Source organism: Leucopleurus acutus (genome assembly GCF_964270905.1).
Source record: "Leucopleurus acutus genome assembly, chromosome: 16".
Lineage (NCBI taxonomy): Eukaryota > Metazoa > Chordata > Mammalia > Artiodactyla > Delphinidae > Leucopleurus > Leucopleurus acutus.
In genome coordinates, this window is record NC_139158.1 from 50,938,657 (window position 1) to 51,010,745 (window position 72,089).

The 72,089-nt window shown below is 38.8% G+C and overlaps 1 protein-coding gene and 1 pseudogene across 2 annotated transcripts in view; one reads left to right on the forward strand and one right to left on the reverse strand.

The window, feature by feature from the left end:
* Positions 1 to 26,871: 26,871 nt before the first annotated feature.
* LOC309972687 (large ribosomal subunit protein uL6-like) lies at positions 26,872 to 27,452 on the forward strand (annotated as a pseudogene). Its single transcript has one exon. The product of its transcript is annotated as a large ribosomal subunit protein uL6-like (transcript).
* A 23,720-nt stretch (positions 27,453 to 51,172) lies between these two features.
* The window catches only part of ANKEF1 (ankyrin repeat and EF-hand domain containing 1), a 21,552-nt gene continuing 635 nt past the window's right edge, over positions 51,173 to 72,089 (reverse strand). The window contains exons 2-10 of the mRNA XM_082858291.1: positions 68,457 to 68,826; positions 63,371 to 63,570; positions 62,445 to 62,594; positions 61,304 to 61,427; positions 57,179 to 58,001; positions 55,066 to 55,292; positions 53,715 to 53,878; positions 52,394 to 52,531; positions 51,173 to 51,556 (exon numbers count right to left, since the gene is read on the reverse strand). Coding sequence (XP_082714417.1) covers positions 51,398 to 51,556; positions 52,394 to 52,531; positions 53,715 to 53,878; positions 55,066 to 55,292; positions 57,179 to 58,001; positions 61,304 to 61,427; positions 62,445 to 62,594; positions 63,371 to 63,570; positions 68,457 to 68,802 — 2,331 coding nt within the window. The 5' untranslated portion in view covers positions 68,803 to 68,826 and the 3' untranslated portion in view covers positions 51,173 to 51,397. The remainder of the gene's footprint in view (positions 51,557 to 52,393; positions 52,532 to 53,714; positions 53,879 to 55,065; positions 55,293 to 57,178; positions 58,002 to 61,303; positions 61,428 to 62,444; positions 62,595 to 63,370; positions 63,571 to 68,456; positions 68,827 to 72,089) is intronic.

The following is a 72,089-nucleotide window of genomic DNA, read 5'->3' on the forward strand; positions in this document are numbered from 1 at the left end:
GGTTTATCCCAGGAATGCAAGGATTCTTCAATATATGCAAATCAATCAATGTGATACACCATGTTATCAAATTGAAGGAGAAAAACATATGATCATCTCAATAGATGCAGAGAATGCTTCTGACAAAATTCAACACCCATTTATAATAAAAACCCTACAGAAAGTAGGCATAGAGGGAACTTTCCTCAACATAATATAGGCCATATATGACAACGCCACAGCCAATATCGTCCTCAATGGTGAAAAACTGAAACCATTTCTACTAAGATGAGGAACAAGACAAGGCTGCCACTCTCACTACTATTATTCAACATAGTTTTGGAAGTTTTAGCCACAGCAATCACAGAATAAAAAAAAAAAAAGGAATCCAAATTGGAAAAGAAGAAGTAAAACTGTCACTGTTTGCAGATGACATGATCCTATACATAGAGAATCCTAAAGATGCTACCAGAAAACTACTAGAGCTAATCAATGAATTTGGTAAGGTAGCAGGATACAAAATTAATGCACATAAATCTCTTGCATTCCTATACAGTAATGATGAAAAATCTGAAAGTGAAATTAAGAAAATACTCCCATTTACCATTGCAACAAAAAGAATAATATATCTAGGTATAAACCTACCTAAGGAGACAAAAGACCTGTAAGCAGAAAATTATAAGACACTGATGAAAGTAATTAAAGATTATGCAAATCGATGGAGAGATATACCATGTTCTTGGAGTGGAAGAATCAGCATTGTGAAAATGACTCTACTACCCAAAGCAATCTACAGATTCAATGCAATCCCTATCAAACTACCACTGGCATTTTTCACACAAATAGAACAAAACATTTCACAATTTGTATGGAAACACAGAAGACCCTGAATAGCCAAAGCAATCTTGAGAAAGAAAAATGGAGCTGGAGGAATCAGGCTCCCTGACTTCAAACTATACTACAAAGCTACAGTAATCAAGACAGTATGGTACTGGCACAAAAATAGAAATATAGATCAATGGAACAGGATAGAAAGCCCAGAGGTAAACCCACACACATATGGTCAACTTATCTTTGATAAAGGAGGCAAGAATACACAGTGGAGAGAAAACAGCCTCTTCAATAAGTGGTGCTGTGAAAACTGGACCACTACATGTAAAATAATGAAATTAGAACACTCCCTAACACCATACACAAAAATAAACTCAAAATGGATTAAAGACCTAAATGTAAGGCCAGAGACCATCAAACTCTTAGAGGAAAACCTAGGTAGAACACTCTATGACATAAATCACAGCAAGATCCTTTTTGACCCCCCTCCTAGAGAAATGGAAATAAAAACAAAAATAAACAAATGGGAACTAATGAAACTTCAAAGCTTTTGCACAGCAAAGGAAACCAGAAAGAAGATGAAAAGACAGTCCTGAAAATGGGAGAAAATATTTGCAAACGAATCAAGTGACAAAGGTTTAATCTCCAAAATTTACAAGCAGCTCATGCAGCTCAACATTAAAAAAAAAACAACCGAATCCAAAAATGGGCAGAAGACCTAAATAGACATTTCTCCAAAGAAGATATACAGATTGCCAACAAACACATTAAAGAATACTTAACATCATTAATCATTAGAGAAATGCAAATCAAAACTACAATGAGATATCATCTCACACCAGTCAGAATGGCCATCATCAAAAAATCTAGAAACAATAAATGCTGGAAGGGTGTGGAGAAAAGGGAACCCTCTTGCACTGTTGGTGGGAATGCAAATTGATACAGCCACTATGGAGAACAGTATGGAGTTTCCTTAAAAAACGAAAAATAGAACTACCATACAACCCAGCAATCCCACTACTGGGCATATACCCTGAGGAAACCATAATTCAAAAAGAGTCATGTACCAAAATGTTCATTGCAGCTCTACTTACAATAGCCAGGACATGGAAGCAACTGAAGTGTCCATTAACAGATGAATGGGTAAAGACGATGTGGCACATATATACAATGTAATATTACTCAGCCATAAAAAGGAACGAAACTGAGTTATTTGTAGTGAGGTGGTTGGACCTAGAGACTGTCATACAGAGTGAAGTAAGTCAGAAAGAGAAAAACAAATACCGTATGCTAACACATGTATATGGAATGTAAAAAAAAGGTCATGAAGAACGTAGGGGCAAGATGGGAATAAAGATGCAGACCTACTAGAGAATGGACTTGAGGATACAGGGAGGGGGAAGGGTAAGCTGGGACAAAGTGAGAGAGTGTCATGGACATATATACAGTACCAAATGTAAAATAGATAGTGGGAAGTAGCCACATAGCACAGGGAGATCAGCTCGGTGCTTTGTGGCCACCTAGAGGGGTGAGATAGGGAGGGTGTGAGGGAGGGAGATGCAAGAGATATGTGGACATATGTATATGTATAACTGATTCACTTTGTTATAAAGCAGAAACTAACACACCATTGTAAAGCAATTATACTCCAAAAAGATGTTAAAATAAATAAATAAATAAATAAAGTGTATCTTTCCCTTTCCTTTGTAATGAGCCGTTTTCCCTTTTCTGTATTGCTTCTGGGGATGCTAATACTACTTCAAATACCACTGCTACTACATGTATTGCTACTACTGTAAAAAAATAAGATAATTGTTATAGCTCATGTTAAGTGCATATACCTACTATATAGATTTAAGCCCTAACATGTACTAAATTATTTAAGCCTCATATCAACTTATGATGGGTTGAATTGTGTCTCCCTCCCCAACATTTACATGTTGAAATCCTATCCTCCAGTTTCAGAATGTCTGTAGTTGGAGATAGGGTCTTTAAAGAGGTAAAATTAGGTCATTAGGATAAGCTCTAATCCAATATGACTGGTTTCCTCATAAGAAGAGGCAATCAAGGACACAGACATGCACAGAGTAAAGACCATGTAAAGACACAGAGAGAAGATGGTCATCTTCAAACCAAGGAGGAACAACCCTGCAGACACCTTGATCTCAGATGTCTAGGCTCCATAAATTGAGAACTACATTTGTGTTGCTTAAGCCACCCACTCTGTGATACTTTGTTATGGCAGCCCTAGAAGACTCATACACAACCTTATGAGTAAAGTAGTATTGACTTCAAATGAGGGGTTTACAGATGAGGAAGCTGACACAGAAATAAGGTAACTTGCCCAAGGTTACACAACTTTATTTCCTTTCAGAAATAAGGAAACAAGGGCCCAAGAATTTGACTTACATAAAGCCTCACAGTTAGTTTGAAGAAAGATTCAAAATTAGAAAAGTCAAACCCTACCCTATATTTTCACCATTTAGCATCAGAGTTCTCAGAAATATGTCATTTAGTCCCTTTGGCTGAGTTAAGACAAAGTGGTCACAGCGCAGGAGTGAATGAAGTCACATTTCTGTCATGGCTGTGGATGCCAAATGAGGAGCAAGAGCATGTCTCTCTCTCCACCTCTTCATTTATTTTTCACATCCACTCTGATGTCCAGGGCAAAGCTGCATTTAAAAGGAACATGGGTTCCTGAATAACTGTGTGGATTAGAGTCACTCTGTCCACCCACATTGAATGAATGCAAGAAATAAATCTTACTGGGTTAAACCAATGGATTTAGTGCATGTTTTTTGTTATTGCTGTTGTTGTTGTTGTTTACTGCTGTTGGCCCACCCTTACACACAGAGATTATGATTGGAATTAAACTAGACAAACTATTCCACTGCAGGCCCACAGTAATTGGTTTAGGTTGGGTGCATGCCCCCATCAAAGCCAAAGAGATATGAAGAGCTATTTTTTGAGTATTCTGGCAAAAGGAAGAGTCTTTTACTGGAACTATTAGAATTGGTTTCTTTCTTCCACCCCTCCCCCAACCCACCATGTTGAGCAATTCAAGCTTCAAATCTGCAGTAGCTTTTCATGGGCAGGAGACCACTATGTGGAGGAAGGGGCCAGTACTGCAGAGCACAGAGAGAGGGGGAAGCCAGGTCCTGATGGCATTATTTGATCTGCTGGATCAAGCCTTGCCAGTTGTGGCCTCCTTCAGTTCAGTGAGACAATCAGGTCACTTCATTCTTATAGTCTGTTTGAGTTTTCTGCTCCTAGAAACATACTTAGAGTTACTGAGTGCCAGCTGCCCACACAGCACCCATTATCTCCTTTTTCCTTCCTAACAGAAACTCTCTTTTTCAGATGCCCCATCCTCATGTAGCTCATATGACTTAGAGGAATCCCATCAGCTTCAGGAGTGAATCTGATTGGATTAAGAGTTATCTCACCCCCCCTTGTCTGTGATTGGTTGTGAAAAGTCATGTGACCCAGTTCTGGCCAATGACATGTGATGAGAGGGCTGTTGGTGTCATCTGGGGAAGTTCTGCCTTGCTTTTAAGAGCAAGCTATTCTCTCTTTCCATAATTGAATGAAGGCAGATGAATCCACCATTGTCCCTTGGACAACTTAAAAAAATGAAACCAACCATGTGAATAGCAAAGCCAAGGACTGTAGAGAACCTAAGCTCCAGATAACAATATTGAGATTCTGGATCAACCAACTCCTATTAAATTTCCTGTTAAATGAGCTTATACATCCTTTCATTGAAAAAGCTAGTTTAGAAATAATTGAAACTCATCCAGTTATTTGAATAACTGAAAGTTAATTGCTGCATAAAGCCTCCCAGTAGTTCCAAATGCTTCCAATAGATTAAATAATCCCTATCCTCTGTCCCCAAAGCAATGATAACCAAAATGTGCTTTATCCTTTCTGTCTCCTTAGGCTATAAATAGTCAAATGGTTTTCCTCTCACATAAACGCCAGGGAATAAACTCTGTGCAATCTCTTCAAACCAAAATAGTAAAAGGTATTAAAATATCTTAAAGTGGTCTGTGTTCTATGACACAGACTAGGAGAGGTTATTTGACAATATCCTTTGCAGCAGGAGGGGAAACTGTTGGCATATTCCTGGCTCTTGAGTGAGTTATAGGACTGGAAAAGAGATCGTTTTTTTCTCTTCTCTTGTCCAAGATCGTTCTTTGATTATATTGCAGGGATTAAAGACTGATGATGAAAATGAAATTAGCTGTTAGTCTTAGTGAGGTAATTATGTTCCTGAACTACCAGGAGAGATGGACTTTGAGGCATCTATTTACATAATGAAAGATTTCAAATGCCTAATATTTATATATAGACTTGGTTCTTATATTTGTAAAGTTTCTTCTTCAGTTAATGTTAATTTGCCTCTACTATCAACTCTGGGAGGTAACTGTGGCAGGTTTTGTCAATTTCATTTTACAAATAAATTTGAACAAGGAGAGTGACTTGATTTCTAGGTTGATTCCATTGTGATCACTGCATATGATTTCAATTCTTTTAAATTTGTTGAGGTTTGTTTTATGACCCAGGAAATGGTCTCTCTATGTTCTGTGGGCACTTGAAAAGAACGTGTACTCTGCTATTGTTGGGGGGATGCTTCTATAGATGTTGATTAGATCCTGTTGGTTGATGGTGTGGTTGAACTCTCATGTATCTTTGCCAATTTTTGTGTCTAGTTGTTCTATCAAATATTAAAAGAGAGGTGTTGGAGTCTGAAATTATAATTGTGGATTATACTTCTTTCACTTTTATCAGGTTTGCTTCACATATTTTGCATCTCTGTTGCCTTGTGGATACACACTGAGCATTGCTATGTCTTTGTGGATTGACCCTCTCATCAGTATATAATCTCTCTCTCTGACTCTGGTAATTTTCTTTGCTCTGAAGTCTACTTTGTCTGTCATTCATTAGCCACTCCTGCTTTCCTTTGATTATTGTTTGCATGATATATCTCTTTCCATCATTTTACTTTCAACTTGTGTGTACTGTTATATTTTAAGTGAGTTTCTTGTAGATGATATACATTTGGATTATGTTTTTTAATTCACTCTGCCAAGGTCTTTTAACTGGTATATTTAGATCATTTAAATTTAATGTACTTATTGATATATTAGGGACTAAGTTTGCCATTTTATTTTTCTTTTGTTTATTCTCTGTTTTTCATTTATGATTTATTTTTTGCCTTCATATGAGTTACTTAAACTTTTTTTTAGAATTGCATTTGAATTATCTGTAGTGTTCATCAACAGTGTATCTCTTTGTGTAGTTTTTTTCTAATGGTTGCTCTAGGTATATATATAACTTATCACAGTCTACTGTTGTCATCATTTTACCCATTTGAATGAAGTGTAGACCAACTTACCTCTCTTCATGTCCATTTATCCTCCTGTTCATAATATAGTTTTCTTAAACATTTCCTCTACTTACTTTGATAACCACATCAGACAATGTTATAATTTTTTCTTCAACCATCAAATATAATTTAGAAGTCTCAAGAATAAAAGGCAATTCTATTGTCTTTACTCATAATTTTGGTTACTGTATTTCCTTGTTTTTGATGTTCTAGGGTTTCTTCTTTTAGCATTTTCTTTCTTTTTAGAGAATGTCTGCCCAACTGAAACCAGAACATCCCAGCTCAACTCAGTCCCAATTGCAAGCCTCAGATTCATGAGCTAAAGAAACAGTTATTGTTTCAAGTCACTAATTTTGGGAGGGTTTATTATGCAGCACTGTTGTGGTAATAGGTAACTGATACAGAATGGATGGGAAGCCCTGTACACAACACACACACACACACACACACAACACACACCCCTCCTGCAGACCCTGAAGTGTAGAGAAGACGGAGATTATTTGTAACCCTTGCACAGAGCAAGCCCAGACCAATGGCTTCTCAGTCTGTGCTTAAGGACAATCTTTTCTAGATTCAGAGAATCCCAGATAAAACAAGACTCCGAGGAATGCTGCATTCCCTTCTAAGACTTCCCTCAGCTTCCCAGGCAAGATGTAGAGAGGTCAGAGAAGCCTTCTCTCCTAGAGGTCAGGCTCTGACTCCTCATTTAATAGATCACATTCCATATCTTCCACTCTTACTGGCCCATTATGTCCCTCTCTCTCTTCTTTTCCTCATGGTATTCTGTGTTGTTAAGGCTGGCTATGGGCTTTCTCTAATTTGTATTAAAAAAAATCAAGAATTCTCATTACACTCAAAGGAGAAAGGAGTATCTCTTTACAAGTCCTACCAAGGCACCTAGGTCTGTTCTAGAACTAGGTTAGTGCCCCCTTCAAGGTAGAAGGTTTTAAAGCCTTGAGAAAATTTAGAAAATACTTATTGCTAAATTCCAGAATCTCTGTTTCCACAGCGGGGGTTGTCTCTCTCTAGCCATTCCCGCAAGGGTTTTCTTTTTATTTTTTCTTAGACCAACGCTGTCCCTGGACTCAGAGGAGTCAGGATAAGGCTTTATTTAAGAGTTTTCTGTTTCTAGCCTTATCTAGATAACTAGCCAATTGTCTTGTTTGACTCCATGTGAGGGGATCCTAATCCATGTGGCGCATCAGGGGAGGGATAAAGGGAGCAGTGAGCATTTTCTGAGGGACCATTTCCTTTGGGGTACCATGCTGGGCAGTAGGGTATATCATCTGAGGCTTACAACAAGCCCCTGATGTTGCTACTATTATTTTCATTTCATGAACAAGGAAATGAAGGTTCAGTAAGGGGAAGTATTTATCAAATGTTACTCAAGAAACAGATCAGTGTTACTTCTATAAGCCTACCAGACCTTGCTAATTACAGGAGAACATCCTCTGCCCCCACCCCGCCTTGCCCCCAACACGCTTTTTTGAAATGTAAGAAAAAGTAAAGGAGATGATAATATGGCAACTACCTAGTATCTATTACAAAGAATTGGTCAATGCTGACATTTGTCTCATTTGTGGTAAATATTTAAAATAAAATGTTAAATAACTTGAACCCTCACTTTCAACATCATTTACTATCCCCTCTCCACTCCCACCTCCCAAAATAAATCTCTACTATAAGTTTAGTGTTTTTCCTTTCAGCCCATTTTTCATACAGTTCAAAGACCTTTCTGGGGGTAGAAAGTTTCATTCTCCCTACTGCTTCCTTACAGGGATTTTGGGAATCCCATACCTTAGAAAATGTCAGTGACCTCTGCCTGCCCTTTGTGCTTTGGCCCTCCATGGTTTGTGACGTTGCTGCACAGTGCAAGTTCAGACAGAGTGATGTTCTTGGTAGAGCTGAAGTGATCCACCACTGCTACAGCAGACATGACTCTTTGTTCTCAACTCATGCTGTGAATTGTTCAGTTCCATTTTGTTTCTGGAGCTGCAGGACAACTTGATATGACACTATCTAGTGTTCCAACCTTTGCCAGAAAAAGAAATGAGGCGTCACCTCAAATAAAGCAAATAGACTTTAAAACAGGGAAGAAAAGATGTTATTACCAGAAGAACTTAAAACCAAAGCTTGAGGGTTTTTTTTCTTCTTTTTTTTAATCACCATTGCACTGCAGGAGTTACTGTTGGTGTCCCTGTATCTCCTTACACTACATCTTCGGTGCACAGCTACCAGGACCTGCATACCTCTGGGACCACTCTGCCCAGTCTGGGAGGCTGAAGTAATGGGGAACCCGTGTGCCCTAGGAGCAGTCCTCAACAAATGACTGCTAGGAATTGATGTATAGATATCTTAGCTCCTTCTCTCAGGTAGGATAACAAAAAGGCATGTGTCCAACACTCCCAGAGTTTTCCAGTGGAATTCAGCTCCATCTATGAGAGGGCTGGCTGGCCGGGTTACGCACACTTCACCAGATGCTTTCCTCTGGGTCTCAAACACTACGCCCCTACCAGTATTTCCTTCACTTTCCAAGTAACCATTGAAACCACTGGCTTTGGAATCTTTGTCTCAGGGTCTCCCAAACTCAGAAAACTCTTCTGTGGTAGATTGCAAAATGGCCATAAACTCCACCTTCCTCTACATCTTTACTATGTGATGTTACAGCTTCTCCCATCCAGCAGTGGACTGGTCTTGGGTCTTGCTTTGGCCAATAGAATGTGGTGGAAGTGATGGCATGCCAGTTCCAAGCCTAGGCTTCAAGAAAATATACAGTACTACTTTTTCTCAAATATTCATGAGCATTAATAAATGGTTGTTCTAAGTATTGGGTGATGCGTCAGGTAACAGAAACTAACTGATCTAAGTCCTTATATGAGACCACCTCTTGCATGTATTTCCTTGAATGAGAGTATTGTTTACCTTAAGGAAAAGCATCTTCTCTGGCACAGAGAGTAAATGACCTTCTCAGGGTTGCCCCGCAGAATGTGAGTGCCAGTAGCCGTCAGTATCCTGGTTTATTACTTTGTTCCAGGGCCTCTGTGCTGAATCACCTTGTCTGGGTTTGCCTGCTAGCTGCTGCGTTTTCTCTCCACCATGGCTGCCAGCCTGGCTGCTGGTTTTTTCCAAAGCCCTCTTTTCACTGAGCCGTGAGGTAGGAGGGCGCTGAGTTTTTATGGATTTTGCCAATGACATATGTGTCTGATAGGGATTCAAGTGCTTGCAAAACTGGCCTGAAATGCAGAGCTCACCATAAACACTGTAATTGCTAGACGCTGGAAAATTTAGGGAGCTTCAGAGCCAGCAGGATGCAGAGGAACAACATTGAATAGAGTAAGTCTGGCTGCTTCATTCTGGCTTTGCCTTTGGTCTATGAAGTTATTTTCAGCTCTAAGATGCCAGGATGCCAGGATTTGAGGACTAAGTAGGGCCTCAGGAAAATGCAAAGCCAAAAGGCATGGGGTTAATTGTCTAACTGAAGGAAGTTCTTATAGGCTAGAATGGTGGTTCTCTATAGGGTCCCTATACCAGCATCACCTGGGAACTTGTTAAAAAAGAAAATTCTTGGGCCCCATCCCAGACCCTCTGAATCAGAATTCCTTGGGATGGGGCCCCAGTAATCTGTTTTACCAACCCTCCAGGTGATTTGAATGCAGACTCAAGTTTGAGAATTATTGATCTAGGGGCACGTTATTCCAAATGTAGCTCACGGTGTTGGCATTGCCTGGGAGCTGGTTAGAGAAGCGGAAGCTCAGCACCATCTCCTCAGCCTTCCTGAATCAGAATCTGCATTCAACAAGACCCCCAGGTGATCTGAGTGCACATCAAAGCTGAGAAGAACTGGGTATACATTTCTAATCTCAAACCTTGAAGTTTGTGATTCACTGGGTCTGGGGTGGGGCTCACTAATTTGCATTTCTAAGAAGCTCCCAGGTATCGCTGATGCTGCAGTTTTGGGGACCACACTTTGAGCAGCAAGACTCTAGTTTTCAGGCCAGGCTTAGAATCTGGTCATGGGAGGGTTTCAAGCCAATCCAAATTTGAGCCACTCTGGACAGACCTGCAGGCTGCACACTGCTCAACTCCAGAAGGCACCATTCACATAGACTCTGAGGCAAGGACCTGAAACCCAAAGCTAAGTAAGATAAGAGGCAAGAGTTGGGTAAAGAGTGGGCCTTAAAGAGTGTCAGAACCGGGTTTGAATCTTAACCTTGCCTCTTACATAGTTATGTGATCTTGGGAAAACCATTTAACTCTGTGTCTCAATGTCCTCGTCTGTAAAACGGAGATGGTCATACCTGCCCCACTAGATGAGATACTTAATGGTCAGTACACAGAACAAGCCCAGCAAATATTCGTCTTTTCCTTTCAGCCAAGGGAATAGAAGTGTCAGCAGATGTGCTGTCTCCTCCTCCAGTCTCATCCTGGCCAGTAGCTTATTTGTCTGCTTCGGGCTGAAGGCCAGGTAAGTGTGATGGGCTTTTCTTTAGCGCTCCTAGGGGTCAGATGAAGGTGATACAAGAATAACGCAGGCTATTTATATTAGGAACACTTCCCATGGGTTTGTAAAAATCAATTCATAAAAATAACCAATGTAGCCAATTTCAAACCTACCTACCAAAGTCAAAAAAGACAGCAGCATCCCTGGTCCTGCCAAGGCTCACTGTGATGCCCCTGGAGCCTGGAATCACGCAGAGGCTTTGCGAGGGCATCTTGGTGTGTCAGGCAGGGAAATCTGCCCTCCTCAACTTAAAGGATACAGTTAAGCCATTCCTGTGTTTCTTTCTTTCTTTTCTTTTCTTTTTTTTTTTTTTGAGAAAAAGACACTCAGTGATGCTCTGAAACAAACACAAAGACGAAATAAAGTATATATTGGGGGCAAGGGGAAAGCCATTTGGGGTACAGAGCAGGCAGCAAGATGCTATCAAAGTTTTAAAACACAAACCAACAAGGGCAATGTTAAGAGGCCAGGTGAACCTTGACGGTGTCAGAAACTAGACATCCCTAAATTTTCTTTTTTGCACTTAGGAGAAGCAGAAGAAAGGATATGTGTTTTTTCTTCCTTTCTTTTTAAATTCAGGGCTGGTCGTATTTTTAGGAGGAGGTGGAACGGCTGCTGACTTTAGGCAGGATTTCAGCCTGAGACAGCCACTAGAGGGCGTCAGAGATCCAGAAAAACTCCTGTTTCTGAGAGAAGCCCCAGGGAGGGAGCTGAAAGGTCTGTTCTGGGTGGGGTGTTTGGGCGTAAGCTGATTCCTGAGAACCTTCTCAGCAGGTGTTCACCTTCCCACGAGAAGGCAGTAGCCAGCTCTGTAGGGATGTTAGATAATTAATTGACCAATTTATTCACTGTAAATGGTTTCTGCATGCAAGTCTCTGTCTGTCCTTGGTGTGAAAGTACAGATGAGGGTGTAGGACTTTTTATGAGAGTCTGTAACTGAAAAGAAGCCTAGTTGTAGGGCTCAGGGGTGGTACCAGGAACAAGCTTGGAAGCTGTGGACCGTCGTACCCCATTACTTCCAGTAAACATAAAATCAAAATACAAACAGCATGTTTGTAGGCAAATAGAGTTTTGAACGAAGTTCCAGATTGCCACCTGTTAATGTGTCCCGTACAGAAAATTCTAGCGCTGTCCTGATTGGGGATTTACAGTGTGCGCTGAAGCAGGGGTAAAGCTGATTCCTCTACTGTTGCTCAAAAGGCCCTTTAAGTGTTCACTGAGACAAAACACCGTAGAACTTAGAAACTCACCTTTCCTGGAGAGATCTAGAACACAAGAGGGGCTATCTCAGTACGGGGACATGGTAGAAAATGGCCTAAAAAGGTATGATCTAGCCAGAGGAACTGCTGGTCATGGGAAGCAATGGGGCAGAATGGGCACCGCTTGTTCCACCAGCCTCTGCTAGGGAAGAGATCCCTCAGCCCCGCCCTTATGCCTCTGCAGCCCCCTCCACCAATGAAGACCCTTTGTCAGCATGACCTATACTTCCTGCCCTCGCCCCCACCCCAACACGGCTGGCAGCAACTTTTTTTTTTTTTTTTCTCGGTACGCGGGCCTCTCACTGCTGTGGCCTCTCCCGTTGCGGAGCACAGGCTCCGGACGCGCAGGCTCAGCGTCCATGGCTCACGGGCCCAGCCGCTCCGCGGCATGTGGGATCTTCCCGGACCGAGGCACGAACCCGTATCCCCTGCATCGGCAGGCACACTCTCAACCACTGCGCCACCAGGGAAGCCCCTGGCAGCAACTTTTGTGAGTCGGGAAGGTTACAAATCAGGAAGAGGTGTTCCTTAGAGCAGGAGTGGGGTCTCCCACTCCATGGGTGTGCTCCAGGAGGGCTGAGTCCCAGATGACTTGCAAATATGGTCTCCTTCCTGTGGAGAGCTTCTGGGAAAGGAAAGAAATTGGCTGGGCTTCAGTGTATTTCCTCGGTTGTAAGAGAAAGATGGATAAAATAAATGAGATGAGACCAATTCTATCAAGTAATATAATGATGCTTCCCTTTCTAATAGAAATTTCTTTTTCAGAAGCTAAAAATTCCGTGAACCTCTTAAATCCTAGTTTACCATGGATACAAGGAAGAAGGTCCTCCTTGTCAGACTCTCTCTTGCTGTCTGGATCGCTGTGGCCAGCCCCTCTGGCTCCCCTCCTTCCCAGGGGTAAAGTCAGCGGCATCAATCCTCCTGTAGGTAATGCCTGCCTTTTGGCAGTCTTTGCACCTTAGTTCCCATCACATCAAGTCCAAGAATCTTTACCCGGCTTCCAAGGACAGGCCATCTCTTCCACTTAATACCTATCTGATACTCTCATCTTGCTGGTCATCTCACCTGACATGGAGCTCTCTGAGCATTTGTGTGTGCTGTTCCCCTTCCGTGGGAACCTTTCCTTGTTGCTGGCATTAAACCTGAACCCAAGCTACATTTCCTCCAAAGAGGCTTTCCTGTCTACTTCGCCTTATTGATTGCCTCTTCCTTTGAACTCTCACATGTTCCTATAGACACTGGGGGACTTGATCCAACAATGTTTTGTTTTGGTTTTTTTTCTCTCTGTTATTTTAGGAAACTTGATTGTAGGCTGACAATTAGATGGCTATGTCTTTGAGGACAGAGGTTTGAACGTAGCGTCCCAAGACCCCAACATGATGACCCCATGCGCACATTAGAAATGCAATTAACATTTGCCCGGTTAACTCCTCTGCACCCTTCAGATCTTAGGTTCAACCTCACTTCCTAAGGGCAGCTTCCCCATTGGATCTAAATCTCCTACTATAGTTTCCTGGAGAACTGGGACCTCATAGAATTCCCACAAAAAATCACTCCTGCACAGTGCTTCTGAAAGACAGAATCTTTAAATTTTGCTTTATTTTATTACTCAGTTCCTTCCATGAGGGCTGGGACAATGTCTGGTTTTGTTTAGTGCCTAGGGCAGTGCCCGGCACACAGCAGGGCCTCTATATTTTCTTAAAAGAATGAATGCATACTGGTGGGAGGGAGTGTGACATGGACATCTTGGGGAATGAGGAGGACAGAGCTGAGGATGCTAACCTCCTGGGAGCTGGTACCCTTGAGCTAAACAGAAGTTAACAGCAGAGACTCAGATGGGTCAAGTCAGCAAAATCATTTTGGAATCATTATTGGTAATGAGTGACATGTTTTCTCAAAGATTTTGTGAGGAACTTATAAAAGTGATGCATGTTCATCACGGAAAATATGTAAAGTTTAGACAATTATAAGGAACCAAAGAAAGTAACTCCAAGCCTACCAACCAAAGCCTTTTATAAAAATAATATATTCTTCTAACACTGGTTTAGTGACTTTTTTTACATAGTGGAACAATTTGGAGGTGGGGTCTACACAGAGCTCCCTGCCAGGACCAAGATCCAGGTACACACAGGTGTAACTTACTCATTAACCCACCCATGTTCGCTTCCTTCCCATCACCGCCATTTCCACAATCTCCCCTGTGTTTCCTGGAATCACTTCCCACATAAGCCATTTGCCCTGCTTCTGGGGAACCTAGTCCGAGACCGTACCACCCCACTTCTTAACTATGAGTTCAGGCACTGCCCAGATTAAAGTTTCCCTCTTCTTTTTAACTAAAGTGGACGCTAAAAAGTCTAAACGATCCAACATATATTTTAAGGCACAGGATAGAAATGCAAAACCATGCCAGGTTGCTGACTCTTTGTCATCAGAACTTCTGATAGGAACATTCCCAAGAGGGAATAAATTATACAGACTCTGGTCTCTTTGGAGGTGACTTTGGATTGTTCTTTATTTCTCCTCTCTTTTGTCCCCTCATTTCTTTCTTAATCTGCTTCCTCTATAGTAGAGGGTATCCTAAACCGAAATGTTTTTGCTGCCAATCCCTAATTAGGTTTCCAGATACACACACAAACCTGGATGTGATGCTAGGCTTGCTATAAAGCAAGTTCATATGCATTTTATTTGATTCATAGTTACCACTAGTTCTAAAGGCCTGATGCATGCCGACCAGTGCCTACTAGGTTCTACAAGAGATTCTGCAGGGGCTACTAAGACACTATCCTTGTAGGGAAGATAAGACACATACACAGCTGGACTCATGCAGAGCCAAGTGTGATGTGTCAACTGAGGGGCACACATAGGCTGAAATAAACAAGCAAACAAACAACTCGAGGAATTCAGAGAAAGTAGTGAGTCATTCTGGATGGAATTCGAGAAAGCTTCATGGAACAGGCTAAGAATGATGGGTGGGTTGGATTTTAATGGATCAAATGGGTCAGGACAGAGAGAGAAGTAATCAAAGCTTCCCCTGTCTCAGTTCCTAGGGGACTCCTATCTGATGTCAAAAGCTAAGACTGCTGCTTCCCTTTCCTTCCCCACAATGATTACAAAACCTTTGGAGCTTCCTTCTATCTCAGCTCCTCCAATACCCAGTGAGGAAGCAGCATCATCTTTCTGATGTAAACAGACTGGGCCAGACCCAAGTCCAACCAGAAAATAGGCATATCATCGGGGAATGCATTTCACTTTCGATATCAGAACGCCATCTAACAGGGGTCTAAACAAAAGGGACACTGATTGTATCTCACGTTAAAAGAAAACCAGAGATAGGCATTGGTTGCTGCTGGTTCAGCTATTCAGCAATCTCACCAAGCACCCAGGATTTTTTCATCTTCTTCCTGCCTTCCTCAAGCTGTTGGTTTTTCAACCTCATGCTGCTCACCTCCTGGTTGCAAGTTGGCTGCTATGGACTCGGGCAACGCGACTGCCTCCGAGGCAGGAAGGAAGGAGGAGGGCGGTACCGGAAGTCTCTCTTGTGTTCAAACAGCAAAAGTTTTCTCAGGAGTCCCCTGCCAATCTCTACTTCTATGTCGTTGACTAGAACTGGCTCAGATGGCCCAGCTGTAAAACATTCTGGAAACTTGGGCATTTCACTTTTTAGATGCTGTAACTACAGAAAGCAAGGAAGGAGGGATAAGGAATGGCTGCAACGATGATGCTACAAATTCTGCCACCCCCGTGGAAAACTTCACCTGCTGTGGCCAAGACTCTCAGAGCCTTCCTTGCTCCCTCTTGGCTGGTAGCTCATTTACCAGTCAACTATAACTGATCCATACTATGTAACAAAGCAGCCCAAATCTCAATGGCTAATAATAAACATGCATTGTCATGCTCACAGTTTCGCTGATTTGCCAGGGTGGCTCTGTTCCATACATGCTTCACTCTTCTGGAGCCAGAGGAATGATGTGGCAGAACTCTGCGCAAGAGAAGCAAGCAGAAAGTGTGCTGCCTCTTTGTGTGTAGGCTCAGAACTGACTCACTGCCATTTCTGTCCATGTTCCACTGGCCAAAGTAAGCCCACGTGGGACCAAAGCAAGATTTCTAGTGCAAGGAACTGCAAAGCTATTTAGGGAAGGGTATGGGTACAGTGAGGGGTGAGGAATGAGGTGATCTAATAATGTTATCTGTGTGACAGTGGTGGGGGGCCAGGATGTGAATGTGTGTCCTTGCAGGTGGCAAACGTGCTTGGAACAGGCAAGGGTCTACTGAAGGCAGTGCCTAGGCAGTGAAGTGGCCTCAGGGTGGTCATGTTAGACCAGGTGTGAGGGAAGGGATGGATACAGGGGACTAGTCCTTTAGGGAAGGCAAAGCATGTTGTACCTTGAATCACCTTTCGCGGGTGGCTTTTACTGATTGAACGTGTCCAGCAAAAAAGGATTTTGAGGCTCACCTTCTCATCAGATATCAACTCGGCATTTTCAGGAGTCTGAGTCTCAGGCAATTCGTAACCTCAATCTCCCTCCGTGTCTGGGTGTTTTCATCCCCCAAGTAGGAACTGAGTCCTGCTTTCCCCAGCAGAGGCAACTGGAGATGGTCCCTTGATTTCTCAAGGAGTATTTTCCCAGATAAACCCCATTTACTATAATTCCTATAACTTGATTAAACCAAGTATTGGGACAATAAGAATAGAATAGAGATGGAGACAATTCCTCATGATGATCAAATTACCCAGATTGTTCCTTGGTGCCATTCCATTAACCAGAGTCAGAGTGTCTTTGACAGGAGGAATGCACTAGTTTAAATTTAATTAAACTCTGACATATGCTCCTAAGAGAGAAATCACAATACAAGCAAACTGTATTTAAGGACATAGGTATGCCTTTGAAAAAAAAAAGTATATACATCCTTAACTCTGACAATAGGATTCATTCATTGATCCAATAAACATTTTCAGTTGTCTCTCCTCTCTCTGAAACCTACTTTGACAGAAAGAGCCATATATGAACTCATTTGAGAAGGCAATGGATCTTCTAAGAGAAGTATATAATATCACATTTTTGCATGTTTATTTAGTGGAATTTTTTAGAACTTGTCATCTGCCAGACTCTATTCATAAATTGTCTATCTTACATTTCACACATATTAGCTTATTTAATTTTTATTATAAATGTGATAGGTAGGTCCTATAATTGTCCCCATTTTACAGATGGAAACTCTGAAGCACACTGAGGTTAAACAACTTCCTCAAGGTTAAGTAACTTGAAAAAGGTGTGGACTCCTAAAAGACTAATGGAAAAAGGAGATGGAACACCTGACAGATGATACAGTATTTCTAATGAAGCCACATAAAATCTGAATAACCATAATCATTTTGGGGGGAACCAACTAGCCTCCTCGTTGCCAAGCGTTTTGATTTGACATACAAAAGATTTTTCCTGCCCAGCACGCTTCTCTCTCTCCCTAGTGACAGCAACCTGATTTTCCTTGGGAACCACGCTCCCTCATTGAGTCCATGTGGTTTGAGTGGGCAGATCCAACGCTCCATCTCCAAGGTTGGAAAGTCAATCAGGCCTGGGGATTATTTAAGAAATGATCAAGTGACCCAAGCAGAGGACAATGACCATCAGCCCTAGGACTTATGCTGGGTCTTTTAGGAAAGAAGCATCCTCTCTGGTAGGGATGTGATGAACAGGACATGAGGTTGGGATAGCTGGCAGCCATCTTGCCACTGTTGGAGAAACTCTGAGATTGAAAGTAGTACAGTGGGCACTGATGTTGAGAGACTGAGATAAATCAATTCCTAAGGATATTATTTGAGCCCCTGCGTTCAGCCATGCCTGAGCTTCTCATTACAGAGCCTGCAGACTTTTTAGTTCCTTAAGCCCACAGAGAACCTTCATTGTTAAAGCCAGTTTGAATCAAGTATCTGTCATTTGTGACAAAGAGCCCTGTCTGAAAGTGAACAGGTCACTTTCCAAGCCCATTCTTCTGCTCTGGGGGCCTCCATTCTTTCTGTCCAGAAGACCCTGGAGAGTTAGGCTGCTTTTCTTTCTTTGATGGCCTACAAACATCCTCTCACTCTTACATGAAGCTTCCCTTCTTCTCTAGCCATTGCTTCCTTATTGACACCAGTAACAAGAACACAGGTACTTTTTACTTAAAGGCTTCAGATTAATCCTTATGAAGAAAAAACAGGTCACCTCTAAAAGTAGCATGAAAAAGTTATAAAGGTGAAAAAAACCTCAGGCTTTTACAAGTCCTTGTCTCTGATGGAGTGTTTTGCTGTTCAGCATAGTAGCTGTGAGCCGCATGTATCTGCGGAGCACAGAAACTGCGGCCATGATGAGTGAGAAACTGAATTTTTAATTTTATTTAATTTTAGTCTAAAATTAAAAACTTATACTTGATTCAGTTACTGAAGAACTTTTTTTTAATGTATGCTTGGAACCACCAGAGTACATGAATTTTTCTTAGCAACTGTATGTTTTATAAAATCTGAATACAAATCAAGTATTTCCAATAAAAATTTAGTATCTGAATTGAGACATGGAGAAAGTGTAAAACACATGTAAGATTTCAAAGATTAGGTTTGAAAAAGAGTAAAATTATTTTATTTTTATATTGATTACATGTTGAAATGATAATATTTTTGATATACTGAGTTTAAAATATTCTTAATATTAATTTCACCAGTTTTTGTTTTTCTTCAAGATCCACTCTTCTAGCTACTTTCAGATATGCAACACAGCATTATTGACTATAGTCACCATGCTGTACATTATATCCCCATGACTTATTTCATAATTAGAAATGTGTACCTTTTTTGACCCCCTTCACTTACTTCGCCCACCACCTTTTATTTTTTTGAACATGGCTCATGTTATATTTCTATTGGATGGTGCTGGTCTATAGTTTCTGTCTAAATAGTGATTTGAAGACCCAACTTGTACTCTATAGGGTGGAGCTTATCAAACCTCTGAACCTGAGAGCTTTCAGGATGTGAGCTTTTACGCTGAAAAAACATTGAAGAAATGTGTCAACAACCCCTCTGATGTTAGTTTTCCTTATAAAAGTCTGGAACAATCTAATTAAGCAGTTTTGATTATTATTCATGTTATTATTTGATCGGTGAACAATCCTTTGGTTTGTTTTCTTGGTCTATGTGATGCTCTTCTAGTTGAAGGGCAAAAAACCTGAATTCCTGAAAATTTTATTTTGAAAAGAAAAAGGGATTTCCCCGGCAGTCCAGTGGAACTCCGCGCTTCCACTGTAGGGGGCGTGGGTTCTATCCTTAGTCGGGGAACTAAAATCCCACATGCTGTGTGGCAAGGCCAAAAGTAATAATAATCAAAAATAATATGACCACCTAGAGGGGTGGGATAGGGAGGGTGGGAGGGAGGGAGACGCAAGAGGGAAGAGATATGGGAACATATGTATATGTATAACTGATTCACTTTGTTATAAAGCAGAAACACACACCATTGTAAAGCAATTATACTCCAATAAAGATGTAAAAAAAATAATCAATCAATCAATAAAATAAAAAGGGAAATATCCTATTTAATGCAAAATAAGAGATATTGTAGATTGTTTCCAGAAATCTTTTCATATTGCATATTTTAGTTGCTGTCTTGTCAATGTTTTCATTTATATATGTCTGATGTTTTTATTGAAATAATCTGCCCACCCTGGGAAGCTTCATTTTTGCTTCATTTCTCCCACTTTCCAGAAATCATGACTCTAGAGTCCTTCTTCCCGCTCAGAAGCTGGAAGATACAGTTACAGCAGAAGGTAAAGAGGGCTCAAGTCTCAAGGGACCTGCCAACTGGGGGGCTCTGGTCCCACTGGGCCCCCTTCCCCATGGTAGGGACTTCTTCAGAATTTCCTTTTAAGCATTCAAAGGTCCTCTGGCACAAACAGGTAACAAAACAAAAATATATGACCCTCATTCTGGAAAGCTGAAAATTGTAGGGTTTTTAAAGGACTTCATTGTAAGTCTAGCATACACCCTGCAAAGCATTTGCCAGCTTGCTTTCAGCTCCATTCTCCACACTCCCCTGTCCTCTTCTGCACTGCAGAGGGCTCATCCTGCAAACTACATTTCTCGGACTTCCCAGCCAATTGGCTTCTGGCTGGATTTGGCCTGTGGGAAATGTGGCCAGGAGACAGGAGATACAAAGCAAAGGGAAAACAGGGAGAAGCCAGGGAGTTATCAGCTAGACCTCTCTTTCTTTCTTAAGATGCATCATCTTTGGTAGTGACTTTGTGTCCTGTTTTCCAGCTTTTGTCAACTAGCCCTTAATTCTATGACATTATATGGAAAAAGTTAAAGTGCACACTAATGATTATACATTTATATATAATATTTTTAATAGATTATAAAAATATATGTTAAAATATGATTAGGATTGGTGGAGTGTGTCAGGGAATGCAATTGGCGTTATGGCTAAAGGGGACCTGAGGTTCAACTGTATTGAATATTGTACTTTTTTACAAAACAGAACGAAAGGCCACAAACACAAAGAGTTAATAGCTATTAATCCTGGATGGTGGAAAAGGCAAGAAAAAAGAAAAGTCACACTTCTAGATATTTTGGGGGAGAAGAAATTACTTTACCATAATATATTTTTTTCTTTTCTTACTTAAGTTTTTCCAGGAATTATTTAAGTATAACTGTATTAGTTTTTTATTGCTGCTGCAACAAATTACCACAAACTTAGTGGCTTATAACAACACACATTTATCATCTTATAGTTTTGGACATCAGAAGTCTGATACAGGACTCACTGGGCTGAAATCAAGGTGTCAGCAGGGCAGTGATCATTTCTGGAGGCTCTAAGACAGAATCTATTTCTTGTCTTTTCCAGCTTCTAGAACCAGCCACATTCCTTGGCTTGTGACCTCTTCCTCCATTTTCAAAGATAGCAAGATTACATGCCTTTGGCCATTCTTCTGTAGTCATATTTCCTTCCGACTACAACAGAGAAAGATTCTGTGATTTTAAGGACGCTTGTAATTAGGTTGAGCCTACCCAGCTAATCCAGAATAACTCTACATCTCAAGATCCTTCACTTCATCACATCTGCAAAGACCACTTTGCCATGTAAGGAAACATATTCACAGGTTCCAAGGATTAAGATGTGGACATTTTGGGGGAAGGGTCCATTATTCTAGCTACCATGATAATGTGCAGAGGGAAAATATCCTTTATTTGTAAACTAAAGGCTTTTAAAAGCCCCTCATCCATCTAGCATGCCATCTTTCTGAGAAGACAAAGTTTTTATTCAGGTTCAAGTCCACAGCAGTGAGGGTGTTCACCTTCTGATTATGCATAGCTGAGCAGGAAACTTGCTGTACATTTTTACAATAGAAGACAATGAGAAATTCACAAGTTCATTAAGATGGCTTTCATCAGGATAGCAGGCAGATCTCAAATTAAAGTTATGACAGAGAGCTGTTCTGTAGATCCCCCTCAATGAAAAGACAAGCATCATTTGGTCTAATTGTTGCTTAGCTATAGCCAAACGTTGGGACTGTAATGACAAAACAGTTCAATGAGATATTACATTTTGCACTGGTTGCAGTGGTTCTGCTGAAAACAGGTTCTGGTTCTGCTGAACCAGGATTTTGCTGAACTGGTTAGTCGTCTAGAAACTGGGGCTTGGAACTAATTATTAGGAAGTGCTAATGTTCTCTGACCTATGATGAATAAGCCTTCCTTCCTGAGTAGATTAACTTCTCTTTAAGGAAAGAGCTAATGAAATTTAGAACCTCCCAAAGAGATCATAAGTAGACATTTGATTAAGCAAACAAGTTAAAGCAAGAACTTGGTAGATAATCATGAAAACGGTCCTTGCCAAGTTCTTTCGCATTTCATTGAGCAATTGCATTCCTCCAGCAAACAAAGGACTAGCATGTTAGATGTTCAAGAACTTGATGGTTATGCAATCGACCATCAGAAATGTTCAAGCTGCCCTTCCAGTTGATCCGGGGTAACTGCTTTTTCCCATCATCCTTGAAGCATTTGTATGGTTTTTGTCCGCTTCATTTCTGGAAAACTATTTTAGCAGGTAGAAATTTTTCCAAAATTTAAGATGCAAGAGAGGGGACATTTTTCTGATTTTATAACTCAAGTCAAATGTAGTCCATCAAGGTTAGCAAAAAGTCTAAGAGTAGTTATTATTTTTCCTCGGTTCATCTCTGTTATGTATTAGTGGAAACCAGGAAAAATGGGGGTCTGGCTTCTGGGCTGCCAAGATATATATCACCCATCCCAAACTGGGCCAGTAAACTGTGGGCAGCTGTGTTGTCAGCACCTGCCTTCTCTAGACCTAGCTGGGTACCGTGAACTTCACAGCTGCCCCCAAGGATACAGTGCTTTGTGTTTTAAACTGATTCCCATGAAGCCTCTCCTTTCTGGTTATTTCCACTTTTGAGGTACAGCATGGAAATTGAGACTTCTATCCTCCCTGGGCTTGAGAAATCCAACCCTGCCCCTGGCCTGGCTTCTCGGCCTGTGAAGGGGAAGGCAAAGTCACCTTTTCCTTCAATCATGAATATTTATTGAATCTTGTCTTAGTGTAGGTCCCCTCTCTTGTAGCAGACCCTTAGACAAGAATTCAAGTGTAAGTAGTTTACGTGGGAGGCGGTCCCAGGAAACACTAGCAGGGAGGTGTGGAGGTGACACAGGAAGGATAGGCAGCCTAATGGAGCAAGTTACCACCGTGGGCGACCAGAGCTCAAGCCCAGTGGGAAACTCTGGGAGCTGATGTACAAGACTCAGAGTTGACTTATGGAGGGAAAGGGATTTGGGTTACATATCCACCTGCCTCTAAGGATCACTGGTGGAAGGCTGCCAGCGGTTAACTGCCCAGACTGTCCAGTCTACTGTGTCTGAGTCCAGGGTGGCTTCCTGCTGTTTGGGAAGACACCCTCTGGTGAGAGATGAAGATACAGGCAGTTGGTAGTAGAGAGAGCTCACATTGCAGTGGTACCACCTGAGGGGCGGTAATTCAAAGGCTTGTTATTCCAGCTATGAGGAAGTCACTGAAGTAAGTGCTGTACAAAAGCTTAGTTACTTCAGTCAATACATGAGGCAGAGTATCTGTGTGTTGCTGACTGTATGCTTAGAATGATGCTGTAGGGGAAGCAATAGAAACAGGAAGTATGATGTCCCACTGATTTGAGGGGCTTACTGAATAGGGAAGATAACCTTGCTTCTACCATGCAACACGGGCAAATGGACAAAATATAAATAGTGCATTGGCATTAGGGGAGGATTGGAATTCTTGGGAAAGGCTTCATGGAGAAAGTAGAAAATAAAGGAAGGATAGTGTTTGTAGAAACAAAGCCAAAGCCTGTATCATCTGAGGACCAATGAGACAGATGGCATGGAGATGGAGTTAGCCTAGCATGTTGATACGTGGTGAACAAGCCCATGGGACCGAGGTTGATGGAACATATTCAAGTGAGTGGGGATCTCTATGCTTGACAGGGTAGGGCAGGGCCAACACTGAGACGTCTGAAGGCAAAACAAAAAAGTCTTGGCTTGTTATTGTCCTAAAGATGTCAGTCATTGCCTTGAGCCTACAATCCCTCTTGAAAAAGCCCACCCATGTCCACGGTACTGTTGAAGAAGTGGCTGTGTTGGGGCAGGTGACCCTGCTTCTGAGGCAACATCTGATTGTCATGGAGCAGACACCTGCCCCAGGTGGGCTAATCAGATTCTGGTGTTTTGAATTTTTCCCCTGGCATTTGGACCTAGGGCACTAAGAGACTGAATTATTTTGTTCTCTGTAGAGACAGGGCAAGGCTTCTGTTCCCTTAGTAAGCTGCAGCCATGTGCCAACACAGCACATTAGAGTAAAGCATCATAGAAAATATTAACTGCAGCAAAAAAGATGAGTACAAGTGCTAGGAGAATCAGAGAAGAGAGACTATGTGACCCCAACACATTTAAGGTGACTTTCTAATTCCCCCAAGGCCACGGTGTACCTCTGGAATTTAAGTCTTTTGTAAACTTTCCATCTAAGTTAATGTGAATGGGTTTCTCCTCCTTGGAAATCGAGAACCGTTAACTAAAACAAGATGGTAACCACTAACTTGCATATTTCCAGTGCTTTGATTCTCTTTCCTCTGGGTTGAAGTCATTTGGTGATCCCCAGAAGAAAGCCTTGAGACGAGAATCATGTTCAAATGGTTTATTCAGGAAGGGCTTCAGGGAGACCTTAAAGGAATGGGGGAAACTTGATGGGGAAGGGAAGGAAGCCAAGCTGGTGGTGAATTCACATCCATCGATGGGGTCTGCAGAGGGCGCTGCAGCGGAAGTCCCGCCTCAGGGCTCCTCCTTCTTCCCTACTGAAACGAGCCCGGCTTCCCCTCTCCCTTTACTGCCCTGCACTGTCGAGGGCAGGCAGAGGTAGATTAGGCAAGATCATGGCCCTCCACTTGTGTACAGTCCAGTTGAGGGAGACAAACTTGCAAACACGTATAGGCGACTAGAAAAATAGCTGCTGGTGGTGGAGAATAAGAAAATCTACATCCAAAGGAAGTTCTCTGCAAACAGTGCATGATTTAACATGGATGGGCCGTGCTCCCCCTCAAACATATTAGAATCACTCAGCAACATAAGCATGGTTGATTTCCTCCCAGGTACTATTTTTAAAAATCGCTTCCAGAAAACAGAAGTTCCTGGGAAATGACTGTTGAAGGAAAGTGGTTATAACCTGGCTGGAGCCCAGTTTATACTCCGCAGCCTTGACCCGAGAAAGAGAGTAGTAAATATCAAACCCAACGGCTTGGTAATATTCCATTGTACATATGCGCCACATCTCCTTTATCCATTCACCTGTTGATGGACACTTAGTTTGCTTCCATGTTCTGGCTATTTTAAATAGACCTGCAATGAACATTGTGGTATATGTATCTTTTTGAATTATGGTTTTCTCAGAGTATATGCCCAGTAGTGGGATTGCTGGGTCATATGGTAGTTCTATTTTTAGTTTTTTATATATATACTACCAAGACTAAAATAGATAGCTAGTGGGAAGCAGCTGCATAGCACAGGGAGGTCAGCTCGGTGCTTTGTGACCTCCTAGAGGGGTGGGATAGGGAGGGTGGGAGGGAGACGCAAGAGGGAGTGGATATGGGGATATATATGTACATATAACTGATTCACTTTGTTATACAGCAGAAACAAACACAACATTGTAAAGCAATTATACTCCAATAAAGATGTTAAAAAAAAAAAAAGCAACTTGGTAAGATTGTTGTATGTTTTTCTTTTCCCCCTGAAGGTATGTTTACTCTTTCAGTGACTAGGAACTTAACTGTTTAAAGTATGTTTGGTCCCGGGGTCGAGCTGCCAGGAAAACAGTGGGCATTTGCTTGTGATAATGTTTTTTTTTTTTCCCAGTATGGTCTCTATTTAGTGCAGGGTTGGTGAAAGTGTGGACCAGTATCCACAAGGCTTTCAGGAACCTTAAACTGATAAAGCACAAAGCTTTCTCTTTATTATGAGCAAATGATGTACCATATAATATCATTTCATATTTTATACATATAAGCAAGTGCTACATACTAGTAAGTGACTATATGAGGAATTAACTATTACTAAAATTTAGTATTCATACTTTTTTTTTTTCTTTTGGCTGTTCCTCGCGGCATGCAGTATCTTAGTTCCCTGACCAGGGATTGAACCCGTACCCCCTGCATTGGGATTGCAGAGTCTTAACCACTGGACCACCAGGGAAGTCCCTCATATGTTTTAAATAGCACGATATTGGAGTTTAATAAGAACAGTTAAGTCAGGGTTCCAATGGAAGTTGGCTTCCATCGAATTTTTCACAGCACTGGAAAACGTGCACTGCTGCTGTGCACAGGCGGGGAGTACAAACTCCCACAAGGCTTGGTGGAAACACTGATCAGTGCACCATAGTTGGTGAATTTTCTTATGTGGAAAAATGCTGTTTTAGTATGGGTTTCCCCAGTAGACTCTGAGATAAGGATGTGAATGCAAGTAGTTTATCTGGGGGACGATCCCAGGAACCACTGGAAGGCAAGTGGAGAAGGAGACAAGGAAGGAAAGAAAACCAATCAAAGGGTGTGCAAATGAGCAGAATTCCTGATGTGGGCAGCTGGGACTCAGGCCTCTGGGGACTCTCGGGAGACTTTGCATAACATGCCTCAGTGTTGCCCCACCTGAGAGGTGAGGTTTGGGGAATTTATCTGACATTTTCCATTGGATGACTGTAGAGGGCTGCTTCTGGAGGCATTGATTCACAGATACCTCCAGCCTGCATGCTGGATCATGCACCTGCAACCAGAGAAAGCCCTCCAGGAGAGTGGCAAGAGGTTTATAAGAGGCTGTCAGTGAGGAGAAGAGTTGGAAGAGAGGACCAGCAAGAACTGGGCAGGACACAGATGCTCTGACAGCGTCTACCTGGGATGCAAATGTCCATGAACAGTATTGGGGGCCCATCGGTGTCTAACCACTTGACTTTAGAACACACGTGTGTTGCATTCAATGCACTATATAAGCCCCAATTGCTAAGTCGTCAGGGAGAAACTTATGTTAAGAATGCAATCTTAAATTTGAATCCCAGAGGATAGGAAGAAGCCAGCCATATGAAGAGGGGAGAGTGGTCCTGAAGTCTTCTGCATCAGTTTTCCCATTTAAATTCTGAGTCTAAACAAGGAAATTTAAATCCTTGATTGCTTGAAGAGTGATTCTTAGCAATCACATTCTCATTCAGAATAAAATTATTTTTAGCCCTCCTGCAGGATAAACTTTCAGATTTTCTATTTGCTACCATTTCAACATCATGTTTCTCTCCTCTAGTCAATTTCTCTTTGTCCACCCATTAGTCCACTGTCCTAATCCCACTCTTTTTGCCACATCTACTGCAAGAATGAAGACCATTCTCAGAATCAGACTGCCGACATTCCAGAAAATGTCGACATCACTCTGAAGGGATGCACAATTATTGAGAAGGGCCCAGAGGCACCCTGTGGAGGGACTTCAATCATATTAATGTAGAACTCAGTCTCCTTGGAAAGAAAAAAATGAGGCTCCGGGTTGACAAAGGATAGGGAAATAGAAAGGAACTGGCAATGGTGCACACTATCTGTAGTCGTGTACAGAACATGGTCAAGGGTGTCACACTGGGCTTCCATTTACAAGATGAAGTCTCTGTATGCTCACATCCCCATCAACGTCATTATTTAGGAGAATGGTTCTCTTATTGAAGTCTGAAATTTGGGGGATGTGAAAAATACATCCACAGGGTTCAAATGAGGCCAGGCATTGCTTGTTTAGTATCTCAAGCCTAGAAAGATGAGTTCATTTTTGAAGGAAATGACATTGAACTTGTATCAAATTCAGCTGCTTTGATTCAGCAAGCCACAATACTTAAAAAACAAGGATATCAGAAAACTTTCGGATGCTATCTCTGTTTCTGAAAAAGGAACAGTTCAGCAGGCTGATGAATAAGATCTACATTGTCCAGCTACAGAAGCAGCAAGATGCCAGATGATACTTCGGACTCATCTGTGACATTTTAAAGATGCAATAAAAGCTCTTGATTGGGGGAAAAATCCTAATCCTATTTTCACCAGCTGCTGCTTTGAGAGTTCCCATCTTCCATCCTAGATTTTTCTAATCTAGTTCCTTAGAAAAAAAGACATCTCATTGGAGAAACAGAAATTTTCAGCCCCTTCTAAAGACAGTGGGGATGACAATCCGGATACCTGGGGCTGGACTTCTCAAATTTTTTGAGTTACCAACTTCCCCACTTTCTCCTGCCTCTCAGCTGAAAGGTAGTTCCATATTTCTCAGACACTAGTCCTGAAGTTTGTCTCAGTATCTCAATATTCTGTAAGTAATTGTGTGGCATTGAGAAGGACTTAAATGAGTTTATGATTTTTTTTTTGCTATGGAGTCACTGTCAAAATTGTCTGAGTCACACTTCTCTTCTTTGCAATGTAATACACTCCCAAGGGACACGGGGCTTCATCTTGAGCACGTGCAGTAAGTAGTGCTAGAAAGAAGTCTAAAAACTAAAAAAACAAACAAACATGAAGCCATTTCAGATCTCACTCTTAACAGATTTCCTGAAATCTTATCAATGGAAACAGCATCACTCATCAACATGCAATGGCAGGGTTCCCTTAAATCATACTCCCCCATTGATGGCATGGCCCTTTTGGGGTGCCTCTGATACTTCTAACTTTTGAAAGAATCGTTTTCTCCCATATGTATTTGGAGTTGTTGTCTTGTTTGCACATGATTGTATTCTATCTTCCAGAGATTTCTCACAATTTTTGTTCCTCTGATGGAAAACTTTATATTTTTCTGCACTATGATGGATTATTTTCATCAAGTTTTCTTTCATTGCATGGGCTGTATGATGGAAGTAGACACCTGTACTCAGTTTGTAATTTGATACAATTTTAAATAGCCCTTTATATATGACCTATCTGTTTTTATATCCAGCAACACAAAGTTAGCTCTCAATTAAGGCTGAATGAATTAAATATTTAAATCATTGCCTTGTAAGAAAGTCCAACTTAATCATCCATATGCAAATTTTAAGTATGTGTGTTAAAGGAATTCTAGGTATCTGGTTTTCTGACCTTGTATCTTAAATCTTTTATCAACTTAGTTGAATTTGTTTATGTAGTGCTGAGTAGCAAGGAAGAAAAAGTACAGTAAGTCCCCTACATATGAATGAGTTCCATTCTGAGAGTGCTTTCATAAGTCCAATTTGTTCGTAAGTTCAGCAAAGTTAGCCTAGGTACCCAACTAACACAATCGGCTATAAAGTACTGTACTGTAATAGGTTTATAATACTTTTCACACAAATAATGCATAAAAAACAAACACAAAATAAGTTTACAATACTTTTAACACAAATAATACATAAAAAACAAACACACAAAAAAACATTTTTAATCTTACAATACAATACCTTGAAAAGTACAGTACAACAGCTGGCATACAGGGGCTGGCATCAAGTGAACAGGCAAGAAGAGTTACTGACTGGAGGAGGGAGAGGAGGTGGGAGATGGTAGAGCTGAAGGATCGTCAGCAATAGGAGATGGAGGGCAAGCTACAATGTCACCCATGCCTGACATTAGTGCCACAGATTCTGGTTCCTTGCTGGATTCAATTCTATCTACCCTCTTGAAGAAACGATCCAGTGATGTCTGGGTAGTAGCTCCTTTTTTTCCTTGTCATAGATGACACGGTAGCACTGGATTGCATTTCCTGCATTATGAATCTCTTCAGTTATTCAGTTACTATAAGAATGAGTGACATCTACCATCTTTTCACCTCTCTCCACTCTCAATTATTTTCACTTTTGTTTCCATCGTTATCGCTTAGTGCTTCTTAGCAGTACCAGCTACATCACCGCTGGTTTTATGCTTGCTTCCGCACATCCTGGGCTTAAAATAAAGATACTGTACTACTGTACTTTATACAGTACTGTACAGTAAAGTACACGAAAGCACAACCACTTGTAGAGGATGCACATATGTGACAATGTACACCAGACACGTGTACTAACTTACGTGTTTGGATATATGAACTCACGTTCACATCTTTGGAAGTTCACAACTTGAAGGTTCCTATGTAGGGGACTTATTGTAATATATAAACATATCATCCCATGACAACAACAGAAAAATAAAACCGTCTAAATCTATAAACCAGTATTTTAATCTGCGTATAAATCCTCCTTAAAACTTGTCCTCCAGTGTTTTGTTTTTCAGCCTTTTAAAAAAATAATTCTAGTGACAGCAAACTTATTATCCCCTCACGAAGCAATCCAAACCAGTTTCAGAAAGTTCTAATCATTAAAGGAAAAAACAGTCTTCAGCAGCCAAATGATAGACAGGTGTAAGCACTGTGCTAAAAAATTTGGATAGCTTTCAGTGTCAGTCACCTTGATTGGGAGAACTCTGTAAACCACATTAGCAATCCCAGTCGACAAAAAAAATTGATATTGAACTGCTACATACCTTGGCATTTGTAAGTCCTCATCCCCTATGCAACATTTGTTTATTCAAAAAATGTGTACCCATTTGGGTAACTGTCTTGTTAATATACTATGAATGACTATGATTCAATAAGTACATTGTTCAGAATAGATTTATTCTACTTTCAACTTGCAGCTCAGATAAATCACCAAGACCCAAAGTATTTTTCTAGTTCTTCTGCAGTGGTCATGTTGCCCTAAAAGGGTCTTCAAGCCATTCGCTCTCCATGAGTGATATAGCATATGTCCCTATTACCTGACTTCAATTATAGTGTTGGAATCTTACCCAGGTCTTATATGATGATCCCTTTAGAGCAGGATCCAAAATATATCCTTATTTGTCTTGTTCAATCTCATATCAAAGGAGATCATCAAGGTAAGTCTTGAGATATTGTCTTATCAACAATTTGGCTGGCATGATCAATATCCAAGTTTAATCCCCAAGTGGCACATGGAGGGGTAAGGAATATTCTAAGCCTCCTTGACATTCCTGACATTGATTGCTACTGCTGCCTTCACTCCAGTCCTCTCCATGTCTAATCTGGATGACTGCAATAGCTTATTGTGCCCTCAGCCTTGCCATACCTCCCATCCCTTCCCACTGCAGCCAGAGTGCTCCTCTTAAATGCACACTGACCATGTCAACTCTGTTGCTTAATTGCCTTGTTACCTTCTCCATAAAACTCAGACTCATTATGGAATACAAAGCCTGTGTCAACTTCTCCCACCTCATCTCTTGTCTCGATCTTTCTATCTTCCAACAATGTGGGATTATCATTGAACCTGGATAGTGGATGCTCCCTGCTGACTCTCCTCCTCCCCGTCTTTGGCTGCACCCCTACCTCAGAGTGAAGCCCTACTGCGTAGCCTCCAGGAAGCTTGTTTTCCTGACTCTTTCTCCCACAGCAGGATAGGTTTTTGTTCTGTCCAACCAGTTCTGTTGCAGACTGAGCTTATCTCAAATGCTAGACCTAATCACTCTGTATTGTCATTGTTTTCTAGTCTATATCCTCCCCAAACCTGGACTCTTGGTGACAAGAGGCTGGGTCTTTTGTATCTATAACATCAGGATGTAACAGGTAGTTGTCTCCTACTGCAAATTCGTGATGAATGACAGTGATCCAACTCAGAAGTGAATAAAAATTTGGAAAACATAATCGTGCTGCTGGGAATATTTCTTTGAGTGAACTCTGAAGTAGCTGAGTAATGACTGCTTTTAATGGAAGCACTAAAATATGAATAATGGTAATCTGATGGGTTTTCCCTGGTTTATGTTTTTGCCTTAATTTTTATATTTTCAGAATTCTCTATAGGGATCCGTATAGGTTACATTTATAATCAAGAATGAAGGCTAAAAAACAGTATATATTATTATTATTATTTAATTTTATTGAAGTATAGTTGATTTACAATGTTGTGTTAATTTCCGCTGTACAGCAAAATGAATCAGTTATACATATATATTCTTTTTCATATTCTTTTCCATTATGGTTTATCACAGGATATTGAATATAGTTCCCTGTGCTATACAGTAGGACCTTGTTGTTTATCCAAAAAAATCAGTATATATTACTTTGTATTTGTATTATATCTTTATGGCAAATGTATGCAGAGCAAAAGAACTGGAATAAAAAGTCCTCAAGAGGGTAACTGGTTTTCTCTAGGGCTGGAATAATGGATGACATTTTTTCTTTTTCTCCTAATTTGCAGGGGTTTTTTCCTGTATGATTATGTATTCCTTTTATAAGAAAAAAATTATTAAAAGTAAATATAAAAATTAAATAAATGACATGATTATTGATAATATGAGCAAATAATCAAACTACTGCTTATCAAGAGATCACTGAATTTAAAAAATCATACTTATTGTCAAGGCATTTAGCTATTATTTAGAGAAGCCATGGAAAATAATATAAATATTGCAATCTTTTAAAATGGAGGAAAATATGACTCTGGAAACCATAACTGGAAAATTTGTTTTAGACCTTTTGGAAGTTAAGCATGTCATTGGTTTGGAAGCAGAACCTCAGTCCAGTTATGAATTATAGAGGTGGTTTTTAATGGAACATAACTATCCATTTCTGTTGCCAAATCTATTATCCTTTAGTGCACAGTACACCAGAGATTAAAATCCCACACATTCAGCAAAATACTTACTGTGAAGCAGTGTAAATAGATTTAGTCATAATTTATACAGGTGCATATTTATAGGTAGAACATAAATGTTTGAAAAAATGGCAATGAGAGAAAGGAAGAACCAACATTATTTTAGAATATTATTTCTTTTGAGTTTCTTCTTTAAATCGTTATGCTTTGCATTTATTATGTGTTATAACTAAACACTCCTCCAATATTTATAAACCAGTTTAGCTTTCCCTCACTTGATTTGGTAAGAGCTGAGTAAATCAGTTACATGTGGTTATTTATTAAAAAGAAGATTACATACAGTTTCTGTCATCACTATTTCACTTTTGTGAGCAAAGTAATGTTAAGTTCTTAGAGGTTCTTTTATATCATCAATTATCACAAGATGAAAATATGATTTACTAACTTGCTGATTAATAATTTTCATGTAGGGCTTCCCTGGTGGCGCAGTGGTTGAGAGTCCGCCTGCCGATGCAGGGGACGCGGGTTCGTGCCCCGGTCCGGGAAGATCCCACATGCCGCGGGGCGGCTGGGCCCGTGAGCCATGGCCGCTGAGCCTGCGCGTCCGGAGCCTGTGCTCCGCGATGGGAGAGGCCACAACAGTGAGAGGCCCGCGTACCACAAAAAAAAATAATAATAATAATAATTATTTTCATGTATAAATAAATGTCAGTGTCGATACTTCTAAAGGTAGCTTGTATCATTCAATCCTGGCCTGAAAATTAAATCCTGAAAGCTACACAAATGCAAACATTTAGACAGAGAAGGCCAGTAATGCTTAACTGAAAGATGGAAACATATATGTATTTAGCACTTCATAGTGTGACAGACAGTAAGTAGAGCAATTGCCTACAATATATTATCCCATTGAGTCCTCACCACAAACCTACAGATAAGTCTGTTAGTCAGGGTAGTCAACAGTCTGTAATCTCAGCTGTTTATAAACCACCATATCCACTGATAGGCAGCTCTGGGCCCTGTTCCATCTCTCCTTGGCTGACAGCGTAGCCAGCAGCAGCAGAGAGAGAAAGAGACCTGGGGAGTCTCAAACCTGCAACTCAAAGCTCGAGCCTGGAAATGGCAAACATCACTTCTGCTCCCAACTCATTGTTCACAGCTAATCACCTGGAACCACCCAACCACAAGGGGGCAGGGCAGGGAGTGCAACCCCACAGTGTATCCAGAAGTGGAGGGAACAGGCAATATTTGGTGAATAGTACTAATCACTACTATAGTAACTGCGTGCCCCTATTTTACACACAAGGAAACGGGGAAGTCAAACAACTTGTCAAGTCACATAGCCAGTAAGTGAAAGAGTTAAGAAGTTATTAAAGAACCAAGCATGAAATGAACAGTATTTTTATGGCAAATTCTGAGCCTACCAATTCTATGTCACATAGAAAGACACAGGAATATTAGAGAGTGAACAGGGATTAGCAGATTTCCCTTGCTTTCACTTTTGTGAACTTGAAATCCTTTGGCTATATTTCCAACTGCCTACCTCAAAAGCTAGAGATCAAAAATATTGCCTTTCCATTACCAGAGCTGAGTTCCTTATGAAATGTTATGGCCCTTGGAGTTCATCGGATAACTTATTGAAGATAAAGAGAAATGTGACTTGCAATCCCTTGGAAGATGTTAGCAATGTGAAGCCAAATAACCTTCAGGAAGAGGCAGTACTGTCAATCCAACCTGCCTCAGTTGTGTGCATTCTTCATGAAGATGAATGATAGACAGGGCTGGTGCATGCACAACTGCAGGGGGCACTGCTCACATAGTATTCTATGTTGATGCTGCCTCCTGGACTTATGAAATGCATTGGTCAAAGAAAATCTTTCCTCCTAGGAGACAAATGTCATACTTTTCCTCCATTTCAGTTCCTCTCCTCAGTAGTATTTCACTACTTATGAGTAGCTATTGGGAGACAATACATTATCAGCGAAGTCTTGAGGAGTCTACAAAGTTTGAGCTTCCACTGAGGGTTCAACCAATGGAAACTCTTCCTATCATTTTCCTTTTAGCATTTGACATCTTGTGATCTACAGCCCTTGCTTGTAGATACTAAAGAATCTCTACTTCCCTAGATATTCCAGCACCAAATAAACAGCAAATTTACATTGCTTCTACATAACACCCAGAGATGGTCTCTGCCTTGCTGTACATTAATACCCTGGGGTGCTTTCAAAAAATCCTCTTCGGACTTCCCTGGGAGTCCAGTGGTTAGGACTTCACCTTCTAATGTAGGGGGTATGAGTTCAATCCCTGGTCAGGGAGCTAAGATCCCACAAGCCTTGGGGCCAGAAAACCAAAACAAAAAACAGAAGCAGTGATCCACCAGAGGGCAGACAGCAGAAGCAAGAAGAACTACAAACCTGCAGCCTGTGGAACAAAAAAAACATTCACAGAAAGATAGACAAGATGAAAAGGCAGAGGGCTACATACCAGATGAAGGAACAAGATAAAACTCCAGAAAAACAACTAAATGAAGTGGAGATAGGCAACCTTCCAGAAAAAGAATTCAGAATAATGAGAGTGAAGATGATCCAGGACCTCGGAAAAAGAATGGAGGCAAAGATTGAGAAGATGCAAGAAATGTTTAACAAAGACATAGAAGAATTAAGAACAAACAAACAGAGATGAACAATACAGTAACTGAAATGAAAACTACACTAGAAGGAATCAACAGCAGAATACCTGAGGCAGAAGAACAGATAAGTGACCTGGAAGACAGAATGGTGGAATTCACTGCTGCAGAACAGAAGAAAGAAGAAAGATTAAAAAGAAATGAAGACAGCCTAAGAGACCTCTGGGACAATGTTAAACGCAACAACATTCACATTATAGGGGTGAGAAGAGAGAAAGAAAGGACCCGAGAAAATATTTGAAGAGATTAGAGTCAAAAACTTCCCTGACATGGGAAAGGAAATAGCCATACAAGTCCAGGAAGTGCAGAGAGTCCCATACAGGATAAACCCAAGGAGAAACATGCCAAGACATATAGTAATCAAACTGGCAAAAAATAAGACAAAGAAAAATTATTTAAAGCAGCAAGGGAAAAATGACAAATAACATACAGGGGAACTCCCATAAGGTTAACAGCTGATTTCTCAGCAGAAATTCTACAAGTCAGAAGGGGGTGGCAACATATATTTAAAGTGATAAAAGGGAAGACCCTACAACCAAGATTACTGTACCCTGCAAGGATCTCATTCAGATTCAATGGAGAAATCAAAAGCTTTAGAGACAAGCAAAACCTGACAGAATTCAGCACCACCAAATCAGCTCTACAACAAATGCTAAAGGAACTTCTGTAAGTGGGAAAGACAAGAAAAGAAAAGGACCCACATAAACAAACCTAAAACGATTAAGAAAATATTCATAGGAACATACATATTGATAATTACCTTAAGTGTGAATGGATTAAATGCTCCAACCAAAAGACACAGGCTTGCTGAATGGATACAAAAACAAGATCCATATATATACTGTCTAAAAGAGACCCACTTAAGACCTAGGGACACATACAGACTGAAAGTAAGGGGTTGGAAAAAGATATTCCATTCAAATGGAAATCAAAAGAAAGCTGGAGTAGCAATACTCGTATCAGATAAAATAGACTTTAAAATAAAGACTGTTACTAGAGATAAGGAGGAACACTACATAATGATCAAAGGATAAATCCAAGAAGAAGATATAACAATTATAAATATATATGCACCCAACATAGGAGCACTTCAATACATAAGGCAACCACTAACAGCTAAAAAAGAGGAAATTGACAGTAACACAATAATAGTGGAGGACTTTAACACCTCACTTAGACCAATGGACAGATATCCAAAATGAAAAGAAATATGGAAATGGAAGCTTTAAATGACACAATAGACCAGATAGATTTAATTGATATTTATAGGACATTCCATCAAAAAACAGCAGATTACACTTTCTTCTCCAGTGCACACAGAACATTCTCCAGGATACATCACATCTTGGGTCACAAATCAAGCCTCAGTAAATTTAAGAAAATTGAAATAATATCAAGCATATTTTCTGACCACAAAAATATGAGATTAGAAATGAATTACAGGGAAAAAGATGTAAAAAACACAAACACATGGAGGCTAAACAATACGTTACTAAAAAACCAAGAGATCACTGAAGAAATCAAAGAGGAAATCAAAATATACCAGAGACAAATGACAATGAAAACACAACGATCTAAAACCTATGGGATGCAGCAAAAGCAGTTCTAAGAGGGAAGTTTATAGCTATACAAGCCTACTTCAAGAAACAAGAAAAATCTCAAATAAGCAATCTAACATTACACCTAAAGGAATTAGAGAAAGAAGAACAAACAAAATCCAAAGTTAGCAGAAGGAAAGAAATCATAAAATCAGAGCAGAAATAAATGAAATACAAACAAAGAAAACAATAGCAAAGATCAATAAAACTAAAAGCTGGTTCTTTGAGAAGATAAACAAAATTGATAAACCATTAGCCAGATTCATCAAGAAAAAGAGGGAGAGGACTAAAATCAATAAAATTAGAAATGAAAAAGGAGAAGTTACAACAGACACTGCAGAAATAGAAAGCATCCTAAGAGACTACAGCAAGCAACCCTATGCCAATAAAATGGACAACCTGGAAGAAATGGACAAATTCCTAGAAAGGTATAAGCTTCCAAGACTGAACCAGGAAGAAATAGAAAATATGAACAGACCAATCACAAGTAATGAAATTGAAACTGTGACGAAAAATCTTCCAACAAACAAAAGTCCAGGACCAGATGGCTTCACAGGTGAATTCTATCAAACATTTAGAGAGAGCTAACACCCATCCTTCTCAAACTCTTCCAAAAAATTGCAGATGAAGGAACACTCCCAAACTCATTCTATGAGGCCACCATCCCCCAATACCAAAACCAGAAAAAGATACTACAAAAAAAGAAAATTACAGACCAATATCACTGATGAATATAGATGCAAAAATCCTCAACAAAATAGTAGCAAACAGAATCCAACAACACATTAAAAGTATCATACACCATGTTCAAGTGGGATTTATCTCAGGGATGCAAGGATTCTTCAATATACACAAATAAATCAATGTGATTCACCGTATTAACAAATTGAGGAATAAAAACCATATGATCATCTCAATAGTGCAGAAAAATCTTTTGACAAAATTCAACACCATTTATGATAAAAACTATCCAGAAAGTGGGCATAGAGGGAATCTACCTCAACACAGTAAAGGCCATATATGACAAACCCACAGCAAACATCATTCTCAATGGTGAAAAACTGAAAGCATTTCCTCTAAGATCAGGAACAAGACAAGGATGTCCACTATTATTCAACATAGTTTTGGAAGTCCTAACCACAGAAACCAGAGAAGAAAAAGAAATAAAAGGAATACAAATTGGAAAAGAAGTAAGACTGTCACTGTGTGCAGATGACATGATATGATACATAGAGAATCCTAAAGATGCCACCAGAAAACTTCTAGAGCTAATCAACGAATTTGGTAAAGTAGCAGGATACAAAATTAATGCACAGAAATCTCCTGCATTCCTATACACGAATGATGAAAAATCTGAAAAAGAAATTAAGGAAACACTCCCATTTACCACTGCAATAAAAATAATGAAATATGTAGGAATAAACCTACCTAGGGAGACAAAAGTCCTGTATGCAGAAAACTATAAGACACTGATGAGAGAAATTAAAGATGATACCAACAGATGGAGAGATATACCATGTTCTTGGAATCAAAGAATCAATTTTGTGAAAATGACTATACTACCCAAAGCAATCTACAAGTTCAATGCAATCCCTATCAAATTACCAATGGCATTTTTTACAGAACTAGAACAAAAAATCTTAAATCTTGTAAGGAGACACAAAAGACCCCAATAGCCAAAGCAGTCTTGAGGGAAAAAAGTGGAGCTGGAGGAAACAGACTCCCTGACTTCAGACTATACTACAAAGCTACAGTAATCAAGACAATATGGTACTGGCACAAAAACAGAAATAGATCAATGGAACAAGATAGAAAGCCCAGAGATAAAACCACACACCTATGGTTAACTAATCTATGACAAAGGAGGCAAGGATATACAATGGAGAAAAGACAGTCTCTTCAATAAATGGTGCTGGGAAAACTGGACAGCTGCATGTAAAAGAATGCAATTAGAACACTCCCTAACACCATACACAATAATAAACTCATAATGTATTAGAGACCTAAATGTAAGACTGGACACTATAGAACTCTTAGAGGAAAACATAGGAAGAGCACTCTTTGACAAAAATCACAGCAAGCTGTGTTTTGATCCACCTCCTAGAGTAATGGAAATAAAAACAAAAATAAACAAATGAGACCTAATGAAACTTAAAAGCTTTTGCACAGCAAAGGGAACCATAAACAAGATGAAAAGACAACCCTCAGAATGGGAGAAAATATTTGCAAATGAATCAACGGACAAAGGATTAATCTCCAAAATATATAAACAGCTCATGCAGCTCAATATTAAAGAAACAAACAACCCAACCCAAAAATGGGCAGAAGACCTAAATAGACATTTATCCAAAGAAGACATACAGTTGGCCAAGAAGCACATGAAAAGCTGCTCAACATCATTAATTATTAGAGAAATGCAAATCAAAACTACAATGAGGTATCACCTCACACCAGTTAGAATGGGCATCATCAGAAAATCTAAAACAACAAATGCTGGAGTGGGTGTGGAGAAAAGGGAATCCTCTTGCACTTTTGGTGGGAATGTAAATTGATATAGCCACTACGGAGAACAGTATGGAGGTTCCTTAAAAAAACTAAAAATAGAATTACCATATGATCCAGCAATCCCACTACTGGGCACATACCCAGAGAAAACCATAATTCAAAAAGACACATGCACCCTAATGTTCATTGCAGCACTATTTACAATAGCCAGGTCATGGAAGCAACCTAAATGTCCATTGACAGACGAATAGATAAAGGAGATGTGGTACATATATACAATGGAATATTACTCAGCCATAAATAGGAACGAAATTGGGTCATTTGTAGAGATGTGGATGGATCTAGAGACTGTCATACAGAGTGAAGTAAGTCAGAAAGAGAAAAACTAATATCATATATTAATTCATATATGTGGAACCTAGAAAAATGGTACATATGAACTGGTTTGCAGGGTGGAAATTGAGACACAGATGTAGAGAACAAACATATGGACACCAAGGGGGGAAAGCAGCGGGGGAGTGATGGTGGTGGTGTGATGAATTGGGCAATTATGATTAACATGTATACACTGATGTGTATAAAATTGATGATTAATAAGAACCTGGTATATATATATATATATATAATATATATTATATATATAATAATAATAATATATAATATATATAAATAATAGAGTAATAATAGAGTAATATATATAATAATATATATTATATATATTATTATATATATTTTATTATATTATTATATTATATTATATATTATTATATATAATTATATATTATATGTATATTTATATTGATATATATAATATATATAATATATATATTATTATATATATTATATTATATTATTATATATATTATATTATATTATATATTATATATAATATATATAATATAATAATATATATATAATATATAATAATAATAATATAAATAATAATAATAATAATATATAATATATATATATAAACAGAAACAGTATTCTAAAAAATTCAATGAAGACTTAAAAAAATGGTCAATATCAAAAAAATCTAAAAATAAGTAACATAAAATTAAAAAATAAATCCCCTTGCCCATTTCCCACTGTTAGGATCTGATTTAATTAACCTGGGGTAGGGACTGTCTGAGAATATTTTACAAAGCTCCTCAGATGGTTCTAATAGCAGCCTAGGTTGAGAACCACAGACCTAGGAAATAGTTAAAAAGTGTCCCAAGACAAGGTTATTACTGAAAAGTTCAATTTATTAGATTAGGAAAATGGGAAAACTGTAACATTGCTCTATCAAAAAGAACAGAAAAAGATAAATTGTAATAGAGCATTTGATTCCTCAACCTACCAAATTTGGTTTCTGGCCCACAATTTTACCAAGGTCTACAAGTACTGCCACATTGCCAAATCCATCCTATCACTGGTTCTCAATATTGTACACAGGAATACTCTGGAAATCTTTTAAAATCTAGACACCCACCCATACGCCAGCCCAATTAAATCAGAATCTTTTTGGGTGGACACCAAAAATCCAATAAATAAAAAAATTCGTTTTTTTAGACATTCGCCAGTTGATTCCAAAATGCCGCCAAGGTTAAGAATGATTGTATTACTTTCTTTTCAGTCACTATTGTACTAAACTTCTCAGCAACTCTTGACACCAGCTTCTTCCTCCTCCTTGGGAAACTATTATCTTGGCTTCTGTGACTCCACATTTTCCCATTTTCCTCTTTCTTCCAACTTCTCTAACCATTCCCCCCCACATCATTCTTATGTGTCAGCTTCTCTTCTAGATTTCTACATTATGAAAATCTTCAGACTTCAGCTCTTGAGGCAGAGTCATCATCCTGGTCTAGTTGATATAATTTATTCCTATGATTCTAAATACCATCATTAAGCCAAAATCTCCCCAGTTTAAATCTGTAGCCCAGATTAATTTTTTTCAGCTTGTTTATCCTCTTGGATGTTTTACAGGCATCTTTAACTAAACGTTTTCAAAACTGGACTCTTGACCTCGGATGTGTTCCTCTTTAATACCTTCCTTAATTTCACTATAAAATGTGATCTCCCCATTTTTACAGGTCAGAAATCTGGGAGGTGTTCTCAATTCTGCTCTCCTCAAACCCCACCCACAAATCCAGACCTTTATCACATCTCATCAAGTGTACCTCCAAATATACTTCAAATACACCTTCTCCTCTATGTGTACACAATTAAATTAGTCATTTCTTTTTGCATCATACATGGTCCTAAAACTTAGTGTCTTAAAACAATGATGAACTCTTAATATCTCATATAGTATTTTTAACAACTTTATTGGAATATAATTGCTTTACAATGTTGTGTTAGTTTCTGCTGTATAACAAAGTGAATCAGCTATATTGTATACATATATCCCCATAGCCCTGCCCTCTTTTGCCTCCCTCCCACCCTCCCTATCCCACCCCTCTAGGTGGACAAAAAGACCGAACGGATCTCCCTGTGCTATGCAGCTGCTTCACACTAGCTATCTATTTTACATTTGGTGGTATATATATGTCAATACTACTCTCTCACTTTATCCCAGCTTCTCCTTCCCCCTGCCTGTGTCCTCAAGTCTATTCCCTACATCTGCGCCTTTATTACTGTCCTGCCCCTAGGTTAATCAGAACCAATTTCTTTTTTTTTGGATTCCATATATATGTTAGCATACAGTATTTGTTTTTCTCTTTCTGACTTACTTCACTCAGTATGACAGACTCTAGGTCCATCCACTTCACTACATATTATTCAGTTTCGTTTCTTTTTATGGCTGAGTAATATTCCATTGTATATATGTGCCACATCGTCTTTATCCTTTCATCTGTCGATGGACACTTAGGTTGCTTCCATGTTCTGGCTATTGTAAATAGTGTTGCAATGAAAAATGTGGTACATGTCTCATTTTGAATTATGGTTTTCTCAGGGTATATGCCCAGTAGTGGGATTGCTGAGTCATATGGTAGTTCTATTTTTAGTTTTTTTAAGGAACCTCCATACTGTTCTCTACAGTGGCTGTATCAATTTACATTCCCACCAACGGTGCAGGAGGGTTCCCTTTTCTCCACACCCTCTCCAGGACTTATCGTTTGTAGATTTTTTTGATGATGACCATTCTGACTGGTGTGAGGTGATACCTTATTGTAGTTTTGATTTGCATTTCTCTAATGGTTAGTGATGTTGAGCATCCTTTCATGTGTTTGTTAGCAATCTGTATATCTTCTTTGGAGAAATATCTATTTAGGTCTTCTGCCCATTTTTGGATTGGGTTGTTTGTGTTTTTTGATAATGAGCTGCATGAGCTGCTTGTATATTTTCGAGATTAATCCTTTGTCAGTTGCTTCATTTGCAAATATTTTCTCCCATTCTGAGGGCTGTCTTTTCATCTTGTTTATGGTTTCCTTTGCTGTACAAAATCTTTGAAGTTTCATTAGGTCCCATTTGTTTATTTTCATTTCTCTAGGAGGTGGGTCAAAAGGATCTTGCTTTGATTTATGTCATAGAGTGTTCTTCCTATGTTTTCCTCTAAGAGTTTTATAGTGTCTGGCCTTACATTTAGGTCTTTAATCCATTTCAAATTTATTTTATTTTGTCAGCTGTACATCCCATCTTACCCTCTGAAAAGAAAAACTCTTGTAAGGTCATTTGCAAAGAGCTTTTTGAGACTACTTCCTTCTTGTTTATTTACCAGTCATTCAGAAGAAGTGAAGGGATTGTGATTTTTATACATCTTGGGGTCTGGAGTGGAGTTGAGACTCAACTAGGAGAGCAATGGGGTAAGGGAGCCCCTCTATGGGTGGGCACTGATTAGAAGCTTCACACAACTAGCTATGTTTTGATAGGCAAAACGGAAAGCTAATATAGTTCAGTAAAAAGAAACAAAGAAACACTCTAAAGAACAGATGCAGCAACTCAGGGGTATAAGAGTCAGGGATGAATTAGCACAAGAGCAAACTTCTCTTTACATGTGACTAGGCACTAAAAGAGCACATGCATAATTTTTAATCTGTATAATGACTAATTTTTAAATAATTTAAGTTTAGATGATGTTATATTTTCAACATAGCAGGAAAATCCCTGGAGGGGTTGGTAAAGCAATCATATGGATTTGGGGAAGTGATGGTCTTCTATTTGATTCTGTTGATTCCTCCACTATCCTAGGAATTTCCTTGACTTTGGTAACACGACAGTTCCTGGTACTTCTCAATATCCTTTGCAGGGCTTTCCTTTTAGTATTAGGACTCTTAATGTAATAGGGAAGAATAAATCTGACTCTATATTAGATCTGTTTCTTTTACTTTAACCTTTGTATTCCACTGCTTTTGCTACAAGTTAAGAATGTTGCCTATAGCCTAAAATATAAAGGAGAGCCCATTCTCAAGGCTCTGACCTTTAAGGCTGTAACACTTTTCTGTCCAAGTAGAGATTAAAAAGTTGCAGAACAGAAAGTAACATTTGTCTTGTTGGAGGTTTACAGGGACATCATGACCTGACCTATGTGGACAGTTGCAAGAATAAAGGATTCCTACACCAAGAAGTTTGCAAAAGGCAATCATGCTTGTCTCTCACCTTGCCTTCAAAAATGCCTTGCTGAAACCCTTTGGGAAGTTTGGGGGTTTCTGGGGCATGAGCCACCTCCTCTCCTCTCACGGACCTGCAGTGAACCTTTCTCTGCTCCAGACTCCAATCTTTAATATTGTTTGGCCTCACTGTGTGTCAGGGCACAGGAACATGCATTCAGTAACATTAACACAAACCAATTTAATAAAAAGAGAATGTGACAGGTCCTAAAACTTAGAATTTCAAGGGGTAGACTGAGCAAGCCTGGATCTGAGACGCAAGAACAGTTCTCTCTCCCTCTGCTGTGCTTGCTGGCACTCTCCTCTGGCTCTTTGCTCTCTCAGCTCTGCTTTCGTTTGTGTGAACTCCAACTGTAACAGGGAAGAGCCAACTCTGACTACATGTTGGATCTGTTTCTTTTACTTTAACCTTTGCTTCCTGGTTGCTTTTGTTCACTAAAAGATACTGCCTGTACATAATGGCCTGCCTCAGGGAGCCCTGCCCCTCAGTCTGAATGTTAAACCAAAGTGCCTTTGTTCAGGGAAACATCTGGACCCTGTCCACCTGTGGATGGCTACAAAAAAGAAGAAATTAACACATCCCCTCCCTGAGGCTGGCCATTCCAGGGGATATTGGTAAAACTTATGGCCTTTTTACTTTACTTCCTCATCTCCTCCCCCTCTCTGTGCTATAAAAGAAACTGGCATCCAAACCCTGATAAGATGGTTATTTAGAGACATTAGTCTGCCATCTTCTCAGTCTGCCAGCTTTCCAAATAAAGTCATATTCCTTGCCTCAACACCTCGTCTCCAATTCATTGGCCTGTTGTGTGGTGAGCAGAGCGAGCTTGGACTTGGTAACACAACCTCAGCTGGAATGTCCCCACAAGGTAGCGAAACTGTCCACCAGCAGCTCCAGGCTTACATCCTGCTGGAATCCCAAGTAAAAAGTGAATCTCTTTTCCAGTTGGTCCGGTAAAAACCCTACTTGATCTCTCAATGAAACTGGCTTTGGCCTCTTCCCCTGCCAAAATTTCTATTTAAGGTTCTAGTCACACTGCCTTTTTTCAGTCTTTGCTGAATTGGGTCTTTCCTGCAAAATGCTGTTCTTTCTACCAGACTCTTTCCTTCCGTAAGGGCCACTTAATTTCTTCCTCATCCTTCAGATCTCACATAAAATGCTGTTTCATCAGTGTGATTTTTCTGATTCCAGAGCACATACTGTAAGTTTACATATTGTGTAAGGAAAGTGTTAACCTTGCAGCTACACTGGGCTTACCTCCTGGGATGTCTAGAAGTCTGGTCAAGGGAAGGTTGAAATATACTAACTCCAACTTCATAATGTTCTGTTTAAAGTTCAAAACTCCCCTAGAGGCAACATGTATTAGTTTGTCTACACTTTTTAGGGATGTGTAGCTTGATAGTTTGTACCTGATTTAACAGGTTAGACAGCCTGGGTTTTTATATAGCCAGTGGTATAAAAAAGCCCTCAATAAATGTGTGCCTGGGCTCACCGTTATCTTGTTAGTGTATAATCTGAAGATGAAGTGTGCCCTGTCCTGAGCAACTAGGAAAGGACGTAGAGAGTTATGCCTAGAAGTCTTAGACCAAAATATGATACCTGTGCACTCTGTCCTGCCATATCCTTTGCTTATATGAGAAACTTCCTTAAGTATATCCTGTGGAATTGTGTGAGTCTTGTGATAATCTCCAATTATCCAAACTTGTGTAATTGTCACTTATGTATTTTGTGATTATTCTATTAAAATATGTCTCTCCTACAAACTGAAAGCTCCAGGAAGGCAGGGGTCATGCCTCATTTTGCATTTCATCTTCTCCTGACATGCCGTAGTGCTTGATACATGGTAAATTAAGATCCAACCAGGGAAGCAGAAACCATTCTGCATTCTCACAGAAGGGAAGTTAATGCAAAGATTTGGTGGCACAGGTGATAGAAGAGGCCGAGGAGTCAACCAGGACACTGTGAGGTGGCCCAGATATTTACAAAAAAGAAGGAAGCTGGTACCATCCCTAGGCTAGAGGGACAGAAGGAGGAGGTGGTTCCACCAGAGCTCAGAGGCCAGGGTCACACAGTGGAAGTTGGAACCAGGGCAGGATATTCAGGTGGGAACTGGAGCTATGGGGGAGACAGACACAGCTACTGCCTGGGATGCAGCCTGAGGCAAAGAGGGAAAAGGAGAACTAGCCTGGCTTCTCTTCTCCTTCCTTTCCACTCCTTTCTCTTACCAGTGTCTGCCATTGTCCCAATACAGCTGGAAGCCAGATGACACCGAAACAATCTGTCTAGGTCACGCTCCGGGGTGGGGGGGGCACCACAGGGGAAGAGAAAGGAACAGCTCCAGGATTATCTTATCAGTGCTCAATAAATATACACTGAATGAATGAATAAAACCAAACTGTGTGCAGAACAAGCATTGCTGGTTGATTCAAAATTCTAGTGCTACCAGCCTTGAGGGGTCTAAATTTATAACAAAAATGCATGGGTGACATAGACCAGAGGTCCCTACCCAGGGGAGAATCTGGAGAGACACAGTCAGTCGGCCTGGCTGTTGTCACTTAGTGATGAGTCTGTTGCTGATCAATCCTCCTCCTGGCTGACTCTTTCTTTAGCTGTGCAACTGATCTCAGAGACACAGCAGTGAGCAGTCCTGAAGACAGATCTTAGTTCCCTGCCCAGGAATTGAACCTGGGTAGCCTGGATGAAAACCAGGAATTCTAGCCGCCAGACCACCAGGGGCTAGAGGCTAGGAGCAAAGTGGCCCTGGCTCTTTCTCCCGTTTGAAAGGAAGAATGTGTCAAGGAGGCAAAAACTGTAAAAACAGGCACAAAGTTTATTATGAGATGCAGCACAACATATGGGAGAGCACACAGAGAAGCATTTTATTTAAGACAGAAGCGAGGCAGAAATACACACCCAGAGATAAAGGGTGTGGGCATCCTCCCTAATGAGGAGGAGTGCAGTAAGGAGGTGATTTAAATCTCTTATATAGGACAGTCCTTCTGGGTCTTTGTTTACGTTTGGTCAATTATCTTATTTCTTTTTTCGCACCTGACTGGTCCTAGAACCCTCCCCAAGATGCATGTGCAACTTTTTGCTAACATGGATCCCACCATAGAGGGCTGTGGGTGCATGTCCACAGATTATTAGGTGGGGTCCCCTTCCTTTTTGACCCCCAAGTAGCCTTCCTATGCATGTGCAGACAGGGAAGTCTTCCTTGATCTCAGGAGCGGACACCTTATCTCTTTACTTTAGCAGAGCTCAGCTTCTGCCACTAGCTTTGTCCTTGGAGTGTCTGGGTAAGAACAAAGCTTCAATTTCACTCCACTTGACAAACACCAGCTGTCCGGCCCAGGGGCCCATCTGTCTCCTACCTCACAATATATTATAGCTTTAGCTTGGGATGAATTACTGATAAATATTTTTCAGTAATCCTTTGCCTATTGGTCATTTCATTTGTTCTGTGTTGATTTCAGTATTTACTTTTTATGAGGTGAGGGAATACTTACTTTACTTCCAGCTCTCTTAGGAGGAGACCACACTGGAACCTGCATGTCCCAATAACAAAGAGCATAATAATCTCCCAAATGTAAAGAAATACATGGATATTTCAAATCATCTTGTAAAAAACTAAACCTATGGAAATTAAATCATCTTTTGTGTATTAGTTCTTCTTCAAAGTCTTACTATTTGCTGAAGATAAAAAGGAAAGGCCATTATTCTAAATTCTGAATAAAACACATACACCACACAATACTCAACTATTTATCTAGGATAAAAAAATCTCCAGTGACTCCCAGAATGTTAACAGAATATTCAGTTATTCCTTATTGCCCAGATAAAATTCATGATATAGTAACAATTACCTAAGGATCCAAGAATGTTTGCATTTGATCTGCACAAATGCCCAATCTACCTTCATTTGTAAATTTCCCCCAGGATCCGTTGTTAAATAAACACAATTTCAGGAAAAAATATACCCTCTACAAATATTTGGAAAATAATAATGCAGTACAGTTGACTATTTACTTCGAATTTATGCCTGTTTGTAGAAGCCATCTGAATCCTCCCTTCTCTCTTTTCATACTACCTTCCTTAAAAACAGACTATAGGCTGAGTGGTTCTCTTGGGCACCTTCATGCTACAGAGTGAATTTGCTAAGTTGTGAATTTAATAAAAATTGCTAAGCTAACTGCACTGGAGCTGATTCATTTGTACCAATTAGACATGACCCTTATCCTGAGCATGAGGTTGAACATGTCTCTCCTGTTTAAAATTTTCAGTGATTGATAATGCTCAATTCACGTTTGAAGAAACAGATGCTGCCAGTGGGATTTGTGAATTGCTTTCTCTTTTTAAGTAGCTGCTGAATTGGTTCTCATTGCTGTTCTTTCTTGTTCTTTGTAATTAAGAATAATTTAGACAAGTTTGGAAGTTTGTAAAAGTTACATTCTTTTTAAGAAGAAAGCATGTTATACAAAATGAACCTCAAGGCGTTACCACCTAAAACTTTGCACACAAAACATGTCATTTGTACCAGATGCTACAGTGCTACACATTTCCATTAACAGCCGGAGTAGCCACTGCTCAGCTGCTGAGGTTGGTGGTTGCTTTGGGCTCAGAGTTACCTTCTCCTCTGGAGGATTGCCCTTGGCTGACTGGAGTCACCTTGTCAGTGAGCAAGGTGAAAAACTTGAAGTTTCTAACAGCCAACCTCCTTCCTTCTGAGCAGGGCAACCTCTGTGCTACAATTCATCTTCCAGAGCCGATTCCCCATGGAATCAGGCTGGGGCTAACTTTCTCTTTCTTAGGTCCTCCTCCTGCTTTATTCTGCTTCCATCATCCCTTACAAGTTTCTCCTGGGAACACTCCTTCAAAAAAATACTTACACAAGAGTCTCCATCTCCCTATTTCTAGGGAGCTCACCCTAAGACACTATTTTCATTACCTAACTATTTAGACTCTATAAGAAATTGGTTAGGCTCTGCAGACCAAAAAAAAAAATAAAAAATTGAACATTTGTTTCACTATCCACCAGAATGACTATGACTAAGGATTAGTAACTATTTCCATAGCAAATGCATACTGTTCATCTTTCTCTGATGATCAAAAGCTACATAAAATGTTTACAGGTTTAAATCACTTCAACTGACAGTCTGAAAGTGAATCCTTTATACTCTTCTGATTGTCTAGGTCTGGGTCCTCATCCCTGTGCCTCCTTTTGGCTTACTTTGCAGCCCGAGACTGAAAGAAGTTTAAAAACAAATCACTTATGGAGCACAGACTATGCAAAGGCACAAAACTAGAAACCTTATAGATGTTATTCCATTTGATTTTCACGGCAGTTTATTAAGGGGCATATTATTACCCCTACTTTATAGATGATGAAATTGAGACTCAGAGACAGTTTGTAACTTGATCCATAGATGTGCAGCTGGTAAATGGCAGAGTGAGGATTCAAATCTACTGACTACAAAACCACACTTTTAACCCGCTCACCCAAGTGTTCATGTAAAGCTCAGTATAGAGGAGGGTATAGAGAAGAGTATTTCCTTCTCAAGTTCAGCTCCTGTATATACATTCTTATAGCACACACCGTTGGTGCCCATCCAGAGCCCTGGGGTTCCTTTTCCCATAAGGCGCACCCACCCATGCAGCAAGCTGCTGAATGCTTTCCAGCCAGTAGTTCCCAACGTGACCCAATTCACTGAATTGCCCTTGAGCACTGGAATAGCCTTACTGGTACCCTCTCTAGCCTGTAGTCTGTAACTGATTGACCTGGGAATCCAGAAGCCCAGAGCCTTTGCCTGGTGCTCCACAGCTCCCCACAGGTTGGATGGAAGCTGGGGTTTCACCAGAAAGCTCCCCTGTGTTTGGCTTCTTTTCCCTTCCCTGGCCTGCTTCCCTCACCTGGTCTCCCTGGGACCATTTCCTTAACACATCACTTGCACCTGACTTCTTGGCTCAGCGTCTCCTTCTGAGAGAATCTTAACTAAGTCAATATATATAAGGGAATAAAAGAGGCAAATACTAATAAAATCACTTTGGTATGCTGGACTTCTGGGTTGACTTGTATTTTTTGTCTTCTGTTGTTTGTTTTTCATTGTAAATTAATATTCAATGTAAAAAATAAAACAGATGAGCAAAATAAGATAACAGTCAATTCATAATTCTAAAATCCAGAAAAATTACTATTTATGTGTGTTGCATATCTACAAGTCTGAAATTACTATTCATACTATTTATAATATTTTTTAACTTAACATTTTTAAGTTTGACAGACTGTCTTTTTATGCCAGTAAAATGCCCTCTACAAAATATTTTTTATTCTTATATAGGATTCTGTACAATAATTTTGTGGGAGGGGGCCAAGCTCCCAGGTGATGTTGATGCTGTTGATTGATGGACCACTCTTTGAATAGCACTAATGGCCTTATGGGGCATCAAAGAACTTTGGCTTTGCTCTGTTTGAGTTTAGAGTTAAACCCAAAATAAAGTTAGTCACTTGAATGTCTCCTCACACAATTCTCATTCAAGCATGTTGTTGAGTCATTCAAATGAATATAAACACTTGATATATATGAGAGAGAATAGGATTTGACATTAACACTTTCTCTTAGTTTATGTTTGCAGATGGTTGAGGGTGATCACAGAACAGCACTATCTATGAAACTGGCATTGAGAATGTGTCGTATTCACCGGGTGATAGCAGAGAATTGTAGACTCTGAAAATCTCCCATTGCAGACTCATTTTCCTTGCTCCCGAATGAAACCATGGATAGTCATCTTCCCTCACATTCAAGAAATAAAGAGTCCTCTAGTTACTTAAGGAAACAAAATGTCTTGTCCTCAGGAGCTAGCTTGAAGGAGCTTCCACTGGCCAAATCAGGAACAATTTGAGCACCAAAATAAATAATGGTAGTAAATGATTGTAACCCATTAAGTGAAAAAGAAAACCGTGAGTCCATACTGATTACATAACCAATACACAAATTAATGGTGAAGAAGAGAAAGCTCTGACCAACAATACAAAACCAACTAAGAAATGTAGAAAGAATGATGAGATTAGAACATAATTTTATGGCAACCATCACTGTAATAATTTTTTCAGGCAAAAGTCATCCATGAGTGTTAAAATTAGAGGGTGAAAGTCATGGGAGTAACAGGAAATTTACGTAGTTTCAAAGGATGTATCCATGAGATTTTTATTAAGTACAAAAGGAAAAAGAGTAACTTTACAGAGGAGAAACCAAGTACATACCACTTTTAATCAAGGGATGAAAGGTGACAAAGTTTACATCCCATAGCAACATCATGTGCCTCCTGATATGATGTACTGAAAAGGGCACACCATCATGTCAGTGGTCTTCCTGCCTAAGATGCATCACCTGAATCTATTCTTGAGGAAATGTAAGACAAATCAGACCCAATTAACAACCATTTTACAAAATAACTAGCCTGTCTTCTAATATACCAATGCCATAAAAAAACAAAATCTAATCCATATCACTTATGATGTGTGAGAACAAAACTGCTTTCTTAATGGATTAAAAACGACTTCTCTTCCCTAATATCAAATTGTTTTCATCCATTTCCACTAAAATGATATCTTTAACAAACATAATGGTGTAAATCTTGTAAATTCTTTGACGATGACACTATGCTTATAACAAAAAATACCATTTATTCTACTACATTCTTGAGGGAAATTGGGAGATTTATGCAGAATAACATGCAATTCATTGCAAAATAAAACACACCTTCTCTAGACAGCTCAGAATATTTATAGCTGTTAAAGCAAAAACAAATATTTGGTTACTTGTGGATTGTTTTGGCTTTAATGGAAATATCTACTTTCTCCAACGTTTGGTCCCTGGGCCTCAAAATGTTTATCCCAAGAAGCAACTGCTGTGATTTAGGTCTTGAAGGCAGCTTTCAATGCTTGCGCTTTCTCTGTGATGTGCTTCTGAAAGGGCATCATGAAGTCATCAAAATCTACCTCGTACGAGAACCGCTCCCGGCGCAGTTCCCTCTTCCTGATCAGCTCTGCTGTGGTGGCTTTGGGACTCCAGATCTTAAATAAACAACCACATCCAGAGCAGGTGTGAATATGATGGCCAATAAACATGCCAATATCCAGACAATCTTCAAGATGGTTAATTTAAAACTATCAAATTTATTTCTAAATCTCTTTTATCTCTTACACAACATTTTTGGTTATGTGGGCATCACTGTTTCTGATGGTGACTATTTGGACAACTGAAATGCTCTTCAGTTACCTCTCTGATGACCCTTAGGCCAGCTGCTGATCATTTTTAGGATGTCAAAACCAGGAAGCAATGGAGTTAATAGATAGTTTGGGTTTACTGCCTTTGTGTCTCATGGGGAAGTCAAAATTATTTTCACAGTAGAGGGCAGAAGGAGCTGGTGGTCTCTTATTCAGCATGGCTTGATGCACATTGTCAAGACCACTCTTATTCTCCAAAGACATCTTCACCTTTTTAATTGTAGATGTTTAAGGAAGCCACTGAATAAATCCAGCCTTGATTAGTATGAAACTCCCAAGTGAGATGGTGATAGTGTGTAAAAAGAGGAAGGGTTGGGCTCTAAGGTGTACCCAGAGAAAGTATCTATAGAACTCGGTGACTACATGGCTATAAGGAATGGCACTAACTGAAGAAGATTTCAACTGTTCAAGGAAAATTAAAATGTTAATACAGAAAAGAGTAATACCAGATATTGGAAGCTATACAAGTTGGACTTACTTAGTCAGAAGTAGTAGGACCTAGAAAAAGGACACCTCCAAATAATAACTAGAAAAGATAAGGACATTTGGGTGCTCTGCATAAAAAGTATTTGAAAAATGACATCATGAGTTTATACCATGTTATGATCTTTCTAAAGTACTTACCCTCTGTGGAATAAATGTGATATCCACTTTCTTGGTATAACCACTGGTAATCAATGAATTGAGGTAAGCCACATTATCCTTATGCACCTTCTTTTTCTCCACTATGGTTGGTACAGTATACATTGATGAAAGTGGCTCCTGGAAACAAGACCAAAAAAAAACCTGTCAATTGCAAAAACCTATATATACTTCCTAACATTATTTGCTGTTCCGCATCTTACTCTGAAGCCAGAAAAAAACTAAAAATGCTACTATACAAATTATAATTTGAAATGAAATAGAATATTATTATAATTTTGAGTGAGGAGAGATCATTCGTTTGCCTCGTTTAACTTTATTTAATTAGTATTAGTGACAGATCACAAAAGTTTTTCAGATATCCATCCTTGACCTGTGGACATTATTAATCAGAAGGGTGTATTCCTACCAAAATGATAATGGTGCATGTATCAGGAGCTTTAGCTGATCAATCCTCCTTCACCTCTGGCCATCCTTACTCTCTTCCTCTATGCTTACTACTCTCTATTGTCTGTCTATCATCCCTTCAACTCTATCTACTTCCTACCACCTACATTTCTCTAACCCTTTCTAATTTGATATCATTAAAGCTTTTCCTTCCTGAATTTCATCCCCTATCCTATGTCAGCCAAGGATCTCTAGTGATCCATCTGCTTCCCTAAAAGAAGCTTTCAGTCTAGAAATGTACTTAAAGCTTCCTGCTAATGAATGACAAATTCTTGGTGTCTCAGAAATCCCCATAAACAACAACCTCGATCTTCTGCTGCTAATTTAGAGGCACCCAAACCATTCCAGATTACCAGGGACAATTTGACACCTTTAAAACCTTCTAGAGTTATTTTGCAGGATATCCAAGTTACATATCCCTGGGTTCATAGTAGTCATTAAAATTCTTTGGGAGTGGGGTGGTAAGGTGGGTAGTGAAAGATTATGAAACCAAAATGAAGGAAAATCATGTTTTACTTCATTTCTCATAAGGGTTACTCTTCTTCCCCTTTTGGGGCCATCCCATCAAATCTGTATAATTCAGGTCTGAGTGTATACATATCCAATACCAGTTATTTTTTCCAACATTCTAATGGTATTTAGTTGAACCAACTGGTTTTTGTGTGGGTTCTGTTTGCAATGAGTACTTTTTAGGTTTTTCAGTAACAGGAACTTTCTTGCTAGATATTTCTTTAATACTATTGCATAATGGTGCTGAAAACATGGACTGCGTATTATTTGCCCATGTCCTGTAACAATATGTAAATGGTGCCGCAGCCCCACCAGTTACTAATGGGAGGTCAACTGCTTTTCATACCTCTTCTTTCTTAATCTCAGGGCCTTCAGTCTTCACTTTAAGCAGTGGCTTGCCTTTTGTTTTTTGAGTTTCTGCTGGTTTTGGCAAGTTATCCAGCTTTTCCTTAATCAAACCAATTATTCTATAGTCAGCATAAGCCTTTGCAACATCCATGGCACTATGCCCTGCTCAAAACATAAATTCAGAGTTTCATTAAACAGATTAATAATAAACCATGTAGCAAAATCTCAGCACATCAGCTCTAAGCATGCAGTACCAAGGGTGATTACTGAAGTGAATGGTATGTATAAAGTCACAGAGCTGGATCAGATACTCTCTAAGATGGCACCAGCTCTACAATCTCATCATTTAGAGTGCCATTTACCAGCAAAACCATTTATTCTTGTTAATTATTTTGAGCATGTTTCTTAAAAAGTTGATAGGAAATAGTGGTAGATTACATTTTGAATATCTGAGTGCTGGTTCTTTCCCCACAGTGCACACATTCCTTTGTGTGTGACAATTTTACATTGTCCTCCCCTTCCCATGATGGAAGGAGGTGTATTCAAAAAGGCCTGGGAAACTGGAGGTCTCAAGTGCTCTATGCAGATTGCTGGGTATTATGACACCTGTAACGTCCTCAGGCAGGCCTAACAATATTACCTGTGACTCAGAGGCAGCCTGAAGCAGCCAGAGATACTAAAGTTCCTTCAGATCCAAAGGAAGCAATGGGTTCCACTCTAAGAAAATAACACCTCCACGTATTTACATGGGATATTTATGACATAGGTAGGCTTCCCATTTACTTCCTAGAAAGAGCCTCAATTCAGGAATGATTTGTCCAACTTTAGAAGGAATCCAAAGTCTACAGAGGCTTCAAACTATGCCGATTATTAGGAATTGACTGTTAAGACAAAGTGATGACTCATGATGTGATCTGCAGACTGGTGTCAGTCTACAAACTAATGGTTACACAGCCACAGTGAAATAAATACAGGGATTAAGAGTAAATGTTTTTTTACATTTAGAAATTTTTATAGCAATTTTATGTCATTTGAATCCAATGATAAAAAAAAAGTTTGGACTTGTATTTTATGGGCTTTTTCCTCTTCATTTTTCTAAATCATTTTCATTGTATTTTGCAAAAGTCTCCATCCACAATGGATCACCAACATAAAGAACTGGTTCTTTCACACCAATGATTTGAGAAGCACTGTGTATACGATAAAGTTCCATAACATTTACTCAGGTTTGTTTTTGCAGCAGTGACTCAAGGGAAAATGTGGTCCTACAAGAATAGATTTAAACGGGTTTGGAATCTAACATAAATCCTCCTTTTCTAACCCTAATCACCCATAATGAGAACACATGCCTTTTCTATTCTCCAGCTGGAATTTAGCACCAATATCAAGTAGGTATTTTACAGTATCCAGTCTACAGCTCTCAATGGCTCTACTTAAGGGAGTTGAGTTGTTGATTGAAAGGGCATCTACCACGGCTCCAGATTTAACAAGAAGCTCAACAATATCCTGTTGGCCGGCATGGCATGCAAAATGAAGCGGAGTCCACAGAAAATTATCTGTTGCATTGACGTTAGCCCTGTAAAATGAGGTAGATGCATGAGCTAAAAATATGGGTTATTCCAAGCACTAGAGGATAAAAATGCTAAGGAAGATATCATAGTTTTATCAGGTTTTTCAACTGAAAACCAGGGAAGGTTTGGGTCAAGTTAAATTCTGTGCCATAATTTTTCTTGACCTGTGTCCTTCATTTTATAACAGTCTTAACTTTGTGTATATATACATTTTGTTTAGTTTAAAAGGTGCTTAGACCCTAAGGGTTACAATTTTAACCCTTAGATCCTTAGGTTACAATTGTAACCTAAGGGCTACAATTTTGCATCATTAAAATCAGGGAAAAACTGGATCCGATGAAAGATCAAAGCTAACAGGAAACAGAAAAGTTATATTATTTCATTTTGTATCTACTTTCTCTGTATGTTATGAATTTTTAAATGCACCTTCATTATTAAAATTTTAAGCATTATAATGTATCAAAATTTTGTATCAAAAAATGATACAAATGAACTTATTTACAAAACAGAAACAGACTCATAGACTTCCAAAACAAACTTGTGGTTGCCAAAGGGGAAAGGTGAGGGATAAATTGGGAGTTTGTGATTAACATATACACACTACTATATTTAAAATAAATAATGAACAAGAACCTACTGTATAGCACAGGGAACTCTACTCAATATTCTGTAATAATCTATATATGAAAAGAATCTGAAAAAGAATGGATATGTATATGTATAACTGAATCACTTTGCTATACACCTGAAACTAGAGCAACATTTTAAATCAACTATACTCCAATATTAAATGAAAAAAGAAAATTAATTCTTTTGATTTTATTGAAAGCAATATATCATCCAGAAACTATGAAAAGATAAAATAAAATTTTAGTCCTATTTAAAAATTCTCTGCCCAACACTTCACATTGTTATTAGTTGCTTTATATTCCCTCTCTATAATAAACACATTTAAATCCTTCTTTGAAGTTAAACATTATAGTAATAATAACAATAATACCTTTTATCAAGTCTGCAATTACTGGGCTACTAAGTGCTTTACATATTTTAACTCATTTAATCTTCAACAAATCCTGTGAGCTGAGTTCCATTAGAACCCCGTTATAAAAATGAGAAAACTGAGGCACAAAAAGGTTAAGAAAGTTACCCCAGGTTATTCAGCAATGGTAAAAAGAAGGACTTAAGCCTGAGAAATTGCTTTAGATTTAAAAGTTAAACTAAATGTCATGCTTTGTTATTTTAAAGATATTTACAAATGAACCAAGGAAAAGGGAATGAAATGGTGCTTAGTCATTATGGCTACCAACAAATTGCTTGAATTTGTTGGGATCCCCTCCAAAAAAAAAAAAGAAAGAAAGAAAGAAAAAAGAGACAGATTTAAAAATGACTCCATGTAAAGTGAGTATGTTCTAGAGATCTGCTCTACAATATTATAATCACTATAGTGATTATAGTTAGCAATATTGTACCCTACACTTAAAATTTAAGAGGGTAGATCTCATGCTGTCTGTTCTTACCACAATAAAAAGATTCTGTTTTTAATTTAAAATAAAATAAAAAGCAACTCCACATCATGTAGGTAAAGCTCTGAGACCAAATTAAATTGTCTTGGGAGGCCAGGGATACCTAATCAGAAGGCTTTGTTTTCCCTCAGAGAGAAAACTTCTTGGCCTTCACTTTGTGCATAGCTGTTATTGGCAAGCGGTCTTTGTGTACACACACTCCTATGTTCCGTTAGCCTGGTTCCCAGTATAGGATCTATTTGTGATCTGGACTTCAGGAATGAAGCCCTTTCTTGCACTACTTAAATTCTGGAGCTGAATGTGTCTTAGCCTTCCTTGAAATGTGAAGGCTCCCAAAAATCTAAATTTCACTCAACCAAAAGTCATACCCTTTTTCAAGAAGAAACTTGACCGCATCTATGTTTCCACTGGCACATGCAGTCATTAGGGGTGTCTTGTAATAATTATCCTTCATATCCACAGGTATTCCTGATTCAAACGCCTTTTTCAGAGATGCCAGGTCTCCCGCCTTGGTGATAAAATTAATGTTTGAAAAGACCTTCCCTGGATCGTCAATGTACCAAGCAGAGTCATCCTGAATGAGATGTTCGGGTGGATGATCTCGGTTAAAGCGATTGCAATCAGTTACATGCTTGTAGGTTTCAATCATGTAACAAGGCAGCCCACCTTCGCTCTGGCGTGGAAACACGTGGTCAGGGATGATGCAGATTGGGAAGGGTAAAACAAACTTGCCTTTTTTGGCTTTTTTGGCCATCCCTTTTTTAATTTTCTTAGGTCCATAGGATCCCAGGACATAAGACTTGCTTAAGTATTTGGTTCCTTTAAAGAAATCGTTAATGTTGACCCCTGCGCCCCGGACTTTTTCGTGAAGTTGAGCTATGGTAGCTATCTGTTCTGAGCTCATAAAATCTTGCCTCTCCTCCAGCGCCAGCACAAAGTCTTCCTTGGTGACTGTCCCATCGCCCCTGTCCACAAACGAAAGGGCTTCCCGAAGGAAAGTCTCATGTTCTATGGACCAATCGTGAAGTTTCAGGTACAATTGTGGATTCGGATTTTGGGCTCCTGGCCGGGCCAGTTTATTAGCGATTTGCTCCGCCCGCCGTATTTCTTTGGTGGCTGCTTTAAAGCCGCCTTCCTTAGCCAAGGCCCTGGGCGTTTTATGCTCCAAATTCTTCCATTTCAGATCACATCCTAAAACAGGAAGCATCATGATTATAATGGTGCCAAGGCATCTGCATGACTCCACAAATGACATGCATCCAACAGTTTTTAAAGTTTCTAGTGATTAATCAAAAGTTGCTCCCCAAATTACTTGTATATAGAGGTAAGCACATTTAGCTCTTATAACTACAAAATTAAGCTATGATTTTTTTTTTTTCCGTGAGCTTTACTTTGGTGAATTCTGAGGGAGATATGTTTCCTATTGATAGTATCTTTCCCCAAAGGATTAGGACATTAATCCCTATAGATATTTGAAACAAATATCATATTGGGATACTTGCTAAGGAGGCTTCCTGACTAGTGGGAAAGAGTAAGGGTGACATTTGAATTTGGAAGGAAGCTGGATTCAAACAGCTTAAATAGGACCTTAGGAACTCAGGATGATAACTGACACCTGCTTCTTTTGAACGATTATGACTAAATCTGTGTAAAATCTTAAACTATGCTTTAACTGTATTCTACATGAAGTTAGTGTAATTTATATTGACCTGCTGTTTTGCAGTAAGGTCATGTGAACAGCCTAACAGAAGAAAAAGTAATTTGTTCATCAAACGTGAAAGAATAAGAACTGTGCAATTAGGCATTAAAATTCATTTTCCTTTTTGGACCCTTACTTAAAATGATGGGACCAACATTATATGTAAGCATTCTCCAAAGAAATAAACTTTTCTGAATGCATCAAGGAGTCTACTTAATGCTATCAAGAAGGCTGTGTTGTCTGTAATAAATGTCTGGAGACACTAAAAACCCATTATAAGTCAGACTATGAAGATGCTCTTTCTAGTGTTTTGAATCTAGAAGGCTCTTCTGTTGCTTTGCAAGCATCACATAATCAAAAAAGATTCTCTAACCTCAGTATCTCTAGCATCCAAAATGTAAAGGTTGCCGAATGCAAAAATAAAACCCGTCCCTCCAACACTTTATAGTTTTATTCCTTATCAAAAAGAAAATTAATTACCAGTGTTTTTCAACATTAGCACTTCCTATGGCATTGTCAAAAATTAAAATTTTATGTGAAGGCTGATAATTTTACTAGTGATAGGAAAACTCAAAAAGAGCATTGGAGCAATAAAGATTCTAAAATTTTTATATTGGACAGTTTGAAGAATAGTGACTTATTGGGAAAGGGACCTGAGACTGGTCTCAACAGTATAATTCCACAGCATAATAATTACATAGTATAATTCCATAGTCATCTTGAGTATGCTGTTTTTATTTAGCTTTTTCGCTTATTCAGGGTGTCTGGGGGTTTATCTACCATCTCCCAATCCACTCCTATATTCAGCCCAGCACTAAGGATCAAAGGGTTTTAAAGCGGCTTTATCTTGCCTTCTTCTGCTCCCAGTTTCCTCCCTGTTAGAAATTTTGTGTGGATAAAAGACGCCAACATCCCAGCTTAAAGATATGAAGGCATTTTCTTCTCTCTTTGATTTTGTCTCCTCTTTTATCATTAGTAAATAAAGATTCATTCATTCCCTTTGTGATTTATGTGCCTCTGTGGCTGAGATACTCAACTTTCAGCTGACTGCTGGCAAAAGGCCCAAGAGAAGGAGAACCCTGAACAGGGGCTTCAGGAGAACTATTCCAAACTCCCCTCCTCTCCCCTGGATCTGGCCTCACACTGCCTACAGGGAGTTGTAAATTACTCTAGGGACAAGATCAGGGACAAAAGAGGAGCATACTGAGGAAGGTAGTTTAATGTGGGAAAGGAATCCAGCCCTCACATTTAAGAATAAAAGAGGCTACACTCAGGGAGTTTACTCAGAAATGAGCATTTCGTGACCAATGGTTTCTTGCTGCTCTGATTGCCTTAGATAAGCAATTGCCTGGTGTGGAAATAGGTCACCCACATAGGATCTGGTGGTTGTACTTCCAAACATGCTACAGAACTCAGAACATTTTCAGACATTTATTTCAGAAACACAGCCTAGTCTTGTGAGCCAGCCAGGAGGATGAAACTTTTCTGCATCACCAGGCAAGGCCTTTGGCAGGCTCTGGCTCTTTACTTCTCAATTTGCTTTCTCTGATTTTATCCCAGGAGTACATAAATGGTAGAGTATATATTGGGCGATGTTTGTCCCAATAAGAAAGGAATCAGCATGTTAAAGTTGAAGAAGCTTGTCTCAATCTGGGCAGATCTTTAGTTTCTAGAAATACACAATGTTAAAAATGAAGTGTCAGAATAATCTGCTGATGGTAACAGCTTTGAAAATAAGACTGATGAGACAGTTGATGACAGCAAAAATTGCAGTTGATATATTTTCCTTTATCTGCTTTGTATTTTAGGGGAATGGGGAAAGAATGTGAGCTTTGTATAACGTGAAAAAAGTCAAAGTGGACCAGTTATTACACCATTAGTTATGCAGGCACGTTAGTCTTATTTATAACGTTAGTGGTTACAGTATAGGCTCTCTCAGATCCCAGTGACTTCAAAATTTCTGTTCCTCTGTAGAAGACAGGAAAATAAAAGCACTTTCTCTGCTCTATTATAAAGTTGTTGAACTTTAAGTTTCTGCCCATTTCTCATAAACTGGAAAAAAAAAAAAAAAACACTACCGTAACATTCAGCAGAATGCAGCTCCCTCTCTAACAAAGAGTTAATAACTTTGAATGTACATTTAATTAGCATGTAATTAACACCAAATAGATCCAAATCTTTAAACTTAATTGGCTAATATTACTATTTTAAGGAATACATTAAGCTATACAAAACATAGTTTATATTCCTAAGTTAATAATTATTTGAAAGCTACAGAAAAATCTAAAATAATAAATATTACTTATATTCCAAATGTTCCATGAAATTTTTCATTTTATTTCATGTGTTTCTCCCCAAAATATTTCTTCTATAATTTAAAATTACCCAGAAATGTTATCTATGCACTTGACATGATAGTACCTTTTTAAAAATAAAATAATTAAGAATGCAAACTAAAAGACATGGTGTCTAGTGTTTGTCTTTTTTTAGATTGATATTTACATTTTTAAATAGGAATTTAATAACTATAAGCATCTTAATAATTGGTTGACTCATAAACAATTCTCTTTAGATTTTTAATAATAACCTAAAAATACTTGAGAAATGAATTTTTATCACCTTCAAGGCCAGATTCATGATTTAACAGAAGGTAAATAAGAAAAAAAGTTTAATTTTCTTTCTAAATATATGTGTGAGATAAGCAACTGACATTTGACAGGCTGAAATTCTCTGCTCATCTACAGTGAGGGAAAATTATAAATTCTTTAGGCATGAAATTGGTAGACCATTTTACCTCGCTGAGATATATATTTACAGCAATCTGCAAAACCACCCATAGCAGCATAATGAAGTGGTGTGTTGCCATTCATTGCAATCAGCCCCATGTCTCCGTCGTAGGCAAAGAGAAGCTTCAATATCTGCAAAATAAATAGTGGATATTGTAGAGGAATAGGAATGTACATTTACTGAATGAAAACTGGGACCTAGACCTGTGCTATCCAGAGTGCCAATTTGAATTAAATTAAAATGAATTAAATAGAAAACAAATTTTAAAAATTCAGTTCCTTACTTCCACTAGCCACAGTTCAAGTACTCAAAAACCACAAGTGTAGTGTATTGTACCACATTGTACAGCACAGATACAGAACAATTCCATCACTGCCAGAAGTTCTATCAAACAACATTGATCTAGAGTATAGAAAACTCTATACTCAGCTGGGGAACTACTGTTTTGAAGTAAATTTAGGCAATTTTAGAAAGCATCAGACTATGGCAAGCATCATCAGGGGAGCAAATTCTTTACCAAACAGATGTGACTTCTACTGTGATATATACTTTTATTGCAGGGAAGAGATGCTATGACAAAAGTAAAGATAATTATGTTAAAACTCAGAAAAACTCAGTAAAGAAATTTTAGATATAATTCAGAATTTAAAAAAATAGGATAGCATCGATTTCTATTTTGTTTCTGCAATATCACTGTACCTATGAGATATCCTTTGCTGATATATCCAGATAATAAGAATACTTAGAGTTAAAAATTTAGATGAGTCATTAGATGCCTCAAACATCAGGGAGATGAGTATATTGGCATTGTTCTCCCCACTGTGAAAATTCTAATGTGTAATGGAGTCATAAAATGGAGTAATCCCAGTTGGCAAAACCTTTAAGCTGTCATAATTAAAAATATAGAAAAACATTATTAGCAATATTAAAAGAATAAGTTAGCAAGCAGATAAAACTGAATAAAGAGCTAAAATATATTTTGAAGGTTAATATTTGGTTTAAAATATAGTTTTAGAATTATCTCGGAAAATCAAGATGATAACTCAGAAAAAATTCTATCAGTGTAACCTACATGATATTTTAAGATGTTGAGAAAAAGAAGAGAATATTTTTAGCAACAAAATTTAAAGCAAAGAGTAGATTATTACATCAAAAAAGCCTCCTTTGGCAGCAAAGTGTGCGGCGTGATGTCTGTCATTGTCAAATGCATTCACGTCACCTCCTCTTTCCAATATCCCTCGAACTAGTTCTACCACTCCTTCTCTTGATGCTTCCATTAAAGCCGTGCGACCTGTGGACTGGACGTGAAACAGATCAGATGCTGTTTATCCCTGTCATACTAAATAACATATTCCGTATAAATATGGTCTAAATCCATTTGGCCTTAGAGTCACACTGACATGTTCAGTTCTGTACAGTTTTATTGGTTTCACGTAACAAATAGGAAAAATGAAGCCAGTAAAATGGGTCAGTGTCCAAAATGTAGAATTCTAAAATCAGAGTCAAGGTCACACCAAAAGTCCCTGTAAGAACATCATGCTGAAAAATGCAGTTTCTTGTAAAGAAAGTAGAGCATTAAGGGAGAAAAGAGGGTAAAACACATGCTAAAATTAGGCTATAGGTGTTTTCCAATGAGAAGAAAATCTATTTTTATTGTTGGGAAATGACAATTAAAAGATAAGAAAACTGAATAAAATTAGCCAAATGAGGAGAGGGAGCAAAATGATTAAGGGGAACAGCAGAACTACATATTTTCTTTTGAAGAAGATAAATTTTCATTAGGTATCAGTAATATCTTTTCTATTTCCTGTAATGATCTTTTAATATTATACATAATAAATACCAATTTTCCAAACATAATTAGGAAATAGATTGTAGAATCATGGCCATGCCATATAAAGATGATGAAAGTATATCATCTTAAAGTATTTTGAACAGAAATGAACAGTCTAAACTAACAGGATAATTTTATCATATTCAAATGAAAAAATACACTAATAGAGATTATTAGTGTATTGAAATTTTTTTCTATAATTGAAAAAAGGAATATTTATAATCACAGGAATAGTCATACTGAGTTGACAGCATTTGGATTGGCTCCTTTTTCCAAAAATGTCAGGCACACATCTTTAACATCATGTGCTTCTTCACAAGCTCTAAGGAATATTGGCTTTCCTTCATAGGTACAATTGTTGACATCTGCACCATGTTCCAAGGCAATCAGTGCACAGCGATAATGCCTCTTAGTAGGTAAAATGCAGTAAAACAAAATACCTGTAGAAAAATAGAATCCCCAAAGAATACTTAATTAGTAGTCTCTCTATATTTGGATCACATAGGAAGGAACAAACAATAATTTACAAATTCATAATTAGCTAGCTGAAGGTGATAGAGCAAAGATGTTTATGCCTTGGTTTTCCCTCTGAAATCAACTGAAACACCAAGACAGAGATACCAGAAAAGAAACCCAACCTCATATAAGAGCCAGAAAACAATCATAACCAAAATGTGATAAGACTTTGTTTGGGAAGAATTTGAGTGCTGGGATGTGAGCTCCGGTTGACCCTGGGTATTTGGCATCCTGCAGTCTATACCCCAGTGTCCCTTCTTGGAATATACAGGGGTGTGTGTGCCAGAGGACTATTGGTGGATCCCTGGATCCCCTCTGAAACTGCAGAGTGGCAAAGGAGATGGTACATAATGATGAAATGTGCAGACCAGCCATATTTATAGGGAGCAGGCTGTCTGTACAGTAGCAGTGAGAAGAAAAACTAGATGGCAAGGGGCTCTGACATTTTGGCAAATCATTTTGTTTACTGAAGAGAGAAAAATGCTAAATCTTCATACCCAGCACCTGTGACATACAGACCCTCAACATAACCCATGTCAAAAATGTACTACAGACCTGGGGTATTGTTTATATTCCCCTGGTAAGAAAGTCAGGTAAACAGCAGTCAAACTTCAGACTGACTTTGTAATGACTTGACTCTAAAAAGAGGCTTCATTCAAAGAGGAACAATAATCAACAAGAAACAAGCATGTGACCTATGAAAAAATATACTGAAAGAAAGGTAAGGAAAGAAACTTGATGACAAACATAGGCAAAAATTATATACTCAAAAAACTATACGACATGAAAATTATTGACTGACCCATTTCCATGACAACAAAGAAATCAAATACATTTTTTTCTGAAACAAAAGTGCAAAGCTAGACTGAACCTATAATAAATACTTCTAGGACAATAAAAGATAAATAGAAGGAAAAGTTGAATTTGAGCAAGCAAAGCTTAAAAAAAGAAATGGTAGAGAAAAATTTTGTAAAACCACTAAGGAAATGAAAGTGGTTCACGTTGGAAGCAGGAAAAAGGAGAGCAGACATCGCCAAAACCATGGTCAGGGACATGGAAGAAAAACTTGAAAGAACTTGAAAGAAAAATGTAACTGAAATGATGCAAGAGTTTAAATGTTCTAGAGAGGCAAAGAATATTTAACATGTATGTAATTGGTATTCAAAAATAAAAGAACAAATGGAACAGAAAGAAATGGAGAGATATAATAGAAGAAAACTCTCTTGAAGGAAAAACCTAGATCTGACAGAGTATACTGAGTCTCAGGAAAAATTGATTAAGAACAATCCATAAGATGGTGCCTAGGTAAAGCTAGGTAAGAAAGTGTCCTGTGAGCATCCAGTTAAAAATTCAAGTCATTTCTAAAGAGAAAAAGTCAAGCTGGCTGCAAGACTTTGGTACAGCAACATTCAGTGCTAGAAAATAACCATAAGAGCTCTACAATGTCACTTGGAATAGAAAACAGGGAATTTTTAATACTCAGTCAAGGTATTGTTCATATATAAAAGTGATGGACAATAAGTTTAAAGATGCAAGAAATCAAAAGATATAAGCCCAAAGGAGTGAGCTAAACTACTTGATGACAAAAATGAGTCTAACAGGGGATCAACAGAGAATATGTGACTAAAAGACCCTTGATAGATGTTGAATCCCTTCAACCATTGAACCAAAGTTCAATCACCTTAGGAATTCTAGATACAGAAAATAATATTGTAATTCACAGTAATGTAGAAATAATAATGTAATTTAACAAAACTTGGAGGGAAGAGAGGGAAGGAGAGACAGTGTAATCATTTGATTTTCTTTTACTGCTGGAGTTTGAGATATTATTTAAAACAGATAAAGAGATAGATGCTTATTATTTAAAGGTATGAAAAGAATCACTGAAAGAACTAAAATGATTTTAATGTACTAAAATTAGGTACTGGAAGGGAGGTAAAGGAGGTGAGAGGAAGGGTTCTTGTACCAATCTCATCTTTCATAGAGAAATATTAATGAATACTGTTTAAAGTGCTAATTCAATAAACAGAGTATTAAGTATATGTAACGCTGTCTAGTTAGCCATTAAAAGAACTAAAAACATACCATTAATTTTAGAAAATGTGAGAAGGAAAATATATACACACAGCAAAACAAAACACAGAACACATGGACCATAGAGGAAAATATTTTTATACATATTTGTGTATTTATATAAATTAAATATATTATGTTTTCATAATATAAAATAAGTGACAGTTCTGACGCCAAACCTATGGAGCATCTAGATAAATGTAAATTGGATAAACTCTACCATTAAAATAAAAATACAATGTATGTGAAAATAGAAACCAAAATATATCTCTTATAAACATGCATCTAAAATAGAGTTACTCAAACAGTTAAAAATAGAAAGATGGTCAAGGACATGGTTGAAAATATAAAATCAAAGACAGAGAAGTCATAGTAGGTAAGAGTGAACCAAAACAGCAATAAACAATAACAACAGCAAAATCTAGAAAATAGTGCCAGTTGAGGTTGAATTCATTACAAAGACCTTAAGGAACTTATGAAATGGCTACTTTATAATGATGGCATGTGCAACACACAGTGAAAGTCTATCCATTCTGACTATTTAAGCCACAAAGGACACAAATCAACATTCCAAGATCGAAGCAAAAACAAAAGAGAAAAACATGTATACACAATAGAACTAGCATATTGAATTGAGGACTGGGGATGCATTCCTATAAATGGGAGAACCAATGGAATGGGTGTTACAAGGAACTATTCCAGCTTTACCCTTAAAGAAAATAATTCCAGACACTGTAACTAATTTCCTAAGACAACAAATAATTTTTTGGCTTAGAGTGTTACCTTCTCCATATTCTGCAAAATTGTTCAAATAGAAAGTACAGGTTAGACCTAGAGTACATCCCTCATCCTTCTAAAGCTCCATTATTTTAACCATTTAAATGTTTGCTCATCCTTTTGAAACAATGTGCAGTGAGTCAAATGTCAATCACCGGAAAATAGGATGTTAAGGGCAGAGAGACTACAGTGGAATAAACCAAGGAGTTTGGCCAGTGGCAGCCCTTGAGCTGAGGGATGTGCAAGGTAAGCTAGGTTCACTGATGGGAAGACAAGGCCCTCTGTGCAGTAGGCATACCATGAACCACAATCAAGGCTGGAGGGAGCAGTACTAACAAGGTCACGTGTGAAACAAGATTTTGTATTTATTTCAAGTTTCATTTTATATTTTTAATTCTTTCTATTTGATTTGTCAGGTTGTTTTTATCATACTTTGGTCTTCCAGAACCTTGGTAGGTTTAATATTAATTTGAATGAGTATAGATAACCTCATGGCTGTTGCATTTGCTACAGATACTCATTTGACCTCGTTTCCAATTTTACCTTGATTGCTTACATTTTATAATTTTAGTTTTTTATGCTATAAAATGTCTCAGACTGCTTTCTTTGTGATTTGTATCTCTGTTTCAAACTCAAGAAGGTAAACTTTTCTTTGTTACCGTTCTTCTGAATGTACTGAAGTTTTCATGAAACTCCAGGTATACAAGATGCCATTTAAAAAACTATCTCATGGTCAAATAAATATGGAAAATGTCACTGGTTTTGGTCGGTATGACAAATGTAAAATAAACATGTCTAAATTTGTTTTATCCAATGTTTCTCTAATAAATTTGGCAGCGGAATGAACCAATTTTGCATGTAGCACTTATCAATATCCCACTGATTCAGTGGCCCGTGACACACACTTTGGGAAATGATATTCTATAGAGCGTTGAGAGGTTTTTTTTTCAGAATAAAACATTTTAAAACACATTTGACTCCTGAGTGCATCTGAAGTGTATTTTGTTACATGGTGCCATTAAGTAATTAAATAACTCTTCCTTTTCTTTGTCCTCTCCTCTTGTTATAAGCAAGTCACTTTTCAAATACCATGTCCACAGAGAGTTAAAAAGCAGACTCTGCTCCTGTCAGAAAACATTAATTAACATTATAAAATGGGACTCATTTCTCTAATGTGGGACTGATGTTAATGGCTTTGTACTTGAAGCAACTCTTTGGAACAACTGATTAAATCTACCAATTTATATTAAGCCTGGAGGTAATTTTCTTAGTGATTTTCATGAGGCTGTGTCACCTCCTGTCAGAACCTTGAGTTATTTGGACAAGAAGCTCCCAGATCGTGGTCTTGAAATGGGATTTGGGAGGGGAGGAGTGAGAAAGTGGGGCTATCTCACCTGAATAATCATGGAAATGCCATATCTCAAATTTTAAGCCATATTTTCAAATACATTTTTAAATGACACTAGAAAGTTGGAGTTTATGTCAGAATCCACCTTTGTCCCTCAAATTCCTAAATGCAACTACTTTCTACATTAGATTGCTCTTGAGAGCAAAACCTATATCTAGTATTACTCGAGGTTCTAAAATGTAAAAAAGAAGAGATGCTCTCCTTCATCTTTAGCTCTAAATGAGACTTTATATTTTACAATGGGTGATTGTGATTATGGAAATATTAACATGTGTCATGTTGAAAGTTCTCCACGTTAAAAAAATAAAACAGATTGACTAATTCTAATATTATTTTTCAATGAGAAAGTTCTCAGAACTGGCTTCCCTAAGAAATACCTGCATCATTTTCAAATCATGGGGAGATAGTGTCCTTTGGTATAAGAGTGAGAATCTAGACTTTCACTACCATGTACCATAAATAACTCATTTCTAAAGCTGGAAAGCAAAAAATGCATTTTATTGATTTCTGGCTACAAAGTGAATTGCTGGATAAAATGCTGGGAGTTCTTACCTTTTCCTTCATTATCGACAATAGTCATATCGGCCTCTGCCTTGGCTAATATTTCCATTGACAATTCGTGGCCCAGTTCTGCAGCCCTCATAGTCGGAGTACAGCCCATTTTATCTTGCACATCAGGGTGAGCACCGAGGCTCAGGAGAAAGCTGACCATATCGATGTCATTGGAAACTGAGGCTAAGTGCAGAGCACTGTTTCCATTGACGGGGTCTGTGAAATTGATGAGTTCAGGGTATCCGAGCCTAGTCAGCTTCTCTATCTGCTTCTTGTCTTTGTTCCGAACACACTGGAGAACTTTGTAGATCTGCAGGTTCTCAAGTCTTTTATCTGCTAAAGCCATATTTGACCAGCTTCTTGAAAATGCCTTTGTGGACCAAAACAAAAATTACAGCAACAAAAATCAAAGCAAAAACATATAACTCAAAGTTAATTTTGTCTTCTTTACTTTGACTAAATAATAATAATAAATGTATATATATATATATATATATTTTTTTTTTTTTTTGCGGTACGCGGGCCTTTCACTGTTGTGGCCTCTCCTGTTGCGGAGCACAGGCTCCGTACGTGCAGGCTCAGCGGCCATGGCTCACGGGCCTAGCCGCTCCACGGCATGTGGGATCTTCCCAGACCAGGGCATGAACCCGTGTCCCCTGCATTGGCAGGCAGACTCTCAACCACTGCACCACCAGGGAAGCCCGATAATAATATTTTAAGCCTTCCCTAAGAAGAGATGCTGTTTCTTATGAAACGTTATTACCATAATTTATTGCAACTAATTCATGAAAGCAGAAATTACATATAAATACAAAAATATTCAGCTAGCATAACGTTAAAATATTTCAAAACAAATCTTCCATCATAATTAACACTAGACTTGCTATGCAGTTTTCTTATTATTCCATTTAATCTTCCTTCCTTGACACAGCTTTACCATTTACCCATGAAGAAGGTGAAGCTAATTAAATTGCCAAGCTCCCCACTATAATGATCTGTACCAGCATGTTCCTCACAATGTAGAGACCACACAGATTTCAGTAGCTTAAACATGTTATAAAGAATGTGTAGAATTCTGAGGTGCTTATAAACAGGAATCTATTGAGCCCTGGGAAATACCAAAGATGTGATGGATGATTCCTGTGCCATCTTAATGTGGGAACTATGTAGGTAAATGGTTCAGAGATAACTGTAAATTTTCATAAATAATCCCACTAAGTTGCAATGAGCATTCTAATACGTAATTTTATCTCATTGTTTATTCAGTTCAAAAAAACAATATTTTGAGTCAAGTAGTAGACCATGTTAGGTACGCCCAGCTCGTGTTTCTTCACGTTTTCTGGGAACAGAACTTCATTAACATATTGGGAATCCATTCCAGAGAGTACAGAGGTGCTATCCTAGGCCAAATCATTGCCATTGCCTTGTAATTTGTCTCACTGCTTCCACAAAAACCCTCTACAGCCCATTCTCTATTCAGTCCCCAGAAAAATCTTTGTAAAATGTAGGTTAGATAAGATCAGACCAGCTTCCACCCCCAACATTTTAGTATTACTATTTTTAAACATAAAGAAAGTTGAACACCCATATATCCCCACCACTGAGATTCTACCATTCATGCTTTTTTTTTCCATTCATGCTTTATTTGCATTATCACACATCTATCCATCCCTCTATCTATCCATCAATCTATCTTATTTTTTGATCCATTTCAAAGTAAATTGCAGACATATACCAGCATACATATCCTTAACTGTAGTTCAATATTTGTCTACAGTTCTTTTTCTCTTCCTGGTCTTCTGAACATATAATATAATATACAAGAATTATGTGTACTATTTCTATATATAGCCATTGATAAATGCATACAACTTTGTAAACTAAACCCCTATCAAGATACAGAGCATTACCTTCACACCTGAAAGTTCTTTCCAAACTATCTTTTAAAAGTATTTCAGTAGCTTTCCATTGTAATTAGAAAAAATCCAAACCCCTCAGGGTGATCTCTTAAGGACACTTTCTCTGCCCCTCTGACCTCACTTCACTCCAGTCTCCCTCGATTTAGTGATCTCCAGCCACACACACTGGCCTTCTTTCTGGTTATCGTTCATTCCTGACTCTGGAACTTCTTGTTCCCTCTGCCTGGAGTGCTCTTTGCTCAGAATTTCTGTTGGTTGGCATTCTCACAACTCAAATTGCAGTCACCATGTTACATCATCCCTTTGTTTTATTTTTTTCACGATGAAGTGAAACATTCTATATATAAAATTTCTAGAAATCTGTAAATATAGATATATTTGATTTATGTATTGTGTGTCTCCCTCACTAGTATATGGTCTTCATGGAATAGAAGCTTTATATTTTAATTACTATTATCTCTCCATCACCCAGAACCTGACTCCTATGTGGCATTCAATAAATATTTGCTCAATAAATGATGACTGAAAGTTAAAAGATTGAGGAATGGAAGAAATCAAAGAAAACACCTAAGTTTCTGTCTTGAGCAACCTGTGTCTGAGATGGTGAGCCCAGGATGGGGTCCAGATTTGTCAGGGAGTGAGCTAAGCTTTGAGCATGCAGAGTGAGAATTCACAAGGCAATGGTGTACATTATTCAGGGAAAGATCTGAGCCTGGTGGGTGGGGAGTTACGAGGTTTTTGGCAGTTTCAGTAAGCCCCAGACTGGGTGAGGACTGTTTATTCTTTGTGCCTCCTCCTTTGCTGCGGAGCATCAGCCATCACGTGGCTCGTGGCTTCAGTGTTCTGTTTGCTGTAGCCCCTCTCTTCTCTTCTAATCTGTTTACAATGGGTGATGGACTGGGAACTGGATAAGGCAACTTGTTAGAACCATGTGTGTAAAATAGGCTCCCAGTAAGTCCTGAGCTGCCTCAGAACTTATCCAGTTGGCCTTTGCAGCTTGGCTTGGTGACATTCATTTTAACTGGAGATTATGGTTTGTTGTATTATTATTAGCCTTATTCTGGTTAGATGCTGGGTTGTCTTACCGCATACATACATCATATACAGAATAGGATAAGATGCACCCCAAAAGCTTATTGCTTATACTGAGTTGATGCAAACTCATTTGTGAGGACAGACTTCCTAATCAGAGGCTTCAATGTTGCCTCTGAGAGCACCCACCCCTACAAAGAACCAGCAACATATGGCATTGTCCCGTTCAGCTACAAGGATGAATTCAGTAGCCCATAGGTCAGTTTTACAGCTTGCGTTCCTCTTGGCTAACGCTTCGAGTTGCTGAGGAGAGAGCAAGGCCTTGTGCAGTGTCCTTCACGACCAACTGCCAAGACTGACCCCGTTGGAGGAAATGACAGAAGTCCTGCCCTCCAGTCCTGGGTTCCTTGTAAACTGTACGGCCTCTCTGATCCTCAGGAGGGTCACCACATATACACACATCTCAGTATGCATGCGTAGCCCTGGGGCACCTTGGCATACCCCACGTAACCATCCATGAGCACAATCTCAAAAGATAGTGGAATAGAACAGGATTCCTTGAATTGAAGTTCATGTTTGGAGTCTGGATACTCTGAAATTATATGAAAATCTACAGGGTGTGTGTGTCCAGATGCATTTTTCCATTGTAGGGAGAGATCCATAGAGCTCATTAACTTTTCAA